Source organism: Mangifera indica, chromosome 8 (assembly GCF_011075055.1).
Source record: "Mangifera indica cultivar Alphonso chromosome 8, CATAS_Mindica_2.1, whole genome shotgun sequence".
Lineage (NCBI taxonomy): Eukaryota > Viridiplantae > Streptophyta > Magnoliopsida > Sapindales > Anacardiaceae > Mangifera > Mangifera indica.
Window position 1 is genome coordinate 15,379,845 of NC_058144.1, and position 72,089 is coordinate 15,451,933.

At 33.4% G+C, this 72,089-nt stretch overlaps 2 protein-coding genes and 3 long non-coding RNA genes across 5 annotated transcripts; 4 read left to right on the forward strand and 1 right to left on the reverse strand.

Annotated features, from left to right (window-relative positions):
* Positions 1 to 11,465: 11,465 nt before the first annotated feature.
* On the forward strand, positions 11,466 to 12,532 carry LOC123223176. Its single transcript, XR_006503759.1, has 2 exons — positions 11,466 to 12,193; positions 12,333 to 12,532. It is a non-coding gene; the product is annotated as an uncharacterized LOC123223176 (long non-coding RNA).
* A 6,776-nt stretch (positions 12,533 to 19,308) lies between these two features.
* LOC123223175 lies at positions 19,309 to 21,017 on the forward strand. The gene is made up of 4 exons (XR_006503758.1): positions 19,309 to 19,409; positions 19,504 to 19,660; positions 19,751 to 19,814; positions 20,509 to 21,017. It is a non-coding gene; the product is annotated as an uncharacterized LOC123223175 (long non-coding RNA).
* Positions 21,018 to 28,310: 7,293 nt separating this feature from the next.
* LOC123223177 lies at positions 28,311 to 29,984 on the reverse strand. The gene is made up of 2 exons (XR_006503760.1): positions 29,913 to 29,984; positions 28,311 to 28,525 (listed from the first exon to the last, which is right to left on the reverse strand). It is a non-coding gene; the product is annotated as an uncharacterized LOC123223177 (long non-coding RNA).
* Positions 29,985 to 30,751: 767 nt separating this feature from the next.
* Positions 30,752 to 37,702, forward strand: LOC123224009 (probable galacturonosyltransferase 6). Its single transcript, XM_044647491.1, has 5 exons — positions 30,752 to 30,943; positions 34,836 to 35,068; positions 35,279 to 35,707; positions 37,047 to 37,199; positions 37,402 to 37,702. The coding sequence occupies exons 1-5, from the start codon at positions 30,752 to 30,754 to the stop codon at positions 37,700 to 37,702; spliced, it is 1,308 nt and encodes a 435-aa protein (XP_044503426.1).
* A 656-nt stretch (positions 37,703 to 38,358) lies between these two features.
* On the forward strand, positions 38,359 to 39,297 carry LOC123222800 (photosystem II reaction center W protein, chloroplastic-like). Its single transcript, XM_044645765.1, has 2 exons — positions 38,359 to 38,592; positions 38,857 to 39,297. The coding sequence occupies exons 1-2, from the start codon at positions 38,496 to 38,498 to the stop codon at positions 39,156 to 39,158; spliced, it is 399 nt and encodes a 132-aa protein (XP_044501700.1). The 5' UTR covers positions 38,359 to 38,495; the 3' UTR covers positions 39,159 to 39,297.
* Positions 39,298 to 72,089: the final 32,792 nt, after the last annotated feature.

Below are 72,089 nucleotides of genomic sequence, written 5' to 3' on the forward strand. Positions count from 1 at the left end.
TCTTTTGTGCCAAATTATTGGTCCAAATTAATTTATACAATTGATAATTCTTTAAATGATTATAGTAATAAATTTCTCAGAAGTTTTATTTTTGAAAAATATTACAACCAGTTATTATTTCTTTTCATCTTACCTATGGGCTAGAATGAATAAATAAATCCTACAGCTAATGTGGCATACACATACCATATTTTTAACTTGTAGGTCTACATCTTCTCTTGGTTAGCATCCACTATGCTTCAATTTCTTCACATTGAACAAATGTGAGAATTTATATCTTGTGTTCAATAGTCCAAGACTTCGAGAAAAAGTTCAATTCTCAATCTTACCTAAAGTTGAAGATGTAGTCTTCCTTCTTTCGTTAGCTAGAAAGGTTTTGCAATGTTTGCTTCAATGGTTAAACTTACCATATCAAAAGCAAATTAACTTACTTTTTCCAATTGCACCCTTATGAGAGTTTAGTGTTTTCTGACACAATGGCTAAGATTTAGAATTTAGCTAGGCATAAACTTTACTTCTTTTTTCCTCTTTTTGCAAACTAGTTTCAACCTGTTTAGCCATTCTAATATGTACATCAGCATTCATTACCATCCTTATCAAACATTCAATGGATTCTCCTTTGTTATCTTTAAGAAAGTCTATAACAAACTTAGTGTAGGATTCAAATGAGACAACAAGGTTAAAGGCTATGTTATTTGTCATATGTGAGTTACGAGTTTTGGCCCCCTTAATCAATTTAATTATGTTAAACACGTGAGTTCTATTCTCTACTTTGTCATCCATTTTCATGTTTCTTGTAAGGATTAAATTCCCTCATTTCAATGTCAAGTTTGGGCACGACTAGTAAATCTTATGTGATAACATACAAGATTCTCCTTTCTTTTAGTATAGTTCATAGACATCGATATCAATCGAGGTGTTTTGCATCAAACCCAAACTCTTTTTGAATATCTTTTCAAATTTTAGGTCATCTGTGAAATCCATTCTACAAAACTAAAAATGAAGTCATATTTTAATTTCATATTTATTTAATGTGGTCTTTTGTCAAATAAATACTCCCACTTTTTTATTCAAGCCAACAACCCCTATCATTGGACTCAGGAAATCCCAGTGGCTTTCCTAACGAGCTAAGATCCCATTGAATTAATTCTCCCATTTGCTTTGATGAACAAGTTTGAATTAACCAATTAGGTAGGTCAATCAAACCAATCACAAAAACCCATAATCTTTATTTTAATAGTTACACATGAACCAATCATGAGATAACAATTTTGATTCTCAGTTTTAGTAGCGTGGATACTATATATCACCTATGCAATAATAATTGTATGTCCTTAACTCTGTCTCTAATACACTTTCACCTTCGCTTTGGTGAATAAGCTAGGTGTATTAGTTAAGCCAGACCCAATACAAACAATCACTCGATCTTCCACCTTGAAGAACTGTAACTTTGCTTTAATGAACAAGGTTTTGACGAAAAAGGGCTTGCCTCGAGGCATCATATTGGAAGGTATTTGGTTATTTTTGACTTAATATATATATAAAGGGATTTATTATTGTCTCACCAATTTTAGTTATTTAGCATGTGAGGTGATTATTTAGAGAAATAAAACCTAACATGCATACTATAACGTAAATTAATATTGTTGGTATACAACTTTAACAAATGTTAATCCCCTCAAGCCATAAAGGATTGACTAGTCAACCTAGGTCTTGCCCTTCGAGTCTTCAATAATTCCTTCATCTTTAGTCTTCAATTGTAAGTAGCTTCATTTCCTAGTTAAAATTTTTCTAAATGAAAAATTAAATCCTATTCCAATTTTACATTTGTAATATAGAAACCTCGAGTTACATTTGAAGAGAGTTGGGTGAGAAAAGAAATACAATAGAACCTTAGAGAAGGTAGGACACATAAATCCTATTTTAATTATTATAAACCTAAAAAAAAAAAAATACGAAGCATTCACATAAGGTTCTTAAGTTATATACCAGACACCATGCACGTACTAACGTACATATATCATAATCACAATTAAAATTAATTAATTTTAGTTATTTTATCCTAATGTCAATTTACATTTTAGTCCTTCAAGTTTTGCATAATTGTATTTCAACCCTAAAGGTAAAGAAAATCTCAATTCAGTTATATCTCAACAAAATAAGACCAAATTGATCTTTTCCACTTTGCTGGGTGTGTAGGCAAAGTGTCTAACCATGCACATGAAATTCAACAAAATTTCATAAGGATGCACGGTTGGAGAGCACGGCTAGAAGTCATAGGTACACTTGGAAATCATGTAAAAGCACGGGTTGGACATGGGATGTCTAGTCATGCTTAGCAACATAATTCAAAGGAGGTGCCAAAAGGGACATAGATAGGACATGGGATGTCTAGCTGTGCTTGACAGCACTATGCTAGGGTGGTGCCAAGAAAGGTGCCACCCAACCATCTCATGCATTGCTTAGAGCCAGTCGTGCATGGTATTTTCTAGGCTTGAATTCTCTAGATTTTTCAATGATACAAAAACCCAGAAAATTCCCCAATTTTCAACAAGCCACATTGCCAAGGTAAGGGAAAATGACATGTAAACCATCCTCACAACCTTTTGCCTTTTTCCATGTGGAAGGAAAAAACTTATGCCACTATAATTTTATGTGTATTGGTTTTGCACTTAAATACATATATATATATATATATATATATATATGTACATAAACTCATGCAAGCCCTACTTGTGAATTTCACACACATATATTAATATTATATATATATATATATATATATATATATCTATATATTATATTATTTAAACTTATGACCCATATAGAATTATGTACTAGGTTTGGAATTAACTAATTGAATAAATCCAATCAAACCTTATACTTCCTCACATACAATCCTAACCACTTAGAATTATTTTACTTTAGTCCCTAACTATCATAAAATATACTTTTTGTTTTAAAAGTCTTTCCAAGACTCAAAACCCTTAATCCACAGTCTAGGATCCACATCGGATCTAACATAAGTTCAACTTGGAAAATCCTATATCTCTAAAGTTTGATAAACTATTTTTTGTGTGTGACCCATAGGCTTTTCACTAAGTTAGTAGTGATTGGATTCATGTCAAGCTTCCAACCTGCCATCTATTTGGACACAGATCAAGAGTGGCCTTTAGCAAGACATCATGACCACCCAATTAGTGAAATGTCAACATATGACTTCTTAACCTATCAATGATACAAATACTCGTACAATTTGATCCTTTTTTCATACAATATCTCTTCGAGGTTGAGGTATAGATGAACTATCTCCTTTAAGGATCCTCAAGTTACATAGACTGACTTTTTTCAATAACCAAAATACATTGGATTAAGCATTAACTTAGTCTTATTATGGCCATAGATTTAATTAGTCATTGTCATTTGTTGGGGGGGGCTTAACTAAGACATTGGCTCTCATGCTTAAGAGTGATAAATCTTTTGTTGATCCATCATAACTTTTATATAGATCTCTGTAACACCCGAATTCAGGTATGTCAGTAAACTCCAGTTCTAAAATTACCCCTAGAGTTGATTTTATAACTTGTTGTTTAAAGAAATTGTAAAAGAATTATAGAAAACTACTAAATGAGTAATAATTTTCAAAGGGGGTAAAATGGTCATTTTAGAAGGATTTAAGAGACAAAGTGGGAATGTAAATTGAATGGTAACTTGAAATTATATAATAGTGCTAAGGGTTTTTGGTAATTGGTTAAGGATAAAATAGTTATTTTTGGAAAAGGTTAAGGGTATTCATATGGAATGCATGAGATATATGTAAATGCATGAGAAAATAATCTGATGCTCGATGAGACTTGAAAAGAATAAGGAAAAACAATGAATGGGCATATTTCATGTTATGACTATACATGTATACATGAGGAATCATAACATATGCATGATTTCAGAAAAATAAAGATAGAGGAAAAACATTTTCTAAGTTATGCATGTTTTCAGAAAATGGAAAACAAATGTTTTTGGTTTTATAATGGCTCATATGATACAAGAAAGCAAAAAACATTCTTAAAATCCTTACACGTGAGTTGTACTGTATGGACAACAAAGAAAAAAATGTCAACTGTATTGTATGGATAACAAAGAAAAATATTAGTTGTACTATATGGACAACAAAGAAAAAAAATGTCAGCTATATTGTGTGGACAAAAAAAAAAAGAGAAATATGCGTGTAAGAGAGGATTGTACCTTGTATGGTGACTGCGAGTACTGTCTTATGTAGTCTAGACCGATCAATGAAAATATTTGACAAAAAAAAAAAGAGAAAGAATTAGCAAATATTTTATGAAAGTAATTTGCATTAGAATCATGCATGTAAGCTTATGTGGCTGATAAAGAGTTGAGAAAGATGTACGATCAGAAAATAGAAAAGTCATGACACTCATACATGCATAAATCATAACAAGTGAATCATATTCGTATAGTAAGGAAATGAATAAATGGGTGAAAGAAGAGAATTATGATATGTGTTTAATGCGTGTTCCGTGTCAATTATTTTGTATGTTAATAGCCCAAACACACTGAGTATGGAAAAGATTAGTACTGGTATGAAATGCTTTGAGTATTGAGTATGATTTTCTTACTGAGCCATGGTCGCTCACTTCGTTTAATTTAATATTTTACAGGTAAAAAGTTACAGTAAAGGTTCCTGAGGAGCACTAGTGAGATATGAGGCTAAAGGAGAAAGACACCATATTTTTATTGATTTATATGTCTTAATGTATATGTGAATATATGCATAAATATATACTTAATATAAATATTGGTAGATATGTATATATTTTATTTCCTATATGTATATATGTGATTATGTATATATATATATATATCTATATATGTGTATATCTATGGCTAGTCATGAAAATTGGTTATAAAGTTTCCGTGGGTGGTAATTTTTATGATGGTTATTATTATGTACTTATTTTGTTAATTGTGATTAAGTTGATGAAAATCCAATCAGTTGGTAGAACTGGTTTGTATGAATTCCTAATTAGGAGTGTTACAGGCATAGTAAAAAAAAAAATTCCCTGGGCCCTCAAAAATAGGGGAACTTTTGCTATTTTCTGTAACACACCTATTGGTTAGAAGAGGTTATAATCTCAGTATGGCTAGACTATGTTGGGTTGGTGTTAAATCATACCGATCCTTATAAAAGACGGTCTAGTAACCTCAAATCTAAAGATCACAAATACCTCTATTCACTAAGAGAATATATTCCATATTTACTATAGTAACCATCCATATGGAATGTTCTTAGTGGGTCAGTCTAGTAAACATGTTTGTAATGTGCACTTATGTGTTGCACTAAGTTGTCAATAAACAACATTGACACTTGAGAATTGTCATCATCTTTTAATGAGGTCATTCAATATTATGATAACTTTAACACTATAACCTGTACCCTGAGTCATGGTAATATCAGAGTTATAGACATTTTAAGAACAACTATCTATTATGCATATAGGATTCTCATGATCAGGTGTTGAGCATTGATCCCCTTATCACAGTTCAACCATTCTTACGATATTTGTCTGAATATATATTAATATACTTTATAAAGAAATAATGTTACATGAAATTACAACTATGACCTTTATCAATGAACTTGTATTGTCATGGGGATTGACTCTAATGCACTAACACCAATAAATACCTATCTCTAAGGCACCTTACAAAATGACCCCAACGGAGTTACAAGAATTAAAGAAACAAGGTTATGAACAACCTTATGAATTATTAGAGAATGGTTTTGTCAAACTAAGTCACTTTTCTTAGAGAGTGCCTATTTTTTTTATCAAGAAGAAAGATAGGTCCATGGGAATGTGTATAAACTAGGACTATAGAGAGCTTAACAAGGTAATAGTGAAGAAAAAGTACCTCATGCCTAGAATAGAAGACTATTTGATCAGTTGAGAGGCTCAATAGTGTTCTCCAAGATACATATAAGGTTAGACTGCCATCAAGTAAGGGTAGTTGAACAAGATATACCCAAGAAAACTTATCAAATAAGGAATGGCCATTTCAAGTTTGTAGTAATGTCATTTAGACTAACCAATGCCCTTATAGTGTTTACAACTTTGATAAACAAGATATTCCATGACTTCCTAGACAAGTTTATAGTAATTTTTATCAATGACATTTTGGTATACTCTAAGAAATGTAAGGAGCATAAGTTACACCTGAGACTTACTTTGCAAGGGTATAGACAAAAGCAAATGTATGCAAAGTTCTTCAAGTGTGAACTGTAATTAGATAGAGTAGTATTTTTACGGCGTGTGGTTTCAACAAAGCGTATATCAATGGACCCAAATAAGATTGAGGCAATGTTAGACTGGCAAAAACTGAAGACAGTTAAGGAGATCCATAGTTTTCTGGGTTTGATAAGGAACTATAAAAGATTTGTTGAAAGGTTTACCACGCTGGCATGATCTCTCACAACTTTTAGTAAAAAGGAAACTCAGTTTCAGTGGTTAGATTCTTGTGTGGAAAGTTTCCAAGAGTTTAAAATGAGATTGACTTTTTGTCTAGTGTTGGCTCTACAAAGGAAGGGGTTGAGTATGATCTTTCCACTAATATATCTCACGGTGGTCTAGGAATAATACTAATGCAATGAGGCAAGGTGATAACATATGCCTCGAGACAGTTGAAAATTTTCAAGACCAAATACCCCAATCATGACTTGGAGTTGGCAATCATAATGTTTGCCCTGAAAATTTAAAGGCACTACTTATATAGGGTAAGATGCAATATTTACACCGATCAAAAGTCTCAGATATTTCTTCACTCAAAAAGAGTTTAAGATGAGATAGAAGAGATGACTCGAGTTAGTGAAGGATTATGATTATGATATAAAGTATCATCTGGCTAAAGCTAATATAGTCGTAGATGCCCTCAGCAAAAAAGTTTTCTTACCCTAGTTAATAGTTTGAAGGGAAATTCAGATAAATATGGATCGAGGGTAGATTAAGTTAGTAATTGAGGCTCTGGCCATACTAGAGATCAAATCCATGTTAGTAGAGGAGATCAAGATAGCTCAACTACAAGATGATTAGTGTAAGTAAAGAATTTTGAGCATTCAAGATGGTCTCGAAATAGATTTTCAATCAATAGATGTGTTAGGGTAGTTGCCCTAGAGCCAATTGATTTGACATTTTTGGATGTAATTTTATTTCATTAATTAATAAAGGATTTATTGTTATTCAATTCATATATGTGTTTTTTTATATTATTGTGCGAGTAACATGCCTTTAAAATGTTATAATTGTGACGAGAGGGTCATACAACTGATCATAGGAACCCTATTTTGAAATGGAGCCTGTACGCCATACCTTAATCCCCTGTACGCCCTATAAATAACATGCCTTTATTTGTGTAGGTTGTATTCAAGTTAAAAGTCATTGTTGCCCATGTGAGTATGGTTTACGTGTCATATTTTCTCACCCTAATAGAGGCTTGCTAAGAATAAAAGTTTTCTAGATTTCCTACCATTGGAAAATCTAGATGACTCATCTAAAAACCATTTATGCATGACATATTCCCAACTGTGCATGGAGGTGCCAAGTAGACGCACCAAAGCAATCATGGATAAAATAAGAGTTTTGCATAATGGTTGGACAAAAATTGTTCCAGTTGTGAACTTTGCATGACTATACATATGGTACACAATGAAGTTTGCCTAGGTTGATTCCAATTTCACCTATAGCCGTGGTCCAGTCTTGCATCTTGGAATTTTGTTGAATTCCAAAAATACAACTAGACACCTCACTTACATGCCTAGTAAAGTTGAAAATTATAGTTTGGTCTTACTTTATTTGAATTGGGCCAAATTGAAATTTTCTTGAGCTTTGGAGTTGAATAATAATTTTGCAAAACTTTAGAGACCAAAATGTAATTCTGCACTTGGTTAGCCAAAGAACAGATGTAAATGTTTTTTTTTTAAATTTTATTTATTGTTTTTGAGTTACAATTCTGAAATGGAGCCTGTACGCCCTATCATAATCCTCTTTCTTCTTTAGTTTATGTTGTTATTTTATTTTCTTAGAAGTATGTAGCTAGGAAACAAAGCCATGTAATTATTAAAGATTAGAGGTAAAAAGACAAGCATGAGGACTCGAAGATGAAGATTCACCTAGGTTAATAGTTCAAACTCCTCTTGGCTCGAGGGGCTTAACATTAGTTATGATTGTGTGCTAACAAGTTTATTTTTTAGATTGTTGTATATACATGGATGGTTATATTTTTGAAAATATTACCTAACGTGTCGTTTAATCTGATGAGAATAATTAATTAAAAACCCTTAAATTAAATATTAAGTCTAAGATTAAATTGGTGCCTTCTAATATGATGCCCTAATTAAGTTTCTGTTCATTGAAACCTTGTTCACCAAAGTGAGGGTACATTTCTACTAGGTGGAAAATTAAAAGATGTTTATATTAGGTCCAATTTAACTTGTTTACTTGTTCGCTAAAATTAAGGTGAAGTATATTAGAGGCATGAGTAGGGAATGCATTTGTCGATGTAAGGTGACATGTAGTATCCACCTTACTAATATCGAGAGTCACATTTGAGGTTGCATGATTTATTGGGGTAAAATCTAGCTTGAGATCATGGGCTTTTGTTGATTAATTTGAACTTGTTCGCCAAGGCAAAAGAGAGAAGTGATGTGATAAGATCTTGGTCCACTAGAAAGTTTATTGGAACTTTTTAAGTATAATAGTGAAGGTTATTGCTTAAGGAAAATAGTTAGAGCATTTTAATTAATTAAATTTGTAATTAAAATTAATATTAATTAAGAATAAAATTACTAATTCCCTTATCTGTAACTTGTTGATCACATAATTTCCATGTAAAACCTAATGTATCAATAAATTCTCAAAAAGGAAAACAGGCTCACTGAAAGCATCTTTTTTTATTGGTATAGAAATCTTTTGATCATTCTACATCAGAAAAAGAGATTGTGTATCTTTAAAGGGTTGTTGCCAAAAAACCTGGTCTCAATGCCACCCAGGCAAAGAAAGATGTTTTTAATAAATATCTTGATGACTATATGGAAGTTCAGTGTCTTATGCTTACTTCCATGACATCTAAACTTTAAAAACAATATGAGGAAATGGAAGTGCCATCTATACTTGCACACTATCAAAAGTTATATGGAACTCATGTGAAGGCTAAATGATATGAGGTGTCAAATGCATTGTTTGATTGCAAATTTTCTAAAGGAGTACAAGTTGGCCTTCATGTGGTCAAGATGATCGGCTATATTAAGCGATTAGCGACCTTAGGCTTCATAATGGATAATGAGTTTTCCATTGACCTAGTGTTGAAATTTCTCCTTAAATTGTGGGCTAATTTCATCATGAACTTTAACCTGAATGAAAAGGAGAAATCTTTTGAGGAACTGTTGTATATGCTTAGGTAGGCTAAACAAGAAGTATGGAAGGTAGCTTCAACTAATGTGCTAGTGGTTGAAGTCTATATACTTAGATCTAATGTTAAGCCCAAGTAACTAGATACTGCTACTTAGCCAACAGGTGGTGTAAAGAAAGGAAAGCTTGTCTACTTTTATTGTGACTAAAGTCTTGAGTCTAGATTCTAATAAATGGTTAGATGCCATAAAATCTAAAATAGACTCTATATATCAAAACCAAGTATGCATTATGGTGGATGCACCTAAAGGGGTAAAAGTCGCAGGGTGTAAATGGATTTTCAAAAAGAAAACTGACGTAGAAGGTAACATGTATATCTTTAAAGCACGATTGATTGCCAAAGGTTTCACTTAAAAACATGGTATTGACTATGATGAAATCTTTTCACCAATTGCTATGCTTAAATCTATTAGAATTATGCTTGCTATAGTTGTATACTATAACTACGAAATCTTTCAAATGGATGTCAAAATTGCCTTCCTGAATGGTAACTTTGTAGAAGACGTCTATATGACATAATCTAGTTGTGAAACCTCAAAGTTATACTCTCTAACTTTTAAAAATTTAAATACTCACTTATGAGACAATTTTTATTAAAAGTCTTAGTTAGAGTTAAGAGTAAAACTATCATTTAATAAATATTTATAAAACTAAACTTTTATCACATTTCTCTTCTCAATTTGAAAATCTCATAATTCCCTCTCAAAAAAATTTTCCTTCAAAGTTTGAAAAATGACAATTTTCCCTTAGGATTTTTTTTCCTTTTTTCTCTAGCAATGATCTATCATCTCTGACCATTAGTTATCCTCCCTCCCAATCTCCCTCCCTTTCCTTTCTAGCCACGGATTGACAAAAATTGTCTGGACACGTTGTCATCCTGACAAAAATCGTTTGGATTTCTAGACCATTTTTATCGATTTGTGGCTAGAGATGAAACAGAGAGAGATCAAAAGGGAGAGATAAGACGGGAGAGAGGATGACTAATGACCATAGACAACAGACTGTTGATGGGGAAAAGAGGAAAAAAACTTAGGGGAAAACTGTCATTTTTTAAACTTTGAGTGAAAAAAATTGTAAGATTTTTAAGCTTAGGAGAGGAAAATGTGATAAAACTTTAGGAAAGGAGGGTGCATGAGGATGTTATAGAAAGTGAAGGCAGAGGTAGTACTTCGAATGGTGAAGAAAGTTGGTTCAGGAGGGGAGGACTGGGAAATCGTCAAGAATGACTTCTTTGTTTTGTTGGTGAAATGAAGGGCTAAATAGCCGCCAGTGATTCTTTGAGCCAATCTAGATTTCCAACACCTTGGGAAACTGGTTAAGATAGATGACAACGCCTTTTTCCTCTCTTCCTTGTCGGGAAGGCTCTCTCATGGCCTTCATGTCTTGCTTGGCCTAGAAATCAAAGCCTTCTGATACATTCATTTCTGCAAGCAGTGGTTTTAAAATTTTTTTTAATAAATGATAGTTTTACCCCTAACCTTAATTAAAATTATCTCATAAGTGAATATTTAAGCTTTTAAAAATTAGATGATAGAATTTTGAATTTTAACGATACCTTTGGTGGAAATAAGTCTTTTGCCCTTTCATAAAAGTGTCATTAGGGCAATTCATAATCACTTAAAATCAAAATTTTGGTTGAATTTAGATCACAAAAGCCAATGAATGTAATGAAAACATAACAAGGAACCAAATTTTGGTAGGTTTGAGGTCGTCATTTTATCCATTAATGTGATCGGCACAAGTGCCAATGCCTTTTAATAACCAATACCGCACGACACATACGCTAGTTTTCAGTTGTTAACATCATTTCTTAATCAGAATCATTAGTTATAAACGTTATTTCTTCATCAGAATCCTCTCTGTATTTAATTCAACTTAAGGATGAGGACCTCAAATCAGGAAGTTTAAACGCTTTTCAAGATCATCTGATGAAAACTTTTCATCAAACAAGCAAAATCAACCATGGTAAAACCCTCGTCCGCTTTATTTGCCACGTACGCACCGACACTGTAACGACCACTTGTCACTCTCGCTTCTCGAATCTCAATGTGAACCTCTCAAACTACATTCCAAATCAGAAAATACATCAAATTTGAAAACCGAAAAAATTAAAAAAAAAAAAAAAAGCCACCTCTCCCGGCCAGCCCCTAAAAGCCCCCGTCCGAAACAAGCTCGGTCACGTTTATTTTCTCTCTCTGAAACTACAACTAAAGCTAAATTTTTTTCTTTCCAAAAGTGCCAACCATCACAAAAGTACCTTTTCTTTTGCATCTGTTCAAATTTCGTATATCTCGATTTTGAATCTGTGAAATGTGCTTTTGGAGAACGATTGAAGATAGAAACAAAGAAGAAGAGGTTACGTAAGAGTTAGGATTTAGTTTTTCTTAATATTTTTTTGGAGCAAAAATATGAGATTGTTACTGATGAATCAAGTTCGGCGATGGCAAAGGATCATGATTCTCTCCTTGCTCTCTGTTTCGATGCTCGCTCCGATTGTGTTTGTCTCAAGCAGACTTAAAACCTTCAGTCCCGTCAGTATGCTTCCGTAAACATACTCGTGATTCAAATAGTTTTCTCTCTGTGATGCGTATATGAATATTTAAATGAGAGAAGAAAGCTTTAGTGACGATGGTGTACCTCACACACTGGAATTGATGATATATATCTAGTCAGATTTAATCAGATGTCGACGATTTGAATAACGATCGTGTTTGGTAATTATTGCATTTTATTGATGTTGATTGATTTTCTTTGTATAAATGGATCATCATTAATGCTCTGTTTGAATAGATTATAAATGGTGATTTGATGCGTGTTTATTGATTGATCTTATTGCATTTTTTTTTTTTTCAGGAAAGAAAGAGTTCATGGCTGACTTGTCTACTACCGTATGAGTCTATTCTTTTTGAATCTCAGTTTCCTATTTGCTTCTTACTCTGTTTGTTTTCTGGCAAAATAGAGAAATTGTAATACCTCTAGGTAATAAAAAGGCTAATTTGGTCATTTTGTTAATATTTAGTATGTTATTTATTGCTCAAATAATTGGATTTAAAGTGTGTATGCCTCGTATTTGAAGATGGTATATGTTCGGGTGTGAATTCGAAGGAGATTATATATGACACGTTATCAAGATATAATATTTTAAAATATATGTTTATATATATATATATATAATAACAGTATAAGATATTATACATCTCCATTTATATAAAGATATTATTATGTATAATTACGTATAACGCACCTTGAAATGGAAATTAAAAATTCACAATCAATTTGAATCCCAGAATTATACATAAAGGAACGTGATTATGGGAGGTTTGTCATGAAGGGCATTGCCTTCAACTTTTATATAAAGTAACAACATAGAAAAAAAGGGGGACGCAAGAGACGTTTTTTTTTATTTCTTGACACCCAGTAATCATTTTCGACGAGAAGGGGAGAGAGAGTGCAGAATCTCCGAAACGTCAATTAGGGAAGAAAGTCATCGGAGTTGCCGTCGTCACACAAATATTATTGAGATTGCCGGAGGAGAGGTAGCCACCTGTTAGTATAAGGGTGTAACTGTAAGATGGCCAAACTTGAGGTACTAAGAGGTGGGCTCCAGAAATGAAGAGGACTCAACTGTTATGTGTAAACAATTGAGGCGTTGATTGATAGTTTAGCCACACGCATATAAAAGGCGGTGGTAATTGTAAATGTATTAACGATTTGCAGTTAAATAAAAATAAAACTCTATCTCTCTCTCCTTTCTAAAACATTCCAGAGAGTTCCTCACTCTCTTCGTCTTCTATTCGCTCATTCTACCTGCAAATCTAGGGTTAGATCCTGATAGAAGAATCCTCGTTTGGCTTATCTCGCATATCCTTTCATGGTATCAGAGCCAAAGACTCGCATCTTCAAATCTGGACCTGTGCGTGGAAAAGGCTGAGGTATCGACAAACAATTACTATGATAATGATTTTTTTTGTTGTATATTTTGCTTTTTTTGTATACTTTGTTTTTGGTTCTTTTTGGTTTGTTCCTTTCTTGGTCATGAGATGACGAATGATTTGTTCTCTGTAAGAGTTTGCATGTTAGCCAGTTCGTTGTTTGATTGTTAATAACGAATGATCTGTTCTCTGCTAGACTTGCATGCTATTTAGGTTTTCTGTTTGTTTGTTAATAACGAATGATTGGTCCTCTGCAAGATTTACACGTTATTCATCTGTTCTCTGCTAGATTTGCATGCTATTTAGGTTTTCTGTTTGTTTGTTAATAACGAATGATTGGTCCTCTGCAAGATTTACACGTTATTCAGTCCTTTTTACTAGATCTGTTTGATTTCAAGACATTCCTCTGCAAGACTTACACGTTATTCAGTTCCTTTTACTAGATCTGTTTCATTCCAAGATATTTGAACTTGATTCGGTTCTTTGTTTAATATGTAAAGTATCAGATCTGTTTTAGGATTACCTGGTCTGCATGTTTTTTGTAATATACTGATTTTTTTTCTGCATATATAAAAGGTTATCTTGATGTCCTCTTCAATCTGTGTGCATCTGATATATTGCCTGTATGCAATTTTTTTGTTAGTTCAACGTGTTAAGCTGTTATCTCAGTGTTGAAGTTCCCTAGTAGGTTTTTTCCTTTAAATAGGTTGACTTTTTTTTTTGGATGTGATCCTTTAGATCTGGTTTTCTGAGATCCTTTTAAAATTAGCTTTGATTCTTTTAAAATAGATCTGGTTTTGGATGTTATGTCTCTAGTGTGCATTGCTTGTCTCTTGATAGTATAATCAGTGTGTAATCTGCCTCCTAGTTACATGAACTGGCAACCCGAGGGTGCAGTGCTACTGGCGCGAAAGAGGAGGTTTATTTAAAACCTCATCCCTCTGGTATAACAAAATTCTATAACTTTGATGCAGGTTATAACAATGGTTATAACATCTATAATTGTCACTTTATACTGTTAGTTGAAATGTTGTAAATAATACAAGTAATATTACTGTTTTTTTTGGTGGTGCACTGTAGTGTGATCCTGGTGTATCCTGGTGTGTTTCTCTTAAATCTGTTAAGCCTTTACAAATCTATCCTATCCCAGTGTGGTCTTCTTGAATCCTATGGAAAATTCAGCCAGTTCTGTTGCAGAAGGTATTTCTACTAGTGGGGGAACCTCTAGTTGCTCCTCTCACCTACAATCCATTAGTCCCAAACTTGATAAGTCTAACTTCAATTTTTGGAGATCCCAAGTCCTGTTTACTGTTGGTGCTCATGGTCTAGATAATCACCTTCTAGGCTTCTCAAACTGCCTTCCTCCTTACATACAAATTCAAACTGAAGATCAGTTAATCTTAAAAAAGCCAAATCCTGAGTACTCACTTTGGCAAAAGACTGATAAACAACTAATGAGTTGGCTTCTGTCTTCAATCTCTGCATGCATGTTTAGGGTAATATCCAAATGTCAACATGCTCATGATCTCTGGGTCACTCTTGAAAATGAATTCTTATCTGAGTCTAAGTCTCAACTGTTGCATATGAAAAACTTGATGCAAACTACAAAAAAGAACAATATGATCATTACTGAATATTTTGAAAAAATGAAAGAGTATGTTGAGATTCTTATGTCTGGGGGACACAATGTCACTAATGATGAGGTCTTAAGCCATATTTTGGATGGATTAGAATCTGACTATGACTCAGCTGTAATCACCCTCAACTCCAGAATGGAGTCGAAATATGACAAACCCACTCTTCAAGATGCCCAATATCTATTACAAAAACATGAACTTAGACTTTCCAAAGCCCAACAATCTCTCACATCTAATGTGTCTCTGGAATTTCATGGTGCCCACTCTGTCAATTTGGTTAAACCTTTGGATAAATCCCCTGAACCTACAACAAATAGTCACAAACCTTCTGCTACTCACACTGAAGGGACAAACATTCATACACTGAAAATTGTGTTCCTCCTGGGTCCTTGAATTATGGTCAACACACTTACAATTAGACTCCACCAATGTGCTACAATCAAACACATTTCCCTGGTCCTCCCAACTATAGACATTCTGGTCAGAACAATTTCCCTTACCAGTCTTACAATAGCTTAGCTAGGGGTAGAGGAAGAAGTGGAGGAAGAGGTCGTGTTATCTGTCAACTGTGTAATAAACCAGGACACTCTGTCATACAATGCTACCATAGGTATAATCATAACTATAGTAATCAAAATGTCATGCCCCAATTCTACCCTGGTTCTGTTCCACCAACTCAATCTCATTACTCTCAACCCATATCCCTATCACACAATACCTATCATCAGTCAGAACAATACCAACCAATGTCAGTTTCCCACACTCCTCAGTATAGCACAAATTTTCCAGCAACTCATCTCACATCTCCTAATGCTCATCAAGCATATCTTACCCAGAATTACTTTCAACCCAATGTTACTCCTCATAACACTGTCAGAACCCCTTCCAATAATGCTCCAGGTGTTATCAATACACCTATAGCCAATCCTACTACCCTGTAAGATAGTGCTTGGTTTATGGACTCAGAAGCTACTGATTATGTCACTGCTGATCCCTCTCAGCTTGCAACAGCCTCCACCTATCAAGGCACTGATCAACTCCAAGTGGGAAATGGTGAGAATCTTCTTATCTCTCATACTGGTCAGTTAGTCTTACCAAGTTTTATCCATAACAAAGCTGTTCACTTGAAGAGTGTACTTTGTGTTCCCCACATTACTAGGAATCTCCTCAGTATATCTAGAATCACCAAAGACAATAATGTTTTAGTTGAATTTTCAGCTGAGAAATGTGTGATTAAAGATAGACTGAGTAATGCTGTCTTATTGTAGGGAACCCTTAGAGATGGCCTCTATATGTTGTCTCTGCCCAAACCATCTGGTTCCCAAACTCAAAACAAGACTAAAAATAATATTGGCTCAAAGGGTCTCATACTGTCCTGTCAGCATCCTAAACAAAGTGATTGCATTAACAAACCTGTCTGTCCTGTGACTCATAAGAATAATGACTATCATGTTGTTGCTGTTGAAAACAAACAACTCTTGAATGATAATGTTGACAATTTTAAGAACAAAGGTGATTGTACTTCTGTTTTTACAACAAATTGTGTTGATTGTACTTCTGTTTTTACAACAAATAAGGTTGATTGCAATTCTATTCATGTCACTTCTAATGACAAATTTCTTAAGAATCAGACAGACAAAGGGACAACTTGTGAAGCCACTATTAAATCTTCCAAGTCTGAATCAACTCAAGCTCTCTGGCACTCCAAACTAGGTCATCCTAGTTCCAAAATTGTTACCACAATTCTCAAATCTGTTTGTCCCTTGCAGAGATACTCTAGCAAGAATTTCTTCTGCAATGTATGTCAATTTGGTAAACTAAAGTAGTCTAGTTTTCCTGTGTCTCAGTCTAGAGCCTCCAAACCTCTTGAACTCATACATACTGATCTCTGGGGACCTTCCCCAACTGTGTCATCTGAGGGATATAGGTACTAAATCCATTTTATTGATGACTATAGTCGGTTCACGTGGATTTTTCCGCTAAAACTCAAGTCTGAAACTAAGATCACCTTCATGACATTTCATAAGTTAGTTGAAAAACAGTTCAACAGTAGAATTATGTGTGTTCAATCTGATTGGGGAGGAGAATATAGATCTTTAGCTCCATACCTAGCTAGTCTAGGAATTGCATTTAGGCATCCCTGTCCTCATACTCATCAGCAAAATGGAAGAGCTAAAAGAAAACATAGGCAAATAGTATAAGGGTGTAACTGTAAGATGGCCAAACTTGAGGTACTAAGAGGTGGGCTCCAGAAATGAAGAGGACTCAACTGTTATGTGTAAACAATTGAGGCGTTGATTGATAGTTTAGCCACACCCATATAAAAGGAGGTGGTAATTGTAAATGTATTAACGATTTGCAATTAAATAAAAATAAAACTCTATCTCTCTCTCCTTTCTAAAACATTCCAGAGAGTTCCTCACTCTCTTCGTCTTCTATTCGCTCATTCTACTTGCAAATCTAGGGTTAGATCCTGATAAAAGAATCCTCGTTTAGCTTATCTCGCATATCCTTTCACCACCAACCATACTTTTCTGTACCTAAGTTTTGTGATATGAAATTTCTGAAGGTTGTGTATGTATATTTTATCTGCTAACATTCATGTGTATTATGTGGCTGAGTGGTGTTGTTTCTGAATATTAGAATTTAGGCTAAAATTGATTATATGTATGCATTTGTATATTTTTATTATGATGATGATGATCAGCGATTATGGATGTCGGGAGATCGGGATCTTGTGTTGGCGCTTGGTTGGGTCACCTTTGGTGCCACCAAGGGCTGGCCTAGCAGCTAACAACGCTGGATGGGCGGCACGTCAAGCGAACTCTCGTTGTCGGTATGCTATAAGCACGCCGAATGTGCGTCCCATCTGGTGAGGTTCTTGCTGCCGGCATACTGCGCGCTCACCGGAAGTGTCACCCTCTCACCGGTATGCCGTGGTATCGTTGGCACGTACCCTGTCGTCGAGCAGCATGCACAATCGTTGGTTGAGAAGCTGTCTGTGTGCATGGTGGATTTTCTGCTTTGAAATTTAAAAGAGATGGTCATGTGCACACCACGTGCACATTTAAATGCAAGGTGCAGGTGCACTCAATGCTACAGTGTACCTGCACCATATCCAATTAATTGGGTGCAGGCACACGCACCTTAGTTACAGTGCACCATATGAATAATATTTATTAATCATTTATTTAATTAATTAATTATTTATCTATCTTCATCTATTGGCTTCTAGGCCAATTACATATTATCCGTATTAAATTATAAGAAATTAATTCTTAATTTTGAATATGGATATAGAACTCAATGTATGGTCCATAAGGAATTATAATATGTTTGGGTAGAAAATGTAGGTATAATTGTATATATTTATGGACAAATTATATCGAATGCCAGTTGATGAGATGTCCTGGTATTGAGGAAAATATCGAAGGCCAGTTGATGAGACGTCCTGGTAATAAGAAAACATAGACCAATTGATGAGACGTCTCGGTCTTGGGAATTTTAGAGAATAAATTAGGGGAGGTAAGTGGCACTTGAGATGGGTGTCCATCCCGATTATAGTTTTACAAGATATCTGGGATGAGTGTTCATTTCGGTATGCATCAGAGATAGATGTTCATGAGAGACACTTGAAACGAGTGACCAATTTGTTGCACCAGAGGTGTGTTCGATAGTGAGACTCCATTAGGGGGAATGGTTAATGGAAAATACCAGTGACATTATGAGAACCTACGAGTATTTATACTCACAATTTACATTGTTCTGTGTTTTGCAGGTAGGAAGGACGATAGGGCAAGAGGGGAGGCGAGTGGATCGATACGCTGAGCTGCATACTTGGCTCCTCTTATTTCGTTATCTTGATTTATGTTAAATTACTAATAATAGTTAAACTCATTATTATTGTTATCATTTTTGGGGATATTTATTTTTGACACTTTTATTTAATTCAAATAAATAATAATTCGTTTTCAATAAATAAAGTATTTTAATTTAGACTTTTATGTACTCGAGACACGTCTTTTGAGATAATTACAACTAGGGATATATTTCTAAAGAGGGGTGTTACAGAAATGGAACTAAATCAAATTCTGGATTTGTTGTATTTTATTTGTTTGAATGCACAGAAGTCAGAAATATCGCTTTCCAGTGAGGAAAATTGCCGTTTTTTTTTTTGGTAAACTACTAGAGGTTGATAAAAGTTAGGTTTATACTTTTAGCTTTTCTTTTAATTGTCCTAGCAACTAAATGGATTATATGGATTTTAGATGTTTTTTCCTTTTTGTTGATTGGAGACCAATTTTGTTTGTTTGGTGCAGAAACTTTTGACAGAGAATATAAGACTCGAAGCAATTGAGCAGGTAATTTATGGTTTGCTCTTGCACTGTGTTTTGCTGTTACATTTCAGTTTGATGTTTGTTTTGTTTAAGAGTGTGGAATTTGGCCTGCTTTAAGGTTTAGGAAGCTGGAGAAGGCGTGAAAGAGCTGAAACTGGTTATATTCGAAGACAAGGATTTTGGTTCTGAAGTTAGTTTGCGCAGTTCTATTGAGAATAACAATTCCAACCGATCTGAAGTTGTTGGCCATACTTTCAGTATGTTAAGAAATAATGGTTGGTATCATCACGAGTAAGTAAATTTGTTTTGTTTTGCCTTCTTACTTTATAGATTGTAAACTGAAGTTGATTTTGCAAACTTTCAAGAATGAATGGTGAAAGAAGAGACAAAAAGCAGCAATTGGAACAGAAAGCAGTGTCTCATGAAAAGGTATTCACATAAAAGGATATTTCTAATTTGAGTTATAGTTATCAGAATTTTATAATATATGATACTTATACTGTAATACGATATCATATAAGTGAAAAATGTTATATATCTTAATGTATATTAAATTAAATAATATAGTGAACATATCATATGTACAATATATATTCTATAATATGATATATATTACAGATACAGATTTATATATCTTTTTAGATAAATAATGATATAATAAGGGTGCATCTGATAAATTTTAAATTTTTATGAATATTGTGATATTTTTTAAGATGATAATGTGACAATTAAAATTTTACATTATTTTATTTTTAAACAAACTTATCTTATGCTACGATACATAATTTAGAAAATTAGATTTTTCATTCACAATACGATATGTTATTCGATTACTAACATGAACTAGGTTGTCGTGCTAGTGTCTAACGTAATGCATAATAGGAAAGGTCAGATAGCTTTCAAACATTATGAATAAATTGTTTGGGATTATACTTTTAGTGGTTTGAAACAGCTTCTCGTCACTCAATTCTTTTACATGTCAAGATTTATATGTCTACTTTATATCAAGATTGCCATAAGACTTATGGTAGGTGAAAATAATGATGAGATGATTATTTTCCTACTCCTTTGTTTGTGAAAAACAATTGTATACTGTTACGACTAATGTATACATATCACGTAGGAAAATATACTCTAAAGAAAGGAAATCAAAAGGTAACAACAAATTGGGATAGGTGTCACTCCAGCACGCTTTAAGGCTTTCAGAATCAACAAAGAATAGTAGTGTCACAGACAAGAACTGCAAAAATGATTAAAAGTGATATAAAAAAGAAATGGAGAGAAAGGAAGGGGATTAGAAAATCAGAATAGAGGAGGGAAATTGAAGAAAGAGCAGACCTCTCGAAACAAAGAACAGTAGTGTCACAGACAAGAACTGCAAAAACGGTTAAAAATGATATAAAAAAGAAATAGAGAGAAGGGAAGGGGATCAGAAAATCAGAATAGAGGAGGGAAATTGAGGAAAGAGCAGACCTCTCGAATGCTCTGCGGGGTTACTTTCATTTTGACGTTTGCATTTGTTCTTTTTGTAATTTGGATTTCCAAAGAATTATCAAAAAGAGTTATTTTATTGTATTAAGCAAGCAGTGTTCATACACATATTTGGGAATATTATTAGAAATTTATATATTATTATATTGAACATACAACGTTCTTTTACACATTTGAGAATATTAGTCTACACTTTGAGTCTGTCTTCTTTATCTATACTGCATCTTCTTATCTTGTCTTGAGTTCCTGTGGTAGTGTTTGTTCCTTATGGATCTTGAGTTTGTTAATCTGTTGTTGTCATTGGTAAACCATTTGAGTTGAAGAAGAGTCTACTGTTGAGTTTTCTTCAGATATCTAACAAACTTGGTATCAGAGCAAATGACTAGGATGGAGACCAAACTAGATAGGATGAAAGAAGAATTGGAGTCCATGAAAGGAAAGATGGAAAGGCTTGATAGAAGAGTAGAGAGCATGAGCAGAAACATAGAGGAAATTAAGGGTAGAATGCAGGGGGTGGAAATAGTAATAGAGACAATGAAAGAATACCTAAGGGAAGTGAGGGAACACTCGATGGCAAAGGACACTGGACCATCTAAAAAAGGCAAAGCACTGATGGAACCTCCATCATCCTTTACACATATCACCAGTAAGGAAGATTACACCTCCGTCACTAATGGGGGCAGAAGAGCCTGAACAAGTAGAAGTAGTTAGAGAGCAAAAGACTAAAGTAGAGAACAATATAGAAGGTATCCGTCATGAATTGGTCCACCGACGTCTGCAGCTACCTGTGTTCACAAGGGACGACCCATTAGGATGGATTTTCTGAGCGAAACATTATTTTTCAGTCAACCAACTTTCAGAATAAGAGAAACTAGTAGTCGCTGGCGTCTGTATAAATGGCAAAGTGCTAAGATAACTCCAATGGAATGAAACTCGCAACAATTTGCTAACTGGGCAGAATTGAAAAAAGAAATGTTGTTGAGGTTTTGTCCAGCGTAAAAAGCTTTGTTATATAAGGACTTGATGGCGCAAAAAGCTTTGCTAGATGGGAATAGTAGAAGAGTATAAAAGTTGGTTTGAGGCTATTTTTGCACTGATAGGGGACACCGTTGAGGAAGTCCTATTGTCGGCCTTTATGAACGACCTGAAAAAAGAGATACAAGCTAAAGTGAAAGTCTTTTTTTCGATGACGCTAAAAAAGGTGATGTTGAGAATGTAGGAGATTGAAGGAAAAAATTATGTTGTTGATGTCCAACTAAAACTTACGTGACCTGTTCAAACTTCAAAATTTAGACTCTTAGCCCAACTTACTCTTACCTCACTAGCTTACACGAGACACCAACCTATGCTTAAACAACAAGCCCACTATGGCTACCCAATACGTTGTAACATCCCTCCCTAGAAGTGTTGTCTTCTGGAGGAAAAATGTTACGAATTATCTTCTTTGATGACTTGACCCTACCTCGCAGCTATCTCAATCACCTATACTTGTAATTATGAAAGAAAAGGAAGTGAGAGATAAGAACACTCAGTAAGGGGAAAGAATTAAGTAAACTATCTCCTTTCCTATTCTAACTCACTCTCAGGATTCAATCTCACATCATAACCTCCACAAGCAATTGAGGGGATAATCTAGTTCATTCTTTACTATTTGGGCCACGCTTTGTCTCATTTAGTGTCCATTTGATACTTTCTGGAAGCAAATACCAAAGTTTAGACAAACAGGATGCTTAAGACATAATAGAGAGAAGAGAAACCAAACAAGATGCCTGAGAGAAAGCAATCACATTCAAACTAAATCAAACACCAAAATTCATTTTGAAACAACATCGGATACCAATTTTATACTTAGACAGTATTATTTAAAGAACCAAATTCATTTAGGTACCACCCTCAAACTCAAAAGTATAGACAAATTATTAAATGCAAGATACACATAAAAAAACTCATTGCCAGAGACATAGCCTACAGATAACCACATATTCAGATACAGACTATTGGGGACATACACACACAAACAGAACAAAAATTTTACTAACTGCCATAAATTCAACCAACAAACAATTGTCAAGTTTTAATAGCACAACACACATTTAAGTCAGATCGAAGTCTTTCAAATTTATGGGCAGGCAGAGCCTTTGTTAAGATGTCAGCTTTTTGATACTCAGTTGGCACATATTGTATGACAACATTTTTTGCATTTACTTGGTCTCTTATATAATGGGCATCAATTTCAATATGTTTAGTTCTAGCATGAAACACTGGATTAGAAGATAAAACATTTGTACTATGATTATCACACCAAATGATGGGTGGAGTAAGAAAGTTCAGACCAAGTTCTGTGAATAAAGTCCTAATCCAAGCCACTTTAGTAGCTGTATGTGTAAGTGTTCTGTATTCAGCCTCTGTGGAGGACAAAACAACTACCTTTTGCTTCTTAGAGCACCATTGAACCAAATTGGTCCCAAGAAACAGACAATAACCTGTGGTGGATCTCCTATCATGCAGGCTGGTAGCCCAATCAGAATTTGAGTAGCACTCTAATTGGAGATTTAAGTGTGTGTGAAAAAATAGACCATAGTTTAGAGTGCCTTTGATATATCTTAACACTCGTTTGCAGGCTTTCCATTGCAAGTGAGTGGGAGTCTAAAGAAACTGACTAAGTTTGTTGACAGAATAGGAAATGTCAGGTCTAGTTAAGGTCAAATATTGAAGGGCTCCTATTAGGCTTCTGTAAAGTGCAGGTTGTTCAAATGGTTCACTATCTTCAAGAAATAATTTGGTATCTGTGCCTATGGGAGTGATACAGGGTTTGTAGTCTTGCATATTAGCCTTAACTAAAATATCCTTGGTATATTTAGTTTGACACAAATGTACACCAGTAGAGGATCTAATAACTTCAAACCCAAGGAAGAAATGGAGAGATCCTAGGTCTTTCAAAGCAAATTAACAATTTTACTAAGAAATAATTTTCTCAACAAGAGGAGTGTTATTTCTAGTTAATAGGATGTCATCAACATATACCAAAACATAAACAATGACTTGATCAAACTTGTATATGAAGAGACTAGTATCTGCTATAGAAGGGACAAAGCCCTAGGTTAACAAAATAGACTTTAATTTCTCAAACCAAGCCCTAAGAGCTTGCTTAAGACCATATAAGGCCTTGTTCAGTTTGCAAACAAGTTTAGTGTTTGAAGTGTTGCTAGAGAAGCCTTCAGGTTGGTTCATATAGACTGTTTCAGACAAATCCCCATTTAAAAAGGCATTATTGACATCGATCTGCCTAATATCCCAGTTATAGCTTACTGCCACACTCAAAATAACTCTAATGGTTGCAGACTTAACAACTGAATTAAATGTTTCAAAGTAGTCCACTCTAGGGGTTTTCTGAAACCCTTTAGTAACTAACCTAGCCTTATACCTCTGAACTGTCCCATTTGGATTATGTTTAACTCTAAAGACCTACTTGCAGCCAACTACATGCATATTATTTGACTAAGGAACAAGAGTCCAGGTGTTGTTTGATATAAGGGCATCATATTCAAACTGCATAGCCTGCTTCCAATCAGGATCTTATAAGGCTTCTATGACTGACTTTGGTTCAAGTTTAGATGAAGATGTAATAAGTGCATTAAGACACAAAGGAAAAGTGTGTCTAGTGACTATTGATGTAATGCACTGTTTAGGTTTAGGCAGTTTTCCAATTTTGCTTATGGTCTCTGGTGTTCAACCTTTATTTGCTAACATGTGAAACAGTTAGTAACAAACTCACTTATATCCCTTTTTATGCCCAACCACCAAAAATATCTTTTTAAATCCTGATACATCTTTACACCTCTAGGGTGGACAGTGTAAAGAGAACTATGAGCCTTTGCAAGAATCCTCTGTCTCAGTTCGGCTATCTGGAGAACACACACTCGATCTCTAAATCTGAGAACTCTATTTGATACCTAGAAATAAATCTCGAGACCTTCTTGGACTTTTTGAATTTTCTGTTGACACCACTTATCTTGTGTTTGAGCCTCTCGAATCTCATATATGAGAGTGGATTGAATCTTTAATCTAGTGAGGGCTCCAATCACAAGCTCAATCTGCTCTCGGTCTATATTTCTCTAAATTTCTCATTGGACCGTTAGTTGTGATATCATCATGTTTCTATTGAAGGCTTTTACAACCATATTAGCCTTGTCTAAATGGTATTTAATATCACAGTCATAGTCTTTTACTAACTCGAGTCATTGCCTTTGTCTCATATTTAACTTTTTCTGAGTAAAGAAATATATGATGTTCTTATAGTCAGTATAAATATTACATCTTACCCCATACAAATAATATCTCTAGATTTTCAAAGCAAAAATCACCACTGCTAACTACAAATCATGAGTAAGGTATCGGGTTTCAAATTCTTTCAACTGCCTTGAGGCATATGCTATCACTTTGCCTCGCTGTATCAATACTGTTCTTAAACCACTGTGTAAGGCATTAGTGACAAATCATACTCAACTCCCCCATCTGGAACTGCTAACAGGAGTAATAGTTAATCTTTTTTTCAATTCGTGGAAGTTTGCCTTATAAGCATCGAACCACTGAAATGGCATTGCTTTCTTTGTGAGAGTTGTAAGAGGTCTGACTAATCTAGCAAATCCCTTTACTAACCTTTGGTAATACCCTACCAAACCTAGGAAACTACTAACCTCTTTGACTGTCTTTCGTCTCTGTCACTCAACTATAGCCTCAATCTCACTAGGATCTATGAATATACCCTCTACTGAAATCACATGCCCTAAAAAGGTAACTCTATCTACCCAAAATTCATATTTCAAGAATTTGGCTTACAATTGTTTCTCTTTCAACCTTTGGAGGGTAAACCTCAAGTGTTGCTCATACTCCTTTCGACTGTGAGAATACACTAAGATATCATCAATGAATACCATAATAAATTTATCCAGACAGTCATGGAATACTTTGTTCATCAAATCCATAAATACCGCAGAGGCATTTGTCAATCTGAAAGATATCACTACAAATTCAAAGCAGTCATATCTCATTCGAAAAGCTATCTCGGGTATATCCTTCTCTGCTACTCTCACCTGGTGATAACCAGATCTCAAATCTATTTTAGAGAAAACCACTAATCCCCTTAACTAATCAAATATGTCATTAATCCTGGGTAATAGGTACTTGTTCTTAATTATGACTTTATTTAACTCTCTGTAATCAATGCACATCCTCATGGACCCGTTTTTCTTTTTCACAAATAGGATGAAAGGTCCCCAAGAAGAATGGCTCGATTTGATAAAAGCATGATCTAGTAACTCCTACAACTGCTTATTTAGTTCTTATAACTCGATAGGGGCTATTCGGTAAAGTGCTCTCGAAATAGGTACTATGCTCGGTGTCAGCTCTATACTAAACTCAACCGCTCACTCGAGAGCTAATCCTGATAGCTTACTAGAAAACATATCTAAAAACTCCTATACCACTAGAGTCTCATCAATAGTCGGGTTTGAATCAATCTTGCTCACTACATGAGTCGAATATCTCGTGTACCATTTTTTCAACATTTAACTGTCTTTCAATAGACTGATCATCAAACTCTATATATAACCCTTACCGAACTCAAATTGATCTCCAGATTCCAAGTTAAATTTCAATTTCTTTTTTTTATAATTAATCTTAACTTTGTATCTCCCTAAAAAGTTAATCCCTAAAATCATGTCAAAATCTACCATTTCGAACGCAATCAAGTCCACCAGTAATTGTCGACCTTGAATCACAATACTTTGTGCTAGTAGCATCTCTCACTAATGAATGATCGCCCATCAGGTAACTCGATCATAATCCTTTGGGCTATTCGGATGTGTTATAACTTTAACCTCTCAAACAAACTATTGGCTACAAAACAATAAGTAACCCTACAATCAATTGAAACATAAATAGGAGTATCAAGAAAGAGAATCTGACTTGTGACTACTAATAGGTTAGCCTCTACTAGGCCCTAGGTGATCGTATAAACTCTAGTTATGGCCCCTCCTATAGATTGTTGCTACTCTACTCTCACTAGGGTAGCTATACAAAAACGAGTGATATATCCGGGTTGACGATATCTGAAATAAACTGCTTGGCCCATCAAACACTTTCCTTTATGTCGTTTCTTACATTTCTAGCAAGCTGGTATCTCAAGCCCTCTCTGTTTCTTTCCACTCTTCTAGTTCTTTTTCATGCCTCTAAACTAGAGAGATCATTTACTGTTCCTGTCTTGGTCTAAAGAAAGGTCTCTTTGTGTTGAAGCTAAACTACTGTTCATCAGAAGAACTGGTATGGCAGCAAGGGGTGTAACCTTTACCCTGTGGTTTGATCAAACCTCTTCCTTACAAAAACCTCTGCCTTCAAAGCTCATTCGAAGGCCTCTGCATAAGTCTTGGGTGGTTGCACCCCCGTTATAACATCTCGAGCTATCTCTGAATCTATCCTATACATGAACTTCTGCATACACCCTATCTTTGTACTAGCTATCTCGAGGGCATACTAGGACAACTGATTAAACTTCATGAAATATTCCTTTACTGAATCTGTCCCTTGTACTAGATTAATAAACTCATAGGCCCTAATATAAGTAACATCGGTGCCTCTATACTTTACCTTAAATCGATACCTAAACTCGAACCAAGTCATCTTTGAGACATTGATCATCTCCCTAACTAATTTCTACTATATTCATGCCCCTTACTTTCTCTGATCGGTCATGTTAAATAAGGCCAATGCATTCTCTACTGATTCCAAACACTCTTCAGTTGTTATTGAGCCCTTTGCACTATCAAATTTTTAAGGTTGGTGTATACTAAGAAGGTTGAAAATAGAATATAGCTGAGTCCTCACTTGGGTTACTATAGATACTGAAGTAACCTCCATTTTATTATGTCCTCGGGTCAGCAGTGTGTGTGCCATCTCACTTCCCTGTGTAGAGGCACGTCTATGCTCTCTCATCATCTTTCTGAAAATCTCTTGTACATCATGTGAACTAAATCCCTCATAGGGTACCTAGGGAGCTACTCTATCACCCTGGCTCTTCTGAGAGGGATCTACTTTGGCTCATAGGTCCTGAAAATAAACATATCAGTCCCATAAAACTCAACAAGAATAAGTGAAAACTTAACTTACAATGATCGGCTGCAAGGTGATTAGTGTGGCTGGAGGGTATTCCATTTCTATTTTACTTGGACTACTCCATTTTGTTTTAGAAAACATTTTTTGGGTTTCTAAAATCAGGCTCTAATACCAACTTGTAACATCCATTCCTAGAAGTGTTGTCTTCTAGAGAAAAAATGTTACGAATTAATATCTAGAGTGATTATTTTAAAACAAATATTAAAATGACTCATTGCTAAAAGCGTTCTAAAATTATTCTGAGAAAATTAGAAATTCAGAAGCGAACAAAAAATGTATATATCATATATAAAAACTCATCGAAAAGCGTTTAAAAGTATAAAGTAATCATATACAACTATACAACCATCTCAAAAAAGTCAAAATTCAACAATAACATATGACTGTACATATGTAACATAAACTAGAGATATCCTGCTCCAGTCGGATCTATCTTCACTGACCTAACCTTATCTCTTGGCTGCCTTGATCACTTGTACCTACAATCATAAAAGAAAAGGAAGTGAGAAATAACAACACTTAGTAAGGGGAAAGAATTAAGTAAACTATCTCCTTTCCTGTTCTAACTCACTCTCGGGACTCCATCTTACATCATAATCTCTACAATGAATCGAGGGGATAATCTAGTTCATTCTTTACTATTTGGGTCACACTTTGTCTTAACTGGTGTCTATTTGATACTTTTTGAAAGCTTACTGTAGGGATTTGACACTTTTCTAAACTCGAGTTATCTTTCTTTCTCTCACTACATTATTTCTGAATTTGAATTATGCTCTACTGCAAACGAACATTACTACGGGTTTATGTCCTACTACGAATGTGTCTTACTATGGACATGTCTTACTACGGGTGATGTAGCTTAAAGTACCCCCTCATAGTTCATAGCATGGATACGTGTGTTATATCTTACTAATCTTGCTTCTATCTAAAACTATCCATAACCTACCAGACCATACTTTAAGGATGATCCCTGAATCCTGAGCCCCAAATTTTTTTTCTTGCTTTTCTTCTTCTTTTCTTTTTCTCTCCTTTCTTTCCTTTTCTTCCTTTTCTTTTTCTCCCTTTTTCTTCCTTTTCTTTTTCTCCCTTTTTCTTTCTTTCTTTCTTTCTTTCTTTCTTTCCAAAACTGTAAATTATTGTTCATTGGACTGTTCACTTGATAGAGCAATTTTTTTGTTTATGCAATCTAATAATCCAAACGGTTTCTAATTCATAAAAAATATATATCATTGAAACGAGGATTCAAAGAGTTTTCTAATAAGCATAACAACACTCATGATTCATCAGATAAGATAGTCAAAATGTAGGATGAAATCAGTGGCAAAAAACTGTATTTACTGTTTATTTGGTAAGGCAGTCTTTTTGTTCATGTAATTTAACAGTTGAAATGGTCTCTAATTCATACAAGCTATATATCATTGAAAAGAGAATTCAATGTGCTTTTCAAAAAGCTATTATAGCACTTATGAGTCATCAGATAAGGCAGTTGAAACATGAGATGAAATTAGTGGCAAAAAATTATATTCACTATTTATTTGGTAAGACAGTCTTTTTGTTCATGCACTTTAATAGTCCAAACTATCTCTAGTTCATTCAAGCTATATATGATGAAAGGAGGATTCAAATAGCTTTCCAACAAGTTATAATAGCACTCATGAGGCATCAGATAAGACAACAAAAAATGTGGGACGAAGTTAGTGGCAAAACTGTAAATATTGTCCAACTCTCTACCATGAACAAAGTAACACACATAGATACCCCAAATGGAAAACCAACATTTCTCAACTTCAAAATCATCATTTATAACATAGAGCCAAGGAACAAAAAGCATAAAACATGAAACATACCAATAATGATTCCACTTACCTTGTTTTAAGCCAATCTTTGTTAGGTTAGCTTCCTCTTCTTTGTCTTCCTTCTCTTATCACCAAAACCACCTTAAATCAACAACAAAACACACTAACATATTCATATAACATGCATGTAATATATATAAACATAGGTAAAGGAAAAAAAAAAGATCTTTTGGTTACCAAGGCTTCCAAAGTGCTTCCTCTTTTTTTCTTTTCTTACCTATCTTCTAAAACTCCTTCAAATCCTTCCTTTTTCTTCAAAAAACAAAGAAAAAAGCATGGAGAAGGCTACGCTTTTGGAAAGGATGGGAGAAGAGATGAAAATGCCTAACTTTTGTCTTTTATCCTTTTATATATCTATATATATATTTGGTTTAGCTTTTTTCTTTTTTTTGTAGTCTTTCTTTTCTTTTTCTTTTTCATTTTTGTTTTGTTTCATATATATATCTATCTATATATATCCACATATATTTGGACATGTATATTTAAACTTGGAAACGTCTTAAAGCAGGGCCAAAAGATATAAATACGTATAGAACATACCTGAGGGTATTACATACGCAAACCAACCGACCTTTTCTAAGTTACGAAACTGCCCCATAGACCAATCAAGTTGGCTCCTAAATAACCCAAATCTTGTGTCCAACTCCAAAGTTGCCCTTACAGTAGATGTTTTCTTCGATCAAAGGAACATCTATCTCTGTTGCATCAACTAATCAACTGCCATAAGAATGCAGTTATCGAAGACTTTCTGACAAGGAATTTCGATCAAGGTTAGAGAAGGGATAATGTTTTTGGTATGATAAAAAGTTTTACTTAAGACATTAATGCCGATTCAAATAGTTTCGAATCATGGTGGCATCTGAAGAGGAAGAGGAAGAAGAGATAGAAAACTTAAGAGAGGAGGATGAGATGACATTAGAGGAAAAGGAGTTAGAGTTGTCTTTGAACAATAGCTCGATAGTGGGATTAAGTAAACCAAAGATGATAAAATTTTTAAGGACCACTAAAGGACAGAAGGTTGTGATTCTTCCTGATAGTTGGGTAACCCACAATTTTATTTCTCAAAAATTAGTTGTAGAGCTACAATTGCCTGTGTCACCAATAAAGTTTGTGGTTACTTTGGGAGATGAATGAAGGGTCTAAGGATTATGGAGATGTGATGAAGTCGAAGTAAAATGTCAGGGATTAAAATCAATTGGAAGCTTCAGATAATGAAGTTTGAATGGGAAGGACAACGTGTAGAATTGAAGAGAGATGTTTAATTATGTAGGGATGAATCTTCCCTGAGGGCCATAAGAAGTTCCATGAGGGAGGATGGAGAAGGGTATTGGGTAGAATACAAGGGCTTGTCTCAAGTGAAAGAATTAAATCTATAACACTTGGAACCATGCCTAAAGGAATTATTAGAGGAGTACCACCACCTCTTTCGTGAACCCACTGACTTACCACCGAGAAGGACCTAAGACCATGTTATTAGACTTTTGCCAAATGCCCCACCTCCAAATATTAGACCATGTTGATACCCTCATTTCTAAAAGAATGAGATAGAGAGAATTGTTCAGGAGATTCTTGCAGTAGGGGTAATTAAGCCAAGTGTGAGCCTATGTTCTAGTCTCGTGTTATCGGTGAGGAAGAAGGATGAGGGTTGGAGATTTTGTGTCGACTATTACACTCTCAACAAGGTTACTATTCTAGAAAAATTCTCAATTCTCGCCATTGATGAATTGTTTGATGAATTGGCCGGCACAACAATTTTCAGTAAGCTGGATTTGAAGTCAGGCTACCACTAAATTCGAATTAGAGAAGAAGATATAGAGAAAACAACTGTTTTTATGCATGATGGATATTACAAATTTCTTGCGATGCCTTTTGGCCTTTCGAATGCACCAACAACCTTCTAAGGGGTGATAAACCTTATTTAAGATGGTTTGTCCTTGTTTTTTTTTGACAATATTATGATTTATAATAAGGATTTTGGGGAGCATATAAGGGATCTTAGGATAGTGTTGGAGCTATTGAAGGACCACCAATTGGTTTTGAATTTCAAAAAGTGCACTTTTGGATAGAGGAAGATAAACTACCTCAGGTATATAGTATCGGCGGAAGGAGTTGAAACAAATCCACAGAAAATTCAAGCAATAAGGAATTGGTTTATTTCGAAGGACTCCTAAGAATTGAGAGGATTTTTGGGTTTGACAAGATATTAACAGAGTTTGTTCAAGGGTATGGAAAGTCGTTGAACCACTCATGAGACTGCTGAAAAAAGATTCCTTTGTTTGGAGCAATGAAGCCACTCAAGCATTCGAGAAACTAAAAATGTGATGTCGTCAGCCCTTGTATTAGTTTTGCCTGATTTTTAAAAGAATTCATTATCGAAATTGATGCATCAAGAGTGGGATTGGGTGTCATTCTTATGCAAGATAGGAGACCAGTGGCTTATATCAGTAAAACACTTTTGATTTAAAACAAGAGCAAATCCATATACGAAAGGGAATTGATGGTGATTGTGATGACATTCCAAAAATGGCATAATTTTTTATTAGGAAGGCATTTCAAGGTAAAAACAGACCAGCGGAGTCTTTGATTTTTTACGGATCAATGAGTCATCGAAGTTGACCAACAAAAGTGGGTAATAAAAATGCATGGGTACAACTTTGAAATTTTGTACAAGCCGGGAAATGAAAACAAAGCAGCAGAAACCCTCTCTCAGAAGTCAGAGGTTGAAGGAAAATTTTGGGCAATCACAATGACCCAAATAATGGGTTTAGAAGAGGTTGAAAAGGAAATTTCAAAGGATGAGAAACTCAGGGGGATAGTGTAGGATCTATTGACCAATCCAGATTCCCATGAAGGCTACAGGTTGTAGAAAGAACGATTACTTTATCAAGGCCGGTTAGTTCTCTTGAAAACTTCTTCCTTTATTCTTATTTTTCTAACTGAATTCCATTCATCACCATATGGTTTTTTTTGAACCTATAAGCGAATATCCATCGTGCTATATTAGGAGGGGATGAAAGCTACTGTGAGAAAATTTGTATAAGAATGCAAAACCTGTTAGCCGATGAAATATGAAGCGATATCTCTAACTAGACTATTGCAGCCACTGCCCATCCCTACCAAAGTGTGGGATGATATCTCAATTGATTTCATCAAAAGCTTTCCAAAAATACCATGTGCAGATACCATTTTAGTGGCAGTTGATAGAATGATGAAATATGAGCACTTTTGGCATTAAAACACCCTTTCACAACTATAGAAGTTGCCAGGAAATTCATACAAGAAGTAGAAAAAATTGCATGGTTTTCCATGGTCAATTGTTTCTGATCATGATCGACTTTTTTGAGTCAATTTTGGGCAGAGATTTTTAAAGTCGCAGGTACCACACTCAAGTTTAGTTCGATGTATCACTCTCAATCCGATGGGTAGATGAAAATAGTAAACCAGAGTTTGGAACCCTACCTATGGTGCTTTTGGTTTCGCCAGCCTAAGCAGTAGCCAAAATGGCTCTCATGGGCTGAATATTGGTTCAATACATCCTCGAACGCATTCACCGACATGACACCCTTTAAAGCGTTGTATGGCAAAGACCCACTAGTGTTACTAAGATGGGCCGAAAAGGTGTCAAAGATAGAAGAAGTTAACAAAATGATTGAGGAAAGGAATGCGAGGCTTGATGAACTCAAAGATAACTTGAGGAAAGTTTAAGAAAGAATGAAAAAAATAGGCTGACAGAAGCAAAAGAGAAGTCCAATATTCAATGGGTGATTTTATATTCTTAAAAATCCAGTCATATTGTTTAGATATTGATGAGCCGAGCAAATGAAAAACTCAGCTCGAGATACTATAGTCCCTTCAAGATGCTATAGAAAATTGGATCGGTAGCTTATCGTTGAAACTTACCTCCTACTATGAAGATTCATTCAGTACTTCATGTTGTACAATTGAAGAAAAGAGTTGGCCCAACAGTCACCTGCCAACCTCTTCTTGAATGCATGACTGACAATGGAGAGTTACAGGTGCTGCCATAAAAAATATTATTGCACCGACACTCTCAATGTGGGGAATTGGAAATTCTGGTAAAGTGGGAAGGCCTCCTTGACTGCAAAATTCCTGGGAATTATTCACTACCTTTAGGAACCTCTTTTCGCAATTCCACCTTCAGGACAAGGTGCCTCTAGATGGGAGGGGAAATGTTAGGACTAATTATACATATCACTCAGGAAAATATACTCTAAAGAAAGGAAATCAAAAGTTAACAGCAAATGGGGACAGGTGCATTGTAGCAGGCTCCAAGGCCTTCAAAATCAACAGAGAATAGTAGTATCATAGACAACAGCTACAAAAACGGTTAAAGGTGATATAAAAAAGAAATGAAGAAAAGGGAAGGGGATCAGAAAATCAGAATAAAGGAGGAAAATTGAGGAGAGAGCAGACCTCCTGAGTGCTCTGCAGGCTACTCTCATTTTGACGTTTGCATTTCTTCTTTTTGTAATTTGGATTTCTAGAGAATTATTAGAAAACGTTATTTTATTGTATTAAGCAAACAATGTTCATACACATACTTGGGAATATAATCAGAAATTTTTATATTATCGTATTGAACATACAACGTTCTTTTACACATTTGAGAATATTAGTCTACACTTTGAGTCTGTCTCCTTTATCTATACTGCATCTTCTTATATTGTCTTGAGTTCTTGAGTTCCTGCAGTAGTGCTCATTCCTTGTGGATCTTGAGCTTGTTAATCTGTTGTTGTCGTTGGTAAACCATTTGAGTTGAGGAAGGGTCTGCTGCTTTGTTTTCTTCAGGTATCTAACATATACATCTGAGGGATACAAGATTGTGCAGCCATTTATATTTTATGTTCAGTAGTATGCTTATTATTTCACTTTTGCAATTTGCATATGTTTTTCAATTTGTTCCTGGTCGCAGAAGCAAACCAATATAAAAGTAGCTCAACATGATGAAAAGGTACACCGTCCATTGTTGGGCGTGACTGATGCGAAGATGAGGGAGATCAGAGATCAAGTGATTAGAGCTAAAGTATACTTGAATTTTGCACCATCAAGCAGTAATTCTCATCTTGTAAAAGAGTTAAGAGTTCGAATTAAAGAGTTGGAGCAAGCAGTGGGTGATACCAGTAAGGATTCTGATTTGTCCAAGCGGTAAAAAATTGCTAATCCCCTTTTTATTTAGATTAACCCATGGATATGGTGGATTTTTGGTAAAGAAATTGAACAGAATTCTTTTGTTCTGATTCAATAAGAGATTGTTGTGTGGCACTTTAAAAATTGCAGTAAGTAAAAATTATACCAAATTCTTTGGAGTAATCAGCAATTAAAAAAATTGGGATCTGAGGACCATTGAATTTGCAGTGCTTTGCATAAAATGAAAAGAATGGAGGCTACCGTGTACAAAGCCAGTTGTGTTGTTCCTGACTGCCCCGCTATGGCTACTAAGCTCTGTGCTATGTCATACAACGCTGAAGAAAATGTCCGGTCGCAGAAGAATCAGGCTTCATATCTTCTTCAGCTTGCTGCTAGAACTACTTCAAAAGGCCTTCACTGCCTGTCTATGCAGCTGACAGCTGAATACTTTTCCCTGCAACCCAAAGAGAGGTTGTTCCCTAACCAAAAAAGGTTGCACGATGCAAATCTATGTCATTACGCTGTCTTCTCTGACAATATTTTGGCTTGTGCTGTGGTTATTAACTCCACAGTTTCTTCGGCGATGGTAAATGCCTCTGCTTTTCCTGGGACCAGTTTTGCTTTTTCGGGTGCTGCATTTCTTACTGTTTTTGGTTGAATTCTTCTTACCCCCATTATTTATGGTAATTCTTACTTATCTTAAGCTCTGTAATTAACCTGGCCTCACAGGTAATTTGAAAAATTATTAGAAGATTGGTCTTAATATTGTTTTATTTTAAACATAAGAGGAATGATTGTTTTTATTTGTTAATTTTGTGCTGAAATGTAGAAGATGCACCTCCGCTTATTTCTCTTAAACCCAAAGTGAAGTACTCTGAATGTAATCATCTGGTAGGATTTACGGGGTCAATTTATATACAATCTTATTCAAGTGTTGAGGTAGAATTGGGTCATCTGAATATCAAATTTGACCATGTTGTTATCAATAGAAAGATTAGGATCTGGTGGATTAGATATTTAGATTTATTTTTTTTCATGCCACATGGCTTGAATGTAATAATGGTTACTATCGAACTATTTTTAAATGGATATTTCGGATATCTCTCATGGTTTCTTCCTCCTCTAAATACAGCTGAAGAAGTGCTTATCAGCTCATTCATATGATCGAATTTATGCCTATGCCAATATGCATATTTTTAGTGGATTAACACTGTAAAAGTCTACCAAGTGCATTATTCAACATACAATGTTAATTTGTGAATTCGTGGTCTCAGATATCAATTTTAATTTCTTGAGGTATTTCTGATCATGATTCTGTAATTGCACCTTCTTTTTGGTGAGTTATTTTACCTACATTTGCGTTTTTCACTCCTCTATTTCAAATCTTGTATTAGATGCAGGGAGGATCAAAGTAGCATGGAAACTCACAGTGGGGTGCGTTTTCACGTTTCGAAAATGTTTCTGTTTCCAAAACTCTCTGAAACTTGTAGGGAATGTTTCAGGTCATTTTGAAATTTTTGAAAATTTTGAAAAGCGTTTCTTTTAAAAGAAAAATAATGAAATCAATTGAATACATATTTTTTGTATTTTCAAACTAGAAATGTCTTTAAATCTCATATTAAATTCATCTTCTCTCCACTCTTCAATGTGTTACTTATCTCCTACTTGACACATTATATAGATTGGTGTGTATTATTGTTTTTTTTTTAAATATCTACATGTGTTTGCTCAAGAATAATTTACAATAGGTTTTATGATTATATTTTATAGTATTTTTTTCTTTATTTTTTTTATTATTTATTTTTACATTATATAAGTTTATATGTTTTTGTTATAAAAAATTTGGTATTTATAAAAAAAAAATTATATTTTTCATATTTATAAGTTTTTTCACGTTTCCATTTTCTATATTTTTTAAAAAATATGTTTCTACGTTTCTGTTTCCGTTTCAGTACTACATACGGGAGGATTATTATTATTACTTGACTTTTTGCAGGAACCGGATGGATATGTATATAAAATTCTCAGATCCGTTGGTGGCAATGAGATTTGATGTCAATGCTTGCACAGGGGCATTTGGGATGAATTTGTTTGATCTTCAGCAGTGGAGGAAACAGAATCTAACTTCTGTGTATCATACGTATTTGAGGTTGGTATGGGAATATATCTTCTTTCATCTGAAGTTGTTAGAAGATTCATTTATCTCCCTTATCTCTAAGACAGCATATTCTGATTTAGCATTTATTAGCTTTAAAAAATATATTATCGACACTACTACACTTTGAAGTCGAAGTCCGCAAATATTCATTTACATGCTTGTAATAATCTCGGATGCAATGAATATTTTATAGATGCGTTGTTCACGGTGGTGTGTTGGGATATAAGAGGCTATTGTGGAAGGCTGAGAGCTTACCTTTAGGTTGGATGACTTTCTATAACCAGACAGTGGGTTTAGACAGGAGATGGCATTTGCCTGGGCTAGGTTATGAGTCAGGCATCACAAGACGAGTCATTGAGCGAGCTGCAGTGATTCACTATGATGGCATCATGAAACCGTGGTTAGATATTGGAATTTCGGAATATAAAGGCTACTGGAGCAAACATGTCAACTATGACCTTCCATTCTTGCAACGCTGCAACATTCATGACTAATTCAGTATTTCAACAAAAAATATGGTACAACTAATTGACCCAAACCACTTTATACTGGTTACCTCTTCCTGGGATTGCAGCTTGGTTACTTTATTCTCTAATGATCTCATGTAAATTTCAACCCAATTTTTTCCAAAATTTTTCCGGAAGTAATCTTCTAGGCGCTGAGTATTGCGATCAACAGCAATAACTGAAAGTGTTGTATCAAGGATCTAGGGGATGTTATACTACTGTACATAACCCTCATTTCACATTATTTAATTAGAATGAAATACTTGGAAAGGACAGTCATTTTATTAATTTTTACATCATTTGCATTGTTGATTGCTTGCCCTCTGATCCCTGCAGCTTTTGGTTTAGCTAGATCTAATTAATTGTTAGCCTTTTCATTGAAGATGCTTCTTGCATAAGAGAAAGAAGATAATAGGTTGCACAAGGAATTTCAAATTTTCATAAATAAAAAAAAAATCAATAAGAAAATCCCTTAGCCTTTTTATATTTTGATCTGGAGAGAAGGAAAAGAGGCGGGTCCAAGGTGCCTGTGATTCGCTTGCCCAAAACAAAAATTTACCCGATGGGAGAGGATGAAATGAGAGACACGTGGAGGTAAGTGGTAGGACTTGTGTGGATAGAAGATATCAAACGAGGGGTTACCTATCCTTCCACGTTGTGTGGTGGCAACTTTGGAATCAAAAATATTAATCTGTAGATACTCTTCCAAATTACATAGAAAAAATTTGCTCAAACTTCAACATCTTCTCTGCTCGTTTCTCATTCCATTCTGAAGAAAACAATGACCATCATTTCTGCTAGTGCTACAACTTCATCCTTCACCCGGACCACCCTTGTTCACAAGCCTCCCACTAGACCTTCTGCATCACCTGTTCTTGGTACGATACTTAGTTTCTTCTAAACTTAATGCTGAAATGAAGATGCTTTCTTCTTGATTTCGCTCTCTATGTAAAAAGTTATTTAAATTTTGTTCATTATTGAAACCCATTAGTGGTATTTGGTTAATAAGATTCACAATAAATAATTGGTGAGAATTTCATCCTCAAATTTGTAGGCGTAATCAAGCATTTTATAGTAAATTTGATAAGGGACTTGAGTTTAAGGGTTTAGCCTGAATTTTGCCATGCTGCATATCTATGCAGGGTTGCCAAGGATGGTGATGAAGGGGAAATTGAGATGTTCCATGGAGGGAAAGCAAGAAGATAAGTCAATGTTGGGAATGGGCGCATCGGTGTTGGCAGCTGCCTGCGCAGCCACCATGTCAAAGCCAGCAATGGCTCTGGTGGATGAGAGAATGAGCACTGAAGGAACAGGTCTTCCATTTGGTTTGAGCAATAATCTTCTTGGGTGGATCCTTTTGGGTGTGTTTGGTCTTATTTGGGCTCTCTACTTCACTTACACTACCACTCTTGATGAAGATGAAGAGTCTGGATTGTCTCTTTAAATCCAAGCCAAACCAAAACCCATTGTAGAGAAAATGTGAAGAGTTTGGCTGTGTGGTAGTAAATAACTACTTTTTCCTGTGGCTTTTTTGTGTATTGTTTCTCCACTCTTTTTAATGTCATTTCTTCGTTTTGCTTCAATGATTGTCCATGGAAGGAAGTAGAGATTGTTGATCAGAAGCAAAATAATTACGCTTCTCAATTGTTCACACCCTAACCATTCACGAAAGCAAGCATAATTATAATGAAGCATCTTTTCTTTGACACAGGTGTGTGTGTGTGTATATATATAAAATCACAAAATAGAGTAAATTACATTTTCCGGCCAAGGATTGGTCCAAAAATATTTTTTTCTTATTTGATGACATAAATCACATTTTTTCACTAAAAATCAAATTCAGAAAAAAACCTTACATAGTGTTGAAAAGTTAAATTACTATATTGTTTCCATCTACTTAACTATTTCAAAATTACCATATCTCCTCAAATTAACAAAAATTGAAAAAAATCCTTTTAGATATTAATTTTTCATAAACACCCTCTTCTTCTCCTTTCCTTTCACTTTCACCATTTTCTTCATAGTGATCCATATCCATACATTAGAGTCAGTGAATTTGTTCCAAAATGACACCAAACATCCAACACAAAAAAAAAAAAAAAAAAATCAAACATCAAATTTAGCAACAGAAATTTAGAAATGAGTAGAAGATTTCCGGGCTTCAATTTTCTTTCTTATTTACTACTGTGGTGAAGAATCAAATTATGTATATATTTATTCTTTTTTCTACTTCTTCTTCCAAGTGCAAGATAACCCCAAGAGGTTGCAGGTCTTTTTCTACCAATTAGAGTCCTTCCTTTACCACCCCTATATGGGTGGTCTATAGGGTTCATAACTAGGGATAGCAACGGGGAGGGGAAGGGAAGGGATTTCAATTCCCATCTCTATCCCTATAAGGGATATCAATTCTCGTCCTAGTCCATCCTTGTTATGGTGATGAAAACGATTTCTCGTCCCCACCCAACGAAGAAAAATCTTGTCCCCGTCCTTATCCCCGCAAGAAAAAATTCTCCTCTCGTACTTTCCAAACACAACATAAATATATTAAATAATAAAATTAACTAAAATTAAAATCAATCAACTATTTCAAATATCACAAATATCATATATTAACACCTTAATATGAACAATAAAAATATAAATGAATTCAAAACATAAATAATCTAAAACTTTAAGGATATGTTAGTATTTTAAGCAAATATATTAATATAAAGGGGTCGGGATAGGGACGACAATGGAGAAAGGGGCGGGGAAGGGACATATGTATCCTCATCCTCGATTGAGGGATATTTTTCATCCTTTTCCATGTCCCCTTCCCTGTTAGGGTTGGAGAAAGTTAGGGACCTTAAATTTAGGTTGAAATTGTCATCTCTATTCAAAACTACTCCTCTTACTATAGGATGCTGTTAGGATTGGGACACTTGTCCTCAATTCAATGGTCAATTTCTATTATAAATATATGTTTTGTGTTTCAAAAGAGAAAAGGAAGAAAATATATTAGGGTTTTGTTTGAGGGTAGCCATCCTTGGCTGATAGTGGGAGGTCTCCAGTGTCTCAAAAGGTCGAAAAATAGGAGGTCCCGAACTCTTCGAATTATTTAGTTTATCATTGTAATGTTTTGGTTAATGAAATAATTTTAGTTTATTATGTTTTTTGTGTTTTAATTTTGTGTTTTGGTTGAATAAGAGTTGGGTTCCTAACAAAATGGTATCAGAGCATTAAATCCAGTGAGGAAGACAGATAATGGTCGAAAAAGTAAAAAGTCACCGAAAAATGTTCACAGATGAGGTTGACTTGAAGAAGAATCATCACAGGGAGAAATGAGTCGGTGGCTATATGCTGGAAAAGTGCCGAGAAGAAAAAGAATAGAAGAAGAAAACGAAAACAGAAGAAGGAGATGAAAACGGAATGTTACCAAAAGTTTGAAAAAAAATTACAAAAGGAAGAAAGGAGAAAACTCAGAGAAGAAAGAAAAAGAGAAAAAGACGAAGAGAAGGAAAGAGAAAGGAGAGAGAAAAAAAAAAAGGTGGAGGGTAGTGGTGGTTGATTTGTTGGAAAAGGAGAAAGAGAACTGTGGCTGTGGCTTACTGGGAAAGCAAAAAGAGAAGGCATAAGCTTTCTTAGGAAGAGAAAACGCAACAAAAAGAGAAGGCAGAAGCTTTCTTAGGAAGAGAAAAAGAAAAGATATGGTGCCGATTGGAAAAAAAATAAAAAAATAAAAAAAAGTAGTAGAGAGAGAGGGGTAGGTAGATTAAAAAATAATAGTAATAATAATAATAAATAAATTAAAAAAATCAGAAAAGGAAAATTAAAAAAAAAGTCATTTTATAAATTACCATCTTGAGGACAAGATGGTTTTGAAGGGGAGGGGAATGTTAGGATTGGGATACTTGTCCTCAATCCAACGGTAAATTTATATTATAAATATATGTTTTGGGTTTCAAAAGAGAAAGGGAAGAAAATATATTAGGGTTTTGTTTGAGAGTAGCCATCTTTGGCTGATTGTGGGAGGTCTCCGACGCCTCGAACGACCGAAAAATAGGAGACCCCAAACTCCTTGAATTGTTCAGTTTATCATTGTAATGTTTTGGTTAATGAAATAGTTTTAGTTTATTATGTTTTTTGTATTTTAATTTTGTGTTTTGGTTGAATAAGAGTTGAGTTCCTAACAGATGCTTACCTACCAACATTTCAATCTAGCTTTACCCAAACTTTTCTGGTTCATCCCAACATTCCCTACATGTCCAATTGTTTCTAAGTAGTTTTTGAATATCAAACGGACTTCCCTAGAAGGTAATTTTAATGTGTCCAATTTCCCCTCTTTTGCAAACAATTTCATTACAATACCTATTACTCTAGCTAATTATCCACCCTTTCCTAGTGTGATTTCTATGTTATGTGTGGCATGCCTAAGGGCATATTGGTTGAAGTAGATTTGTCTTTTTGATCAATCAAAACCCCTTCCCAAGCTATACAAGCTTATTCTAAAGCATAGGACTTTATGGATTTAGATGATGATATCTATATGGACAAATCTTTTATATATATATATATATATATATCTCATATAATGAAGTACCACATGAGTGGTTATATAAAAATCAAAATTTGTTGGTGATTGACTTTATGAAATTATGTCAATATTTTTACATATTATTGGTAGCATAAGAGACATCTCTATTTTTACCAAGGAAAATCTTTAGAATTACCATTGCTTAACTTGTAATTTGCCTCTAACCATCAAATCAAATGTGAATAACCTATCCTCATTTCTTTGAAACAAAGGGTGCTAGTTTTGTTGGTGTTTGAAACAATTTTATCTTTTCCATATTACTATATCTCTAGAGTTAGTAATTTTATACAAGGAACTACTGAACTCAATCACTTGTTGTCGTTACTCTTCATTTTCTGTTGAGGTCTATGTTGTAAAGTTACTTAAATTGGATCAGTGATTGATTCCCAGATTTCATCATAAATGTAATTGGTTACTTCCAATTATGTAAATCAACTGTTTAAACCACACTCAAAGTTAGGGCACTCAAACTGAATAGCTTTATGAAATTATGTTGATACTTTTCCATATTATAGGTAACATAGGAGACATCTTTATTTTTCCATAGGAAAACCTTTAGAATTACCACTGCTTAGCTTGTAGTTTCCCTCTGACCACCAAATCAAATGTGAATAACTTGTCCTCCTTTATTTGAAATAAGAGGTGCTTCTAGTTCTATTGGTATTTGAACCCATTTTATCTTTTCCATATTACTATATCTCTATATTACCATTAACTAGTTAATCATACACATTTCGAACATTACTTTACCCATCCTAAATAAATTTTCTTTGAATCCTAAACACATACACATATGCAAAACATCATATCATGACCAAATCATAAGTGTTTCCTTAGTTTCCTTCATTATCCTTTTATTAAATAATCAACTCAATAATTTCCAGCAAAAATATGGTATATCACTAACATAATCATTATTAGAAACATCAAGCCTAACATTATTATGATATTCATCAACGTAGATCGGTCAAACCAATAAATACATTAAAATCTAATCAACCAGGGCACTATACTTGTCTTCTGACAAATGCTAAACTTCATATGGCTAAGGCTTTTCTAAAACCCAAGACACTTAACTCTCTCTTCCCTTTCTGGTATACGACTAAGGTGTGTGAAAAAAATAAAGTAAATTAAGTTAAATGCTCTTTTTATTTTCACTGTTGAACACAATACACAAACGTGTACTCATTATACATGGGTATGTATAGTGTCATTCAACTAAAGCAATTTTCAATTTTGTTGTGATCTTTATCTCAAATTTCAATTTTGCTGATAATGCATGACCATGTATGCTAATATACATCGGCATGCATCCCACTAGAAACACACAATTAACTTAAAAAAAATACAAGAGAAAAGATAAAAATGCCCTTAGGCTTACCTATAGGTGTTACAATCCTCTTATTTAAATGAATTTCATCCTTGAAATTCATTCAAAAAACTATGGAAATCTTTGTCTTAAGTCTTGCTTGACCTACCATATGACCTCAATTTAGTGATTCCTCCCTAGAACTTTAACCAAGGGAATTTTCTGTGTCTAAGCTCTTTGACCCGTTTATCTAAAATCTAAATTGGGAGCTCCTTATACATCAAGTTATCCTCAAGTTCAACTTCATCAACTCTTAACACATGGATCAAGTCATTGATATACTTGTGTAACAATTGCACATGGAACATGTCGTGAATACAATCCATGCTTGTTGGAAAAGCAAGTTGGTAGGCAACCTTACCTACATGCTTTAGTACCTCAAATAGTCTCACAAGCCTTGACATTAGCTTGCCTTTCTTGTAGAACCTCATGACCTACTTATAGAGGGTGATTTAGACAAATACTTTTTCACCCACTTTAAACTTAAGATCTCACCTCTTTTGATCTACATAGCTCTTCTAATGGTCTTGAGTCTATCTCATCCTTTCCCTTATACGTTTGGCATCTTTTATCACCTTTTGGATCATTTTGGGTGCTAATGCTAGAGTTAGGGCACCCCTTTCACCTATCTCAATCCAATGTAATGTGATTTGCATATCTTACCATAGAATGCCTCATACGAAACCATCTTAATAGTTATCTGATAGCTGTTATTGTATGCAAATTTCATTAACAGTAACATATCCATATAATTCACTTTTCTATCTAGACAACAAGCCCTCAACATATCCTTGATCATCTTATTGACTTTTTCTATCTATCCATCTTTTTTAGGGTCAAAGGTTATGTTGAATGTTAATCTCGTACTCAAAGACCTTTGTATACTATATCAAAATGCCAAAAGAACCCTGTTGTCTTAATCTAATACTATTATTCTAAACATCCCATAGAGTTTGATTATCTCCCTAACATATATCTGACCCATTTAATTTGTGCTTATGGTATCTTTAACTGTAATAAAGTTCATTGATTTGATCAATCGGTCAACTATAAGCATTGTATCCTCATTTGACCCCACAAAGTCTATCAAAATATGTCTCCAGTTCCACTCTAAAATATTGAGAGGTTGTAATAACCCTTATGGTCTTTGGTGTTTAACTTTAACCTATTGACAACAAGGCACTTAGCCATAAAACTTACTTCATTTTTTTCATCCCTGACCACAGAAAAGATCTCCTTAGATCCTAATGCATCTTTACACTTCTTGGATGGATAATGTAAAGGGAACTATACACCTTACTGAGGATCTTATCCCTCAAACCTTAATCATGGGGAACACATGACCTCTGAAATTTAGGATGTCCTCATAACATTCAAATTTGTCTCGGTACCTTTAACGACTCTTTGACTCATATGAACATACCAATCATTAAATACTTAAGCTATATAGACCTCATCCAAAAGGGTTAATTGAATCTGTAAACTTGCCAACTATCTTATGATCACTTCTATCTACTTTTTCACTAACTTTTTTTGTAACTCTTAGTAAGCGATAATTTGTGACAAAACTACTTTTCTACTTAAGGTATCCCCAACTATATAGGCTTTGCTAGAGTTGTATTTGATCTCATAGTCGTAATCCTTCACTAGCTCTAACCATTACTTTTGCCTCATATTGAGCTCCTTTTAGGTAAAAGAAATACTTAAGGTTCTTGTGATCTGTGTAAATGTTACCCTTGATCCCATACAAATAATGTTGTCTTAGGTCTCTGCCAATCTAATACAATCTCTATCTTATTAGGGTTTATCGTGATACTATTCATTGAGATCACGTGTCCAAGGAAAGCTACTTTATCCAACTAAAACTCGCACTTGGAAACTTGACATATAATTACCTCTCCCTCAATATTTGTAACACAAACCTTACATGTTATGCATGCTCCTTTTAAGTCCTAGAGTATATTGAGATGTCATCTATGAACACCACTATAAACTTGACTAGGTAACCCTAGAACACCCTATTAGGTCCATTAACACTGTAGAGCATTTGTTAACCTGATGGGTCTATACCTTATTCTGAAAATAGTTTTGGGCATATCTTACTTGGCAATCTGGACTTGATGATATCTTGACCTTAAGTTGATCTTATAGAACACTAAAACACTATTAAGTTGATTGAACAAGTTATCTATTCTCAAGAATGGGTACTTATTTTTCACTGTCACTTTGTTCAACTCTTGATAGTCAATGCACATTCTTATTGATCCATTTTTCTTTTTCACAAATAGGATTTGTACACCCTACGACGAGTGACTCAATCTGATGAAACAATTATCCATTAGCTATTGTAATTGTTTTTTGACTCTGATGCCATTTGAGAGTATTTGGTAAAGAAAGTAATGGAAAAAACACATGTATATATCAATAATGCAAAAATCAATGCAATGAAAAAAAACATGAAAGAGGTTTAGTGTTTATACCTTCTCCAAGCTTGTTTATTTGACAGAAATGATGGAATAGAGCACCACACTTGTAATGGCTTTAAAAGGTTGTACTAAACCAAGCATAAAATGACCTTAGCCAAATTGAGGTGAGAGAAATTTTTAGCTAAAATGAAACTTGTCGATAAAATTTCAATAACTTTAACTTTATATAAAGATGGATTAAATTAGCAATTTCTTAATTGTTGTATGGCTCATTTGTAAAATATCTATTTACATAATATCTAGGTATGTATATCATATATAAACACTAGCCACCTTAATTTTATCTTATAAATATTTTAACTCTTAAAATGTTACTTTCACACCCATACAACACTTTATATGATGTTTCCTTTATTACCTTTCAAAAAGTGCTAGTCAGCCCTAGATAATCAATTTTCATTCTCTTAAATGTTTGGTTTACTGTATGACCTTTTAGATTCACCATGACGTAGCTGTGAGCCCTTTTTGAATGATCTGGTAAACATCTTTGGAGACTTAAAGACTATGATAAACATCTAACAACGTGTCATAGTCCCTAAACCATGATGAAGAAATACTCCATCAAACCTAATTTTCCAATCGTATGTTTTATCTAAGTAAGATCCTTCCGTTGTCAAATCCTGATTGAGTATAGGTTCATGAATCATCAAAATCTTAACTTTGATATTCTACGAATCGTCAATTGATATATTTGAAACATGTCATCATAAACATTCTTCGTATAAATAACATTATACTCTAGGTAGAGATTTTGTTTTCAATATTTATCAACATTTGTATAGGAACTCAAAACTAGATAGAGTTAGTCGATACTCTAAATCTAATAACTCTAAGTCAATGGATCCCCTCTTAATCATCATTCATCTCTACATACAAATAACGCATGACCAACAAGGCTTTTTCATATAGAACATGACTAGCTTCATATTTATGCAAATATGAACCATACGCATCCATACTAGATCCGACCATGATATCTTAGGTCAAAAGATTACTCCGTATATTAGTACAATCATATGATAAGTCACTGACTACATCGCAATAACCATGTGACTTATTATAATTGGTCACATTCTAAAAATAGTTCCTTAACTGTTAATCCATGCTAATGCCCTAGTGACATGACTATCATTATCACCTACACTAATGTCATCATATGATATTCAATGGAGACATTCAGTATGTCAACTATATAATATTATTGCCCAACTAATATCATGTTTATAGAAAGCAATTCAACAATCTAGTTTTACATATTAAGTGAATTATCTGGATAGTTCACATACATACTTTATATTTAAACAAATAAAAGAAGCAGTTTACGTATGTGAACAAAAGAACACCTTCTTTTATTAATAAATCGTAATTACATGTGTACAAGATAAAATGCCCTAAAATCGAGAACAAGAATGATTTTTAAGGCATATACTGACACACAATTCACAAGTTGGATAAGGTTCAAAACCTAATGCTTAAAGTCCTATTTGTCTCCAATCTCATTATGTTATTGTCTCCTATATGACCTAATCAATGAAGACAAAGTAACCTTGGGTTAACTTTTTCTTGAGATCTTTTATTTGCAATAGTATTCATAATAATTGGATCATTCAATTCTAAAATGTATAAACCATTTGTATTTACTGCTTTGCCAACTAGAGAATTTTTAAAATGAATCAAACCTAAAGTTTAGCTGGTACCTTCAAAATTGGCATTGTCCTCGAGGCTAACTCTATACTAAACTCCATCTCTCTCTCTGATGCCAACCCTGGAAGACTATCAAAGAAAACATATGGAAACTCTTACACCACAAGTGTATCTCTAACACCTGAGACGACATCTTATCTTACTTACTTATAATATGTGTCAAATACCCTATGCATTGTTTTCTCAATATCTTTCTAGCTTAGACACTATTGATCATCATACTAAGGATTCGACCTTCCTCAAAGGTGAACTCCTCACTATTATCTAAGCTAAACTGGACCTTAGTCTTTTTATAGTCAATCTCCATCTTATAATTACTTAAGAAATCTATATCAAGTATCATATCAAAATTTGGGATATCCATCACTATTAAATCTATGACTAACTTTTGGCCTATTAGAGAAACTATTTGGGATATCCATCACTATTAGATCTATGACTAACTTTTGGCCTCTTAGAGAAACTATCTCTTCTATCAACATGTGACTACTATCTATCTAGCATCTTGATATTGATTTGTAAGACTAGTGTAGGCTTTAGCCATATCATCTCTACTATGCCACTTACAATAAAATAATGTGTAACACTAAAGTCAATTAAAACATACAAAAGACAAGAATGAAAGATTAATTAACCCTATTACTATTATTAGGCTAGTCTCAGCTTGAGTTTGAGTAATTACATATACTTTGGTCTGTCCTACCATAATTGTTTAATCTATCAAGGTCGATGTTACTATTGTTGTGCATTTTCTGGCAAAGTAATCTGGTTGCTTGCATTTATAACATAACTTTTGACTGACGAAATACTATTCAACATGTCTTCTTCCACATCTACAACAAGCAAGGGGATCATCATGCCTTGGTTAATCTTTTCTCATTTGTTTCTTGCCCTTCTAGTTTTTCTTATTATTTTTTCACTGAAATGTCCTTTTAACCCTAAAGTCCCTACTACCACCATCACAGTTAACACCTTTTTAGCTACCACTTGTCACTACTTGATTCTATCTCTAGGTTAGGGCTATTAACATAAGCTGATATAACACTCCTACCTGGCCATCTTTTGCCTTATGGCCTCTAGCCTCAATATATGGCTCAAGGCCTTTGAATAAGATATGGGGGCATGATCTCCTATCACAACATCTTTAGTAATATCTAACTTGAGTCCTCTAAGGAAGAATTCCATCATTCTCATATCTATGCTTGCTACTCTTGGAGCATACTTGGTTAAAACATTCAACTTGGTGAAAAATTCTTTAATGGACATATTACCCTACTTCAGGCTAATAAATTCCTAGGCTTTAACTGTAACATCCACAAGTAAGCCCAAGGGCATTTAGTCTTTTCCCTTTTTTTTAAAATTAAGTTAATATTGAAATTCCAAAGAGATGCACACCTATATGTAGAGGTACACATAATCATGCATTATCAGTAAGATTTGAATTTTTAGACAAGATCATGGTCATGACTGTAACCTCTCCTAACCAATAGGTGTGTTACAGAAAAACGACAAGAGTTTCCCTATTTTAGAGGGCCCGAGGAATTTTTTATTATGCCCTATAACACTTTTAATTAGCAATTTACACAAACCAGTCCTACCAACCGATTGGATTTTCATCAACTCAATCACAATTAATGCAATAAATAAATCATTGCTACCATAAAAAAAAATTGCTACCTACAGGAACGTTATAACCAATTAACACAATATATATATATTTTCTCATGAGGATATACTAATCACTATATAGATGTACATGCACATTAGTACAACAACCACATATATACATATAAGAAACAAAATATATACAGATTCACCAATATCTATATCAGGTATATATATATATGCATATATTCACATATACATCCGAAACATATAAATCAACAGAAATATAGTGTCTTCCTTCCTTAGCCTCATGTCTCACTAGTGCTCCCCAGGAACCTCTACTGCAACTCTTTACCTATAAAAATATTAAATTAAATGGAGTGAGCAACCACAGCTTAATAAGAAAATCATACTAAATACTCAAAGCAGTTCATGCCAATACTAATCTTTTCCATACTCAGCGTGTCTAGGCTAGTCACATTCAAGGTAATTTACATGTAACATGCATTAATCATATATTATATCTCTCTTTATCACTATGCAAATATGATTCATACGTTATGATGTAAACATGTATTAGTGTCATGACTTTTATTTTCAGATTCTTCTTCTCTCGTCTTAAATCTTCTTTGTTCGTACATCTTTCTCAACTTTTTGTCAGCCACATAGGCTTGCATGCATGATTATAATGCAAGTGACCTTCATAAAACATTTGCTCATTCTTTTTTTTTTGTTTATCAAATATTTTTATTGATCAGTCTAAACTACATATGGTAGTACACGCAATCACCATACGAGGTACAATCATCTCTTACACGCATATTTCATTATTTTTCTTTGTTGTTCACACAGTACAACTGATATTTTTCTTTGTTGTCTATATGGTACAACTCACATATAAGGATTTTAAGCATGTTTCCTGCTTTCTTGTATCATATGAGTTATTATAAAACCAAAAAACACTTGTTTTCTATTTTCTGAAAACATGTATAACTTAGAAAATGTTTTTCCTCTTTCTTTATTTTTCTGAAAACATGCATATGATGTGATTCCTCATGTATACATGTATAACCATAATATAAAATACGCCCATTCATTGTTTTTCCTTATTCTTTTAACTCCTTATCAACATCATATTATTTTCTCATGCATTTATATATATCTCATGCATCAAATTAATTTTAAAATATACAATCTAGGCTTAATATAAGGGTTATTCCACATATCATGTACATAATTAAGCAAAAATTAACCTACATCACATTCATTGACACTTTTACCCTTAGTGCAAATTCTTTCATCAATTCATCATTTCTCACATATTCAACACACAAAATCCACTAAGCTAACCCTAGGAATATGAAATGTCTAAAATACCCTTATGGCCAAAAATTACATCATAAGTCCTAATGAATTTCTTTGTTCTTTTAAGCATATATGTAAAGTATGAAATTACTCTACACATTTATACAAGTATATATGAAATGTCTAAAATACTCTACACACTTATACAAGTAAAGTTTATTTAAATAACCTAACTCAAATTACTTCAAATATGTAAAGTATGAAATTCTTACCTTTTCTTTGCTAATTAGGTGATTTAAGTCTATCCTCTTTTCTTCCTAGCAACCTTAATCAACCAAAAACATAATCACCCATCAAAATTCTAAACTTGACATCTCTTAAAAATTAAACTTTTTACCTTAAAACTTACCAAAACTGATAGATCTATATTTTTTTATGACTAGAGGCTTTAGAAATTAGGTGGTTTAGCTAGGTTTTTTAGTGAATTTTTGTTTGAAGAAAAACTTTAGTGAAGTTATGGAAAATCCTCGGCCAAGGAAGAAGAAAATGAATAGTTTTGTTGTTTTATAAGCATTTTGGACTAATTTACCCTTAACCTTCTCCAAAAATGACTTTTTTATCCTTAGCCAATTACCAAAAACCCTTAGCACCATTATATAATTTCAAGTGTCCCATTCAATTTACATTCCCACTTTGTCTCTTAAATCCTTTTAAAATGACCATTTTACCCCCTTTGAAAATTACTACTCATTTAGTAGTTTTAAAGAATTCTTTTACAATTTCTATAAACAACAAGTTATAAAATCAACTCTAGGGGTAATTTTGAAAGTAGAGTTTACTGACATACTTGAATCCGGGTGATACAATGACAAAATTGGATGAATTCTATAGTTATGTGATGCGACACGACACATACCCATGTAGAGTCCATACACGTTTGTGTGTTACATCTAAGAGGTAAAATAAAAACACTTTTAACCTAACTTTCTCATCATCTTTCATTCACCCGCCATACTCTAAAATAGGGAGTTGAGAAAGAGATGAGTTTTGGTCACCTAAAGAAGCCATTGATCCCCATAATTTCCTATAGCCACACGAAGACTACTTGTATGTTAGAAGTCAAATAAGTAAGATGACCTTTCGATTGTTAATCTTATAAAACTATGTTGTTTAATGTATTATTGAGATGTTCAACATCTTTTGGATGTCTTCTACTATTGTTTTAATGTGAAATATTTGTTAGTTAAATGAATATTCGATTATGAAGGATAAGATAAAGATTGCATGAAAAAAAATGGATGAACTTGACACCAAACAAGTTAGTCTGTCGGTAAAGGTGATTATATATTTGTTTTTAGTCATTTTATAGATCATATACTTATATATATAGATATATGGCTGATTATGGTATAGAAATTTGTAAGCATGAGGTTGAGATAAATACAATAGGTTGATGGTGATGATGACTAGGGTTGTGTGCATTGAGCATGCCTAAATGGTTACAAATATGAAAATAATGTTAGGACGGTTAGAATCATGTTTTAAACTTGTATGTGCGTATGGATTGCTAAAATAGTTCAAAATTGATTAGAATCAGTGAATCTATAACCTTTAGGTTGATCTATATACTTGTGTGCCTCTTGTTTAAAATAAGTTCCATATTCTTCATGCATGAGTTTTGAGGAAGGGCATACATGGTCGAGTGATATGGGACAAATGCCTGTGTATGACTTTTCAAAAGTGGATATCGTGCCCAATTAGAGGAATATAAGGGTGCCACCTTAGGCACACGCCCGTGTAGTTAGTGAAAATACTATAACCCCTAGTTCAAGTATAATAAGCAGGAAAAAGGAAAACATAAAAGACTTTAGTAAGAAAGACATGATAGATATAATTAGAAAGAGTGTCTAACTATTTGGAAGATGACACATGACCCTGACCAAGTCAGATTTATGTTAAAAATAAGAAAAGTTTAGGGAAGTGGTTTACATCTAGTTAGCCATTAATTATGTGTAAAAAAGGCAAGATACATGAAAACAAGATGGTTGGATACCCATGAAATGCATCATGCACTCGACACTAAGGTGTATAGCTATATAGTTTTATTTAAGTGTACATGGTAAGGGATTGTGGATTTTTAGTTATTCCTCATGTGGTCAGCGGGATGCATTATATATGTACTTATGGTAGGGGTTATCCTAAGATGGTTTAGACAATAGTTTCGAATAGCTTATATGATAAGGGAAATGATTACTGCCAAATTTGTTCCTGTGTGACGAAGGTGTCCCAATTAGCTAGCCTAATATGCCATATGTTATGTATGTAAGGCACGACAAATAATGACAATCAACGTGTCTTATGTTTTCACTAGGGCATCAGATATGCCAATTTTAGCTTAAGCCTTAATAACCATTAAGGATGGTCTATATTAAGGTACGAGTGTGCAAAGTTGTGACCATATCCAGATTCATAAATAAAATGCCAAGTTTATTAGTTTATTTAAGTATTCAGGGTGTTGAGATCTCATTATCTTATTGAATGTTTTCACACACATTCTTTTCTGTTGTTTTGTAAGTAGAGGTGAGTAGCGAGGTATATGGAAGAGTCAACAGTCTAATGAGTAGCCGCGTGAAGGTGAGGGGCACAGTTGCCATTGCAGGTTTCCTTTCCATTTATACATTTTAGTTACAGTTCATGAATTCCGATGCACATTAGCTATGATGATTTAGTTTTCAAATATTTCTTTCATTTATGAAGTTATGTAAAAAAGGCACTTTAGTATTCATTTAGATTTCACTGTTTTTTACACTTGAGTATTCATTATCATGCATTAAATAGTGTAGTCATGCACATCTCTTTAGGTCATATTCAAGGTAAAAGTATGTAACTACAAAGGGGTATTACACTCACATATAAAGTGTCTGTTAATAAGTACTATTTTTCAAAAGCCCAACTCATCTTAGAAACTTGGCAAGTCCCATCTAACATCTATCATTATTTCTTAGCACATCCCTTTAGAAGAAGACTAACATATTGAATTTTCTTTGCGTCTGTCATGGTTAATAGTCCCATGACATCTTTCATTACTTTCAGTCATTCCTCAGTTGGTACCTTTCCTAAAACTAAATTGTCTCTAAAATCAAGGAGTCGGTGTCTACTTACCAGACTATGAATAGAGTGAAGCTACCTTCTGCTACCACCCACTACTATAAGTTTCAATGCCTTCATGCCTATTCTATCTTATTGGGGTAACTCGGTAACTAAGGGCTACTCTATTATTGGTAAGGCATGAATTGGGTGCCCCACACTCTTTGAAGCTTATTTATTTACTTGAGGATCTATTCTACTATCTATTTGATAGTTGCACTATCTACTATTGGCACTACTAATGTACTAGAGTTCTGTCCTTGAGCCTTAGCTTCATTTCTTTGCTAGTTAAGGGCCTCTAGAACATTTTTTATTAGCCTCCTAGATTTCCTCATCTTGAAATGAAATCATGGCTTAGAAAAATATACCACTTAACTTAATACAAACTTAATATACTTATAGCGATAGGTATATGGAAGTAGTCAGCATTGTATAAAGGGCTACTTTCGTTACTTAACCATTCAATGCACTTTTTAAACACACTAAGACTTAACACCTTTTTAGATTCCCAAAATCATACTCTAATATCATAAATGTAACACTCCTCTCTAAGGATATACCCCTATATGAAATATGGCTTGAAAAGACATTCATTAGTTGATTTCTTAGTTAAAATTGTGGAATTAAATACATGAAATTGAATGCTTAATTAAATATGTGCAAATAGGTGTAAGGAAATACAACTGAAATACCTCATTTTATTCCTTTATTAAAATCATGAATCATGTTTCTGAAAACCTAATCCTTAAACAAGATACATAAAATATCTATACAATCATAATTTAAAGTGACAAAATGCATAAATATGAAGTGAGCTGAAAATGATGATTTTACTCTTACTTTCATACAATCACTCACCTAGACCATTGGATCCCTCATATGCCTTATATTTATACGTCTACCTATAAAACCACACAAAAGTAATGTATGAGTAAAAAAAAAAAAAAACACTTAGTAAGCAGATGACCTCTCGATACCTTATAAAAAGGTATGAAACTAAAAGTATTGCTCCATTAGTAAATCTTAGTGTGGTCACAACTCAGCATCGTCATGCCTTATACATAAGCCATTCATAAAGATTACTAAGGCCTAAGTTGATGTCAATATATTTAATGTCTTAGTGAAAGCAAATGACACCTTACATGTCTACTAACTATTGTGCCTTACATACCTGTCATACAACTTATTGGGTAAGTTAATTATGATACCCCAATCATACGAGAAAACTAGTCACAATCCTTCCCTTACCACATACTCATAGGTATAAAACTTCTAACTAAAAAGCCACACTCGGATAGCATCTACCATAGGCATATATGTGATGTATCTTACTCACCATGTGAGGAACTAAATGAAAGGCATATTCCTTATTATGCACACTTGAATCGAACTTAACTGTATAGCTAATGTGCCTTAGCATTGAGTGCATGATGCATCTCATTGGTATTTATCTCTCATAAAGCCTTATTGCTTTCATATATTATGTCACTTACACATACAACTGGTGGCTCCCAAGTCATATACCACTTTTCTTAATTTTTCCTTATTTCAAACCCAAATCTAACTTGATCAGGGTCAGTGTTGTCTTCCATATAGTTAGATTCTTTCCTATAGCTCACTAACTTCTCTTATCTTTTTAAATTCTTTCAATTCCATTTCCTTGCTCTTCCCCTCCTTGCACATAATCTAGGGGTAAAATGGTCTTTCTATTTCTTGGTGGATACACAGGTGTGTTTCTACCTTACACCTTTCTGTCCATTTATTTGAATACACATAAGCATGTTGCTTTAACTACACCTCGATGTGCCTACTAACACCCATGCATAAGTGTGTTTATTCCTCTATATAATTTCCACTTTTGGAAAGCCATACACGAGCGTGTGTCCCATACCACCGACCGCGCATGTCTTTCCTCAAGAAGAATGCAAAAAAGGCAAAGTTTCCTTTTTCGTGCAAATGATACAAGGGTATATAGGTTAGCCACACACGACTTGTAACACCAACAAGTAAGCCTAAAGGCATTTTAGTCTTTTTTATTAAATTAAAGTGAGTTAATTAATGTTTTCTAAAGTGATACACACCTCATGTATAGGGGTATACATGATTATGTCTCGTAAGCAAGTTTGAATTTTGTAGATAAAATCGCGATCATGGTAAGATCGAGTATTATCTTAGTTGTGTGAATGACACATGCCCATGTATAGTCTATACATGCCTGTGTATCACGTCCAATAGGTAAAAATAAAAATGCGTTAAACTTGATCTCTCTTATTATTCTCACCACAACTACACCAGGTGAAAACCAAAGCATACTTTGGAAAACAAGTAAGTTGATTCCTTCCTTGATTGTTAAATATGTTTATAATGATTGTTTGCATTATGATGATTGAATGACGACCTTCTGGATGTTGTATAGATGTTTTGATGAATGTATATGTGTGCTAATTAAGGTATGAACCAAGTTATATTCACTTTATAAATTCTATAAATGTAATAGTTAAGATTATGCTATATTTTGATGATGGAGATTGTATAATCCAAGATTGTAGTGTTTGTTATGTGTTTTAATTAGAGAAAGATATGTATAACTACCTAAAGACATGCTTGGATCAATTGAGTTTGTATGGATTATTGAAAATAGCATAAAAATAGTTAGATTAAGTGATTTTGCAATAGCAGATTGTGACACATGACATGTATGGTCTTATACACACCTATGTGTCCTTAGTTTAAATTAAGAAATTCTTAAATTTTTGCACGCTTATTCTGAGGAAAGTCATACACGATTGTGTGGTATGGGACACATGCCTAAGTGTAACTTTCCAAAAGTGGAGACCATGCTTAAAAATAGGCACATAAGGGTGCACTTTAAGTACACACTTGTGTAGTCAATAAAAAGAGTATTTTACCCCTAGTTCAAGCACAATGAAGAAGAAACATAAGAAATAAGAAAGAATAAAAAACTTTAGAAAGAAAAACAGGTTAAATAAAATTAGAAATAGTGTCCGACTATATGGAAAACAACACAAGAACACAATTGAGTTAGATCTAGGTCAAAAATTAGAAGAGTTAAGGAAAGTGGTTCACATCTAAATAACTACTAATTGTGTGCATAAGTGGCAAGATACATGAAAGTGATAAGGCTGGATACCCATAAGATGTATTATGCACTCAGCCCAAGGCGCATAACCACCCAGTTTATCTAGGTATGCATCATAAAGATTGTGGCTTTTCAGATATTTCTTCACATAGTTAACGGGGATGGTTTAGACAACAATTTTGATTAGCTTATTTAGTAAGGGAAGGGACCACTACTAGATTATTTTCTTTTGTGATATGTGTGTTCTTAATAGCTAGCCTAATAGACTATCTGATATGTGCACAAGGCACGATAGATAGTGACATGCAAAGTGTCGTATGTTTTCACTAAGGCATCAGATATACCAATGTTAGCTTAGGCCTTAGTAATCTTTGTGGTTGGCTTATGTTAGAGCACGAAAGTGTCGAGTTGTGACCATATTTAGATTAGTAAATGAAACTCCAAGTTTATTAGTGTCATGAATATTATGGGTGTCAAGAGGTCGCCAACTTACTAGGACATTTCATGCACACGTTCCTTTTTGTTGTTTTGTAGGTAGAGGTGAGTAGCGGGACATGTGAGAGAGCCAATAGTCCAACAAGTAGCTGCGTGAGAGTAAAGGTATAATTATCATCTTAAGATTATCTGTCTATTCATATATTTTGAATATTTTAGTTACATTTTTTTCCAAACTTAATTATGCACAATAACTTCTAATTAAATTATCAGACTTTTTGTTAAATGCTTTTCTAGTGAAAAAAATAACTTAAATTAAGTTAAATGCTCTTTTTATTCTCATTGTTGAACACGATATATGGGCATGTATTCACTATACATATGTGTGCATAGTGTTATCTAACTAAGGCAGTTTTTCATTTTGTTGTGATCTTTACCTTATCTCAATTTCAAATTTTGTTGATAATGCACGACCATGTATACCAACATATATGAGTGTGCATCTTACTGGAAACACGCAATTAAACCTAAATAAACATAAGGGAAAAGATTAAAATGCCCTTAGGCTTACCTGTGGGCATTACATTGAGAGAGTTCAAGAAATCTCACTATGTCTTAGATTCATGAACTCAATTCAATTCAGTAGGATCTTTCATTCACATTTTTTTCCACTGAAAGTGTTTTATAAAACTCATGAACCCAAGAATTTGGAGTATCCCATTTTCATGCAATTTACAAGGTTCAATAAGAAATTGATATTTTACATATCATATTAATAATCAAAATATGGTTGAAAGAAAAAATCTCTATTTTATAGGGTTGCTTCCTATATCTATGAATTCCATTGGACCCATAAATGATATATTGGAAGAATCTTTTGGGTCTTCCAATAATTTTGAGCTAAATTTGTGCTATTTATACATAAGAGTATGTGTACGCAACATGGTTATACATGTATGTTGTGGATTTTCCTTAAAATCAATATTTCAAGCTTGTTTTGGTAATGTACCTCTTGGCCAAGTACCTCTTAGCCAAGTTAGAATGGCTAGGCTTTTGTTGCTTATTTTTGTGTTCTAATTATTTTAAGTTAAAGAACAAATCATTTTAGACATGTATATAATGAATGGTTCATGGGATACATGATTATAAGCTTGAATGTGACATGCATGTTCTTATTTAGTTTGTAAATTGATTTTCAACATGCATGTCTCAGTCTTGGTTTATGTTTGATATACATTGTAATTTTGATGATGTTTTTGTGTATGGTATATGAAATATGTGAATTAGGGACATGCATGTAGGATGTATGTATACAAAAAAATGCCTAATATATGAAGATATATTGATTTACATACATATGTTTTTGAAATGTTGAAATTAAAAAAATTGATTTTTTAAAATTTGGGTTAAACATGCTAAATGTGTAGGCTTCAATTTCATAAAAGTTATTTTGAGTGAAGAATGTAATATATGATATTAATATAATTCAATTTGGAAGGAAATTAGATGCATGGTAATATAGACTTTAGATGACATGATGGATAGAATGAGATGTATGTATGGCTTGTAGATTAATGCATAATTTAATTTAATGTTGATTAAATGATAAGTTATGTATATATGTCAATTAGCATTTAATGGTGATTAAATGTAAGAAATGATAAGTTGACATAAATTTAAATATAATGATATAATATGAATTAAGGATGTAAAATATTGTATATACCTTTTTTCAATCATGAACTAAAATTAGGTAATGGTGATCAATTGAGTATTTAATATTTATTTTTGTTACAAATGTGTTCATAATGTATAATAGATATTAATTTAGTTGATGAATTGATGAAATTTGAGACGATCATAGGTGTAATTTGTGATTTTTCAAAGTTAAAATAATTGGAAGATAATATTCTTTTATTAAAGGGTTTGAAATAATTAACTTTCCATTTATTTTACTTTATCAGACCTATGAGCCTAAGCTCCGAAGGTATCTAGAGTAAGAAACCATTTATATTTCTCTAAAGATATAAATAGAAATGATTTCCTACTTGCTAGATCTAATTGACCAAGATTTCTATTATGTAAGCTGATTAAATTTAATAAGAATTCAACTTCTCACTAGAAATTTAATTTAACGAAAATTTTTTTATCCTTAAAGGTTTAAATTTATATTGACACTAAAAGAAGTATTTTCTTTGTGGTTTCTCTAATAGTTGTGATAATATAAAAATGACCAACAATGTATTATTACGAATTATGGATAACCACATTTTAACTGAATCAAACTTCAAAGATTGGCTCAAAAACTTGAAAATTGTTCTCAATTTCAAAAAATCTAGAAACTTGTTGGAAGCTCCCATTCTTATTGATTTGGCTCCAGATGCAACAAAACAAGAAAAGAAAGTTTTCAAAAATTGGCAAGCAGATAATTTGAGAGCTTGAAGCTACATGTTAGCTTCAATGAACAAAAAGCTTCAAACAATGAATAAAAACATGCAAAACGTGTACAATATCCTTGTTGCCTTACAAAACGTTTTTGGGAAGAATTCATGAGTCGTTGAATATGAATTATGTGCAACACTTTTTAATATGAGATTAAGGGAAGGAATGCCTTCGAATGAGCATATCATAAAGATGATTAACATCTCAAGGCAATTGGATGCATACGAGGTTTTCACGCATGAGAAACTTAAAGTGAATTTCATTCTCCATTCCCTCTCGAGTAGTTATAAACCATTTATAATGAACTACAATCTGAATAGAATCGAACATACGCTCCTAGAGTTACTAAATGAGATTCAAGAGTTCTAAAAACAAGGAAAGGGTCATAAGGAAATTAATATTGCTTCTTCTAGTAGGACAGAGAAGAAGTAAAAGAAACCCTAAAGTTAGACCAAAAAAGAATAATTTCAAGAATGTTGAGACCAATACGAAGAAAGCTAATGCCAAAGGGCAGTGTTTCCATTGTGAGAGGGATGGACATTGAAAGAGGAATTGTTTTCTCTTTCTTCATAACTTAAAGGAAAGGAAAATAGGTATATTTCCTTCATTTGTAATAAAATATGAATTGATAGTTAATTCAAATGATCATTCCTAGATATTAGATTCAACAACTACATCTTACATATATGTTTCACTATAGGACCTACAAAATGGTTCTGTGTTGTCCAATAATGAAGTTATTTTGAAGATGACAAATTGGGCAAAATTTATAGCTAAACCCATAGGGAATTAGTTACTACACTTCCATCTAGACATATTTAGAGTTTGTACAGAGTTTTTTATTTTGCCAAAGCTATTAGAAATATAATTTTTGCATCTATTTTATGTAAAAATGGTTACAATAAACAATTTAATTCAAATAAATGTTTGATTCATTCTGGAAAATCTTTAGTTGACAAAGCAATAAATACAAATGGTTTGTATGTTTTAATACTAAATGATCTGAGTATTATGACATTGTTTCAAATAAAATATCCTGAGAATAAATTAATCCAAGTTTACTTTGGCATAATTGATTAGTTCATATAAAAAACAATAGGATAATGAGATTGGAGACAAATGGGTTTTTAAACCAATTGGGTTTTAAACCCTGTCCAACTTATAAATCATGTCTTTAAGGAAAAATGATCAAATTGCCTTTTAAGAATAAAAGGGAAATATCCAAAAAAAAATTACTAGAATTGATACATTTGGATGTGTGCAAACCATTTAATGAAATGGCAAAAGGAGGTTTCTAATACTTCATTACCTTTATCAATGATTATTTAAGGTATGGGTTCATGTATTTGATGAAATACAAATCTGAATCCTTTGATAAGTTTAGATTATTAAAGAATGAAGTTGAGAAATAATTTAGAAAGAATATTAAGGCCTTATGAACTGATCGTGGAGGCAAAGATTTAAGTATGAAATTCCGAATTAATTTAAAGAAAAATATAATCATATCCCAATTGACTTTTCCATACATGCCACAATACAATAGTGTATCAGAAAGGAGGAACCATACCCTATTGATATGGTGTGGTCCATGGTAAGCTTTATTGACTTGTATATGTCATTATAAGGATATGCCCTACTTTCTGTTATGCATATTTTGAAAGAGCACCATCTAAATCCATCCAAAAAACACCATATTAGATGTGGTGTGGCAAGCCTCCAGATAATATTTATCTTAAAATTTGGGAATGTCCAACTTATGTCAAAATAGTTAAGACTAATATCCGGATGCCAAATCCAAAATGGTTGGTTTATAAGATATCCTAAAGATTGTTTAGAATATTACTTCTACTTTCAAGTTGATCAAAGAATTTTGATCAGCAAAAATGTACATTTATTGAAAAAAAAGTTCTTATAAGAAAGTGGTGTAGGAAGAAGAATAAAGCTCAAAGAAAAGTTAGAAAAGTCTTAGATCAAACAAACTAAGCCAAGAGAGTTCTCTCAAAAGACCTCTTCATATGATACACTGATTCTCATTCGAAGATCTTTTGAAATGTCAAAACCTCTTAATAGATACGGATTTCTTCAAGAGTAGGATTTTCAATCATTTTTAGTATGAGAAATTGATCATGGTGATGATCCTAGAAGTTATGAAGAAGCAATATTGGATACTAATTTTGGTAAATCGCTAGAAGTTATAAATTTAGATATAAAATCCATGTATGCTAATCAAGTTTAGACATTTGTTGATCCACTAGAAGGAATAACTCTTATAGGCTACAAGTGAGTCTTCAAAAGAAAGATTGGCAAGGATAGAAAGGTAAAGACCTACAAAGCTTAGTTGATAGCAAAAGGTTATACTTTTAAACAAAGGTCGGATTATAAGGAAACCTTTTTACTCGTAAGTATGATTAAATCCATCTATATAATGCTAGCCATTGCTACATACCATGATTATGAGATTTGACAGATGAATATCAAGACAACATTCTACAATGGAGTCATTGAGATAAAAAATTTATATGGAACAACCCATAGGTTTTTTCTCCGTTGCTAAGAGATATAAGACATGTAAGTTGCATCAATCTATTTATGGGTTAAAACAAGCTTTAAAAGTTGGAACATCTGATTCAATGAAATAATCAAATTGTTTGGTTTCATAAAGAATCTAGACAAATAGGTTAAGGATCATGCAATAACATTTCTCATATTATATGTTAATGACATATTGCTAATAGACAATGATATTGACACGATGAATAGGGTCAAGATCTGGTTATCCAAAATTTTATCAATGAAAGATTTGGGAGATCCTATATACATCCATAGAATTCGTATCTATAGAGACAAAACAAAAGGGATAATTGGCTTATCCCATAAATTGTATATAGAAAAGTTGTCAAAGAGTTTCAACATGGAAAATTCAAAAAGAATATTTTTACCTTTCACTTATGGTCATTATCTTTCTAAAGATACGGGTCCAAAGAATAACAAAGAATGGTAATGAATGCATAATATGTTTTATGTTTCAACTATAGACATTTAGGGATGTTTATAGTTAAACATTTAGGGATATTGGGATTCTGATTTTTAGTCAGATGTTAACGATAGACAGTCTATGTTAGGTTTCTTTTCATACGTAATAAGGGCACGATTAGTTGAAAGAGTTTCAAATAGTCAGCCACAATTGACTCAACTATAGAAGCTAAATATATCATTGCTTTAGAAGCAGCAAAAGTGGTTATATGGATGTGTAAGCTTATATATGAATTTGATATGGATCTAAACATGACTTATCTAATAACCATATTCTTTGACAATATTGGTGCTATTATGCATCTATCTAAAACTAATGGCATATCAAAAGTCTAAACATATTTAACAAAAAATCACATTTGAAGAGAATTAGTTAGAGCTGGAGAGATATTGATACAGAGAATACCATTAGTAGAAACTATTATTGACCCATTGAGTAAGGCAATGACATTGAAACAGCAAGACCATCTTCTTAAGAATATGGGTATGAGATATAATAATGAATAACTCAATGTAAGTGGGTGTTTTGTTAATATATGTGCTAAGAACCAATCGTGTTATCGGTTTCAAGGCATTTTATCTTGTATATATGTAATAATGATTTATTGATAAAAAAAAGTGTTCTTTTTTTTTTTAAATTTATGCAAAATTGTTTCCTTTATTTGTTTTAGTATAAAGTATACATATGAACAATCCAGAAAATTCACTTAATAAGAAAAACTGAATTATCGAGTTGTTTTCTATATATATGGCAATAATATAACATAATAGGCATATTTAAGGCCTCCATTGAATATCATGAGATGATAAAACTACGAGTGATGGTGATGGTCATGACATTAAGGGCATTAGTATGAATTAATAGTTAATGAACTATTTTTCGAACGTGACGAATAAACAATAAGTCACATGATCATTGTAACATAGTTAAGATTTATCGTATGATTATACTGGTGTATGAAGTATTCCTTTGACCTTAGATATCATGGTCGAATCCAACACAAATATGTAGGTTTATATCGGGTATAAATATGGAGCTAGTCATTTTCTATATGATAAAGCCAAGTTGGTCATATATTATTTGTATACAGAGACGAATGATAACCAAAAAGGGATCCGTTGACTTAAAGTTATAGGAATGAGAGTATACGTTGACTCAAGAATTATTTGGATCCAAGTTCCTGAACAAATGTCAATAAATATTAGAAATAAAATTTCTAGCTAGAGTATAATGTAAGTCATATAAAAGATGTTCATGATGACACGTTTAAAATATATCAATCGATGATTCGTTGAATATTGAGATTATGGTTTTGATGAATAATAAGCCCGAACTCAATCAAGATTGAAAAACAAAAGGATATTACCTACATGAAACATATGATTAGGAAAATAGGTTTGATAAAGTGTTTCTTCATCATGGTATAAGGACTCTGACATATTATTAGATGTTTACCATAGTCGTTTAGTTTTAGACATGTTTTTTTGGATCATCTAAAAAGGGCTCACGACTATATCATGGTGAACCTAAGGAGTCACACCAATAAATTAAACATTTAAGAGAGTGAGTATTGATTATTTGGGGTTGCCTAGCACCTTCCAAAAGGTAATAAACGTAACACCATATAAAGTGTTATATGGGTATAAAAGTAATATTTTAAAAGTTAATATTTATGAGATAAAATTGTGGTAACTAATATGTATATATGATATACAAGCATGGCTATTGTTTAATTGAGAATTTTGCAAGGGCCATACAACAATTATTGAATTGTTAACTAAGACGACCAATATATAAGAGTGGAGTTTAGTTCATTTTTCATATGAAAAACCTTTTCCCCACCATCTCTCTACCTTTTCACCAAGGGTGTTCCATGCTTGGTTGATTTGATTTTCTGGAGGCTTGAAAAGTGTGAAACTCTTCTCTATCATCCTTCACCAAAGAAATGGTTTAGAGAAGGTATATCTTTCTACCATTCTTTAATAAGCTTTTGCATGTCATTGATTCTTGTTTATTGTTACATGCATGTGCATTTCCCATCACTTTTCTTCACCAAATTCTTTCACATATAACAAGGGTACTTTACAAGCTCAGGACTAATTCATTAATCTTATTCATAACATGCACCGAAAAACCCCATATATCCCTTGCTCAATATTTTTCTTGCTTTTACACTGTTGATTATTATGCTCAATACACAACCTTTACCAAAAGTGAACTCAATACCATCATCCAAACTAAACTAAACTTTCTTCTTCTTACAGTCAATCTTAGCCCCATATTTTCTCAGGAAATTCATACCCAAAATCACATCAAGGTCGAGTATATCAAACAGAATTAGATCAATGGCCAACTCCTAACCACTTTACACTACTATCTCATATAACAACATCTGATAAATCATAACTATATCTCCATCAGGCACCTCAATATTAATATGATCAACAAGTTCAAGCTTAAATTTTAACCTCTCAACCATGCCAAGACAAAAAAACTGTAAGTTGCATTAGAATCAATTAACATATATAATAGACAAGAATGAAAAATTAATTAACCTGTCACTTTAAAAGGGTTGGCCTTAGCCTGGGTCTAGGTAGCTACAAAAACTCTAGCCTGTCCTCTCCCAATAGTTTGCTTAGTTGGGGGTGGTATTATTTTAGTACACTCACGCACAAAATGACCTGGTTGCTTTCACCTATAGCATAACTTTTACCTTATATAGTCTTTAGTGTGTCTGCCTCTACATCTTTGCGCTATATAACATAAACTTTGCCCTACATCACATCTTGAACTTTTATCGTTTCTAGTTCTTTTTGAGTCCTCTAGATTGGAAATTCCTCTTACTTTTGAAATCTTAGTTTTCTCTTGTAATTGCTTGATATTACCTTGAGATTGGGGTTGCTAATCTGTGCTCCTTATGAACACTTCTTTCTGTAGAAATCCTTAATCTCATGGCTTCTAACCATTAGACTTTGCTCAAAGCCTCTGAATAAGATATAAGAGGATTATCTCCCACCAACATATCATTTGCAATGTTTGATCTCATCTTTATCTTACCTTTACCTGTGGTAGCCATACTTAGAGCTTATCAAGCAACTAAATTAAGACAGCTGAACTAAGTGATAGTTATCTACTCCTGTCTCAAGTTAAGGAATTTCTGAGATTGGACATACAAAATATCAATAGATAGGTATTCTCTCTCAAATGTCTATCGACAATTAGCCTATATCATGCCATTTGCTTGACAGGTATTGTATAGTATCTGCCACCAAATCATAGTATCACTTCTTAATAAATAATTGGCATATCAAACTCTCTTATGGTCTGTTATCTCAAATAAGCTCATAACATCCTCCACAACCTCAAGTCATACTCTCAAATGTCTCACGATTCTCCTAGAGAACCTTTTGAACTATTTACCTTATTATAGAGCTATTAACTTCTAGTGTTGTAGTTGTGTAAGAGACTTATCCTTATATCTCTCTTTGAGTCCCTCTGGTGTTGAGATGCCTTGATTGTTACCAAGAAGTCTCTTAGATCTCCTCATCCTAAAATAAATACATTAGTTTAGGCAAATAAACCACAATTCAAATACACATTAAATAAAACTTACAATAGTTGGTGCATAGGAGTTGTCAATATTAGATGAGGGATTACTAAGTGTAACACCTACAGGTATGTCCCAAGGGTAAAATAGTCTTTTTACTTGAGTTATTATGTTTTTGAAAGTCCAAATATAAGTTATGAGTGACAAATGACCATGTGTGGGGAAGTTATGGCTATGTGTCATTACCATGTCAGTTGTATAAGAGGAATCTGCATAAAATTCAAATTTAAGTGAAACACTTTTGTGTGTACTAAAAGCATAATTAGGTTTTATATAAGATACGTTGTTGCATTTTAAAGATTATCATCCAAATCCCTAGATGCACGAATCAAAGAAAAGAAAGGCGAAAACAAGAGTCCAATATTCTTGCTTCATGTTGGTAGTTTTTGGTGGTGCTTCCAATAGTAAGGAAAGGAGATAACCTAGAGGGAAAAAAGCCTATCCTTGTGATAGAGTTTTGTGGCAGATTCTTCTAGAGGTAAGTAAAGATTCTTTAACATTATTTAAGAATTACAAATTAAAGTTATGTTTATGATCTTTGGTTGGTTTATGAGATAATTTTGAAAAAGTTAGGAATGACTTTGTTGTGATATGTGATTGATGATAATGTGAGAATACATAGCTATATATATACGCACACTCACACACACATATATATTGATGTATGTTGTAGTGGTGATGAATAAATTCTTAGTGCACATATCTCTGCTTTATGGGAAGTATAATAAGATATATTGAGAGTACGAGAAAGGTACATGCAAATATCATATATGTGTTCTATGTAGTTTAATGGCTTAAGTCATTATTGGATGAGTTATTGATTATGGGTGGGTGTTTTGGCATTTGATTGTGTTAGAGTGAAGTTATATTGTGTTTTAAGCACTTCCTTGTATCAAAGAATTGAATAGATAGTGATTGAGCACATAAGAGTGAATTAGGGATTGAGTTTAGGCCCCTCGATCTGTTTCTTTGTGTTAGCCACATGACCGTGTGGTATGAGACTCACGATCGTGTCCTTTAACTCGAAAATTTAGGTTATGTTTTCTAGAATTTCAATAATAGTTAGATGTTATCGACTGTTCAATGGTCGACTAAGACACATGGACTTCCCATGTATAGTTTAAGCATAATAGTTAGATGTTAGCTCTTTTACTCTTTCCATTTTCTGCTCTAAATACACGACATATACATCTAAACACATAGAATGGGTGTCTTGTTGATTTACTCACACACGACCACCTTCTCATGGCTTCTCCTCTTATGCTATTATTGACAGATACACAAGTATGTATCCTTCAAATATTTATTTCATTTTGCTTTTATGTTCTTAGCTTGACTGCTCTACTTATTAAAGATATTATAGTCTAGTCTCAAACTACATCACAGTTTAAGCCACATGCCTAAGAGTTAAAGCATAGTTTGACATAGATATACTATTAGGTGGAAATGAGAGTGAGCTAAGTAAAGGCTTAAGATGCATACATGCTAAACATCATGGGATCATTACAAAGGGGTATTGTCAGTACACATTCACTGCATTACCCATAGTAGGACATCAGACCCACAATAAGGTATATACTCACAATTGGGCCTAGTTAAGGTACAATTTGGTGTAGTGAAACAAAAAGATAGCTTACATAGTTAAGGTGTCAAATCATCATATTCGATCTACACTGATCAGTCTAGTATACAACTTCAGTCACAACGTTCAAATTCAGATGCTTCCACCAAGTTTAGTAAGGTCTACCAGATAGGAATTTGAGTGAGTAGTTCTTTATGTAGGGAATTTTCAACCTTTAAGCAATGGAATAATGTTTAAAATTTTTAATTAAAACAAACATACCATAAAAACCCCTTCTGAATCGACCTTGTAGGATAATTAATTCACAAACATGTTATTAACACTCTAAGGTGTTTATAGAATACACTTGTGTAATGATGGTTCTATTTACTTCTATTGATTGAGATAAATTGTGAAGTCGCTCCTAGAACCCAAAGTAGGCCTAAACCTCAGTATCCACATGAAGCACAAACCGATTGAAGGCTAAAACCATGCTAAAAAATTTGCTAGAATCCTAACGATAGTATGTGAGATTCCTTAGTTGAAGCCATGACAATAATCTTTAGAATATATAAGGTGACTAAGTCTTTCAAGGCACATATATGTGCCACAGCTTTTCTTCCAATAAGGAAAAATGAAGAAAAAAAACCCAAGAAAGAGCAATTTGTGTTAACCTTTTATTTCTTAAAGGCTAGGGTTTTTTATCTAAAACACAAAGTGTGCTTTTTGCTTTTTTTTCCTGTGAGAAAGTAATGCACTCAATATCCATATATACATACATATATATATATATATATATATATATATTATTGTGTTTTATATTTTATTTACTTTACTTTTATTTAAAGTTATGGCCCACATGTAATTAGCAACTAGGCTTCAATCTAGCCCTATACTTTCTTATATACAACCTTAATCACCCAATATTATTTCACTTTAGTCTTTAAATATCATAAAATATACTTTCAAGTCTAAAATCCTTTCGAAGGCTTAAAACCTTTAATCTAGAATCTAGATCAGATTTTACTAATATTCAACTCAAAAAGTACTACTATGCCTCCAGAGTTTGATCAACTCCTTTTTATGTGTGACCTATAAGCACTCCATTAAATCGATAGTGATCAGATTTGTATTAAGCTCCTAGCCCAACATTCGTCTGGGCATAGACCAAGAGCTACCACTAACAATACGTCATGGCTACCCGATTAGTAGAGTGTCAATATATAACTTTTTAACTTATTGGTGACACAATTGCTTGTACAATTTGATCTTTTCATCATACGATATCTCTTCAAAGTTAAGTTATAGATGAAATGTCCCCCTTAATGATCCTTGAGTTACACAAACTACCTTATGTTAATGATTGAAAAAACATCAGATTAAGCATCAGCTCAATCCTTATATGGCCATAGATTTAATTGGTTGTTGTCATCCATCAGAGGGCTTTAACTGAGATATTAGCTCTCGTGCTTTGGAATGATGAATCATTTATTGATCCATCATAGCCTTCATATAGATCTCAATATGGCCAATCACAAACTTTTCGGTAATCTTTTAACTAGACTATATTATGTTGGTGTTAAGACATACTAATCTTTACATAAGATGGTCTAGTGACCTTAAGTTTAAGGATCACATGTACTTCCATTTACAAAGAAGAAATATATTCCATAAACACTAAAACAACCATTCATATGGAATCCTCTTGGTGGGTTAGTCCAATTACACGTCTACAACATGCACCCATGTGTTATACCAAGTTGTTAGTAAATAACTTTGACACATAAGAATTATCATCATCTTTTAACGAGGTCATTTAACACTATAATAACTCAATCACTATTACTTGTGCCTTGGTCATAGTAATATCATAGTTACGGATACTTTAAGAATAGCTACCTAATGTGCACATTCTCACAATCAGGTGTCAAACAGTGATCCCTTCATCATGGTTCAACCATTAATATTTGTTTGAAGATATATTAATATGTTTTATAGACAAAGAATGTCATATTAAATTACAAATATGGCCTTTATCAATAAACTTGTATAGTCATGGGGATTGGCTTTAAGGTAACAATCTTTCACTTGTACTATAGCAACTCATCCATGTAAACAATATCGGATGACAATACATGCCCATCATTGCTTTTGTTACAATAGAGCATTCATTGATAGTGTTCATTTAATGATGGAGGTATTGTGGGAGCATTGAGCTATTAAAGAGATCTGCTACACATTCATGTTAGGCAAACTATGAGGAATAGAGCTAAGAAGGTGCAACAGGCCTTAGTAGTGCTCGTGGAGGGCTTAAAGAGTAAAACCAACTCACTTAAAGACAACTGGATGCTTGAAAGAGCCAACAGAGAGGTCAACTTGATTCAAGCCCAAGCCCATGGAGAAATCTAATCCAAAATATGTAGACTAACTTTGATATGGGAGGAGTTACAAGGCCGATAACCTATCAATGTGAAGCTCGTTCCAAGCTCTATATCAATAATTGGTTTGCTCATTACACCCAATTTAGTGTGTATTATGCAGTTTTGTTTTACCAAATTTAAGATTTTCAGGTTTTTATGAATTTTGGTCTTTCTTATAACCAGGTAGACTTGAATGAGTCCAATTGTCATATTACATTTTAATTAGAGTTTCAGGTAGTTAATTAGGTAATGTGCTTTGGGAAATTTGGAAGTCCATTGGGTCATGGATGGTTTTAGGACTAAGTTGGCACTATATAAACTTAATTTTTATCATGAATAAAGGATTTTTTTTGGCTTACTTTTTGCATAGCTTGCCTACTATTGAATTACCAACCTTTTGAACTTATCAAGATTCATCTTGTGGCATTCACCATTAATGATGTCAAGGTTCATTTGATTCTATATCGATTAAGGTCAAGGGTCATCTAAGTGACGAAACCAATTCAATCTTGGGAAAAATATTTTCTTGAACATTAGGTCTTACGTTATATCATCAAGGCTCACACCATTCAGTTTTTCAAAAGTTAACTAACCTTTTTTCTTATCTAGATGAAATAGTTTGAGTATGTAGTTAGACTGTTAGGTGAGACCATAACTCTATGAAACATATGTTTTGAACTAATAGTACCAAATCAATAATTCTAGGAGTCAATTTTACGATTTAATATGTCGTTTAAGACCTTACATATTAAATGCCTCATACTCGACTTTCAACGTAGAATTGATTTAACATATATAAGACCTATCATTTTGAATAGATTCATTACTTTCAATTGATTTGTCATATGTCACTATTCCTCATTTAGTGACTTCATCCTTTAAGACCTTAGGAATCATGTTCCTTTTCAGGAAATCAAGGATATTTCCTAGTATGTTGTATAACAATGCCTATTTGGACGTAATTACTATTTCTAAAAAGATGTAGATATGAACCTTAAGTGCATATCATGAGATTCATAATTATTCTAATAGTTTGTGCTAATAAAAATTTAATCATCTTTGTCTGTCAATTTATATGTTCAATGACAAATGATCCAAGAAAGGCATGTATCATGACAAAAACGAATCCTTTCATATTCTTATTTGTTAAATCTTTTTAGTTATCGCTTGTCATAAACACTTTAACTTAAATTTAGTAGTCTATACGATTTACAACAATAGATCAGGTGAAGATATGAACTACTTAGTTTAAGTTCTTTTACAAAGGATTATTTGGTTACTCAAGTCTTATTATATCAGTTGCAAATTTCACATTTAATTCTGATATGTTTATCGTTGTACAAATATACAATGTCAGAATTATCATTGTACTCCCACTCACTTTTGCATATAGATTTTATATTCATCTTAGTTAAACCAAAAGATTTTATGGTTTTATTTAGATGAATATTTCTATATTCGTAATGTTCACATGAGTTCTTAAATATAACTCATTAACTTGCATACCTAACTAGCTCATTTTCAAGGTTAATACCATTGGTTATGTTATGGTTGTAGCTATTCTAGGTTTTATCCGTTGGACCTGCT

Coding starts and splice junctions, on each gene's coding strand:
- LOC123222800 (XM_044645765.1), top strand. CDS start 38,496: ATGACCATCATTTCTGCTAGTGCTACAACTTCATCCTTCACCCGGACC. Junction 38,593..38,856: donor TTCTGCATCACCTGTTCTTG/GTACGATACTTA, acceptor ATATCTATGCAG/GGTTGCCAAGGATGGTGATG.
- LOC123224009 (XM_044647491.1), top strand. CDS start 30,752: ATGGTGGCATCTGAAGAGGAAGAGGAAGAAGAGATAGAAAACTTAAGA. Junction 35,708..37,046: donor TTTCTTACTGTTTTTGGTTG/AATTCTTCTTAC, acceptor GACTTTTTGCAG/GAACCGGATGGATATGTATA. Junction 37,200..37,401: donor GTGTATCATACGTATTTGAG/GTTGGTATGGGA, acceptor AATATTTTATAG/ATGCGTTGTTCACGGTGGTG.